This window comes from Physella acuta, unplaced genomic scaffold (assembly GCF_028476545.2).
Source record: "Physella acuta isolate Inbredline_101_S28 unplaced genomic scaffold, ASM2847654v3 ptg000218l, whole genome shotgun sequence".
Classification (NCBI taxonomy): Eukaryota; Metazoa; Mollusca; class Gastropoda; family Physidae; genus Physella; species Physella acuta.
Window position 1 is genome coordinate 214551 of NW_026731737.1, and position 58529 is coordinate 273079.

At 32.0% G+C, this 58529-nt stretch overlaps 4 protein-coding genes across 4 annotated transcripts in view; 1 reads left to right on the top strand and 3 right to left on the bottom strand.

The window, feature by feature from the left end:
- The window catches only part of LOC131937676 (A disintegrin and metalloproteinase with thrombospondin motifs 16), a 12507-nt gene extending 9568 nt beyond the window's left edge, over positions 1–2939 (top strand). Inside the window, exons 15-17 of the mRNA XM_059295281.1 lie at positions 485–536; positions 1336–1485; positions 2607–2939. Of these exons, the coding sequence (XP_059151264.1) occupies positions 485–536; positions 1336–1485; positions 2607–2704 (300 nt within the window). The 3' untranslated portion in view covers positions 2705–2939. The remainder of the gene's footprint in view (positions 1–484; positions 537–1335; positions 1486–2606) is intronic.
- A 5487-nt stretch (positions 2940–8426) lies between these two features.
- LOC131937677 (serine/threonine-protein kinase sepA-like) lies at positions 8427–13553 on the bottom strand. Its single transcript, XM_059295283.1, has 6 exons — positions 13313–13553; positions 12957–13117; positions 11789–11908; positions 11511–11640; positions 10827–11007; positions 8427–8766 (listed from the first exon to the last, which is right to left on the bottom strand). Exons 1-6 carry the CDS (start codon positions 13527–13529, stop codon positions 8517–8519), a joined length of 1059 nt encoding a protein of 352 aa, XP_059151266.1. The 5' UTR covers positions 13530–13553; the 3' UTR covers positions 8427–8516.
- Positions 13554–13904: 351 nt separating this feature from the next.
- On the bottom strand, positions 13905–19826 carry LOC131937680 (ankyrin repeat domain-containing protein 17-like). The gene is made up of 10 exons (XM_059295285.1): positions 17296–19826; positions 17081–17144; positions 16539–16587; positions 15891–16083; positions 15537–15667; positions 15353–15415; positions 14800–14904; positions 14621–14693; positions 14044–14165; positions 13905–13952 (listed from the first exon to the last, which is right to left on the bottom strand). The coding sequence occupies exons 1-10, from the start codon at positions 19781–19783 to the stop codon at positions 13905–13907; spliced, it is 3336 nt and encodes a 1111-aa protein (XP_059151268.1). The 5' UTR covers positions 19784–19826.
- Positions 19827–54945: 35119 nt separating this feature from the next.
- LOC131937681 (uncharacterized) lies at positions 54946–55746 on the bottom strand. Its single transcript, XM_059295286.1, has one exon. The coding sequence runs from the start codon at positions 55744–55746 to the stop codon at positions 54946–54948; it is 801 nt and encodes a 266-aa protein (XP_059151269.1).
- Between the last annotated feature and the right edge of the window lie 2783 nt (positions 55747–58529).

The following is a 58529-nucleotide window of genomic DNA, read 5'->3' on the forward strand; positions in this document are numbered from 1 at the left end:
CTTTTTCTACTTTGAATTTTTCAAAAAAGCCTATAACTTGAGTACTATTTCAGACAGATAAATGAAATTTCACATGAAAGTAAAAGATCTAATTATCTACCTTCTGACAAATTTTGAGTAATTCCTGATGACCTGAAGTAGTAATTTTCGCTATTTTTGATTTCTAAAAAAATGCATGTGAATTTATATGTACTTATAATATTCCGCACATTTTATTTGGCGTTCACTTGGTGTGAATTGTTTTTTCTAGGAGATTCTATTCTATTTTTAAAAGTTTAAGTACTTAAATGGATAAAAAATCGTGTCTATATCCCGAGTTGCCATTCCCTGTTTCTTTATATAAGAATATTCGAGAAAATTTTGGGGAGATCACTCGCGGTTTATTTAAAATATATTTTTCACATCGTCATTACAGAAATCCTAATTAGCTGTAAATTACATGTTACATACATAAAGAAAATCATGTTTCGTTTAATACCAACAGCTATGCAGAGACGGAAAATGTGTAAGGCATGGGGCAGCCCCTAATGTGGATGGTAGGTTTGAAGTAACAATACACGTGATATAAAGAGTTAAAATTACGTCAACTTTATTTAGCTTTAAAATTTCTTCAGCAACAGTTTTTAATATGAGTTTAAAAAGACAGCCGTTGTTTAAACAACAGGAACTAATACTTTAATTCTTACCGTACTTACCATGTTTCTGGGGTATGGACTAACAATCGTTTTTTTATTCAAAATAATTTCTCGGGGGGGGGGGTGGTTAGGGGGTTATTTGATATTTTCGTGAGGGGGGGGGGGAACATTGGTAAAGTATACAATTTGCTATATAAATTCCATTTCGTTCGGGGAAGAGGGGTAGGCTTTATTGTGGACAAGCCCTACCCCCCTGAAGAAATGACTGGAAGAAACTCTGCTAACAATCTTAAGTAATACAAAATAACTTTTGACACATTGGTTTTTAACGTCATAATGGAGTGGTAAATATAACATCGCAACCGCCTTTTACTGGCTAGGAGCCCACGTCGTCATTGTACGTGTCAATGTTGTCTTTTTCTTTACATTAATTCCCCTCCCCCCCCCCCCCGCCTTTCTCCCATGATACCCCATAGCTTGACCCATGTGGAAAATTCCTCAGTAAGCCACTGTGAATAAAGTAGTTCGCAGTACGCTGATTCTCTTCTTAAGAGGAAAAACATATTTACATACTTTCTTGTATTAAATAAAATAAAACATATAAAGTCAAGTGCTTGTCTACTGTCTTAGTGAATTAGAATTCATGTTTTAAAATATTATGCTAATATAAAAATTCATCTTTAAAAAAAATTCCACCCAGATACCTGTGTGTACGGACTAGAAACAGTTGGAGACTTTGAAAGCTCTACGTGTGCTGCTAGGATTCAAGCCTTCCCCGGGCTGTGCTACCAGAAGAAATACTCTAACAACTGCTGCACTTCTTGCAAAAATGTTTTCAAAAATATAAAGGGTAAATCTTGAATTAGAATAACCGTTTGAAATCATCCAAAAAATCAATTAAATAAGAATGCTAACATGTAAAACTTTTGAAAACTTTTATACCAAGTTTTGAATATTTTGTGTACAGTTTCAGGAGTGTTTACAATAGATTATTAAGAAATATATATAAATATTAGTAAATTCATTTATTTAAAATGTTGCTTTACATGTACCCCACATATTATCTATATATATAATTCTCTTCTTGAAGACGTTAGAAAACAAACTGCAAGCGCGCCTTACAGTCCCCTCTCTTCCTCTCTATCACTACCGCCCCCACCCTCCACATGGTCTAGTGTGCTGTGGTTCACGCTAAATGTTTACAATTCGGTTTTAGTGACGGCTATTAAGGGCAGATAATTTAGTTTGTAACAATTTTAAACTTAGAGGAGGTAACTAAGAGGAGTCTGCTATCACGGGGGGGGGGGGGGGTAGGGTAGGGGTTGGGGGAAAGGGGGGGGGGTTAGTGTTTAAAAGCAAATATTTTCAGTGGCAGCATTGGTACTGTCGAATTCTCAAATTATGAATTACTAAAGAGTAGAAAATAAAACAACTAAATAGTGGCATATAATACGCCACGGGTCGGCTCGTATTTTATATTGTATCTATTGAATCACTATTTGTGACTGGTGTATGTCAAATAATTATTTGTTGATGATTTCTTTTGTTTCACTCCCTTACTCTGGGCGATAACGTCCCCTTAACATATGTAGACTTCGTTTAATCAGACACTTTTTCTCAAGGGGTTACGTCTAACAGGGGCGCAATGAAAATGTTAGGAGAGTATATTTTCTATATAAATCATTTTTTCGATTCCGTCTGGACGTAGGGTACTCCAGGTAGAGGGGACAGTGTGTAGAGGTAAAAGGAAAATCTGTTTATAAGATTTTTTATTTAGAAACTACCAAGACATGAAAAAATAAATTGTTTATTTCAAAGACAGTTGTGTAGACGTAATCATGATTTGAAAACACAGGTCTACTTAATCAAAACTGAATGTTTTTTCTTTTGTATATATATATATATATATATATATATATATATATATATATATATATATATATATATATATATATATATGTTTGTCAACAGGTTGCGAGTATGGAGATAGATACAAGAAATGTGTGCGTGCACTGTGTCGGTTTCCTTCTGAAAATTATCTTACAATCTGTTGTAAAACATGCAGCTAATGGTTCCCATGTTTCAACCTACATCAAATACGAAAACTGCTTGGACAAACAAATATACAGTGGAAGAAACAATCGCACCTCTGTAAAATTGTACAAACAAATAACTACAGTTTAAGCTATTAACACATCTTCAAGAAGTTTTTTTTTTTTAAATCTGAATTTTGGCTCTTATTCGAACTATAAAAAAGATACATGTTTTGTTCGATTTCCAACTCAATACAATACAAGAATAATTTGTATACTTGTTTTTCATACAACGTTAGAATTTTTGTGATGGCTACAACATTCAATATTATTTTCTTCTCTCACTTTATGTCAATTAGAACCATAAGTTGCAAAATACAAATTTATTCTAAAAATGATTAATAATGAGATTTAGATCAGTTTAAATTTTAGTACAAATATCAATACTAAAAAAAAAATATTAAGAATTCACGATTAAATTAAGTTTTTTTTTATCATAAGCATGCCTTCCACAAACATACATACATACAGTGAGTGACATTTTAGTTTATATATTAGATATCTAGCGTGCACGTCCCCCTGTGTTGCCGCTACCAAAAAGCCTCCTTACAATCGTTCACATATATACACCCGCATTCAACCTTGGTGTAAATTACATAAGAACTCAACTCACTAACGCACCAGCCAATATGCGAGAGGGGTGACGGAGTGGTCTAGCGGTAGAGAGCTGGACTGCTAACCCGTAAGTCTCGAGTTCGAAACCAGGTTCAAGTCAGTAGACCGTCCGTGAGTCCACCCAACTCTGATGGGTACCTAACTCACGTAAAGGCCATTGGGCATAGTGCTGACCACACTATCTCTTCATATGCCAAGGTCACAGAAACAAGTGAACTCTATGTCACTTACCCTATAGACCATCAGGTTTGAAAAGGGAACTTGCAAGATACTAGAGACTATTCTAACCAGCAAGCGGCGTCGCTAGTTCGGGTGTCACTCGGTGCGACACCATATGGTGTCATCCCACCCCTTTTTTTCTCCGTAAATTTTGCAGTTGGGTTCAATCCACCACCACCACCCCCCCCCCCCTTCCCCCAACGCTAAAAGTTTAAAAGTGTTCAAATTTAATACTAATAAAGTGTATCGATAGTTAGCTTTAAATAGAGCTGGATGCAGCAACGTTTTCTCTAGAGTTTGCATTTCTACGTCATGGTGTGATCCACCTACCTTTCCAGGATTGTCATTATGTACTTAAAATACTTTTTAACTCCCGTTAACCATTAGTTGAACATGAAAAAAAAACCATTAATTCTATATATGTTGTAATTTTTGTGTTTTGTTGTCACCCCCCTAAATGGTGTACCTGGTGTGGTCCAATTCCCCCCCCCCCCCCCATAGCGACGCCTCTGAACCTAACTTCTAAATGACTCGTAACTTATACTAACTATAGTTTGGAAAATCCCAGCATATTTTTTTCTATAAATATATTTTTGGGAAAAATTATTGTGAGTTACTGGCGCTCAAACGGAGCTCAAAACATGTTATATCGGGAATTCCTCATATGTGAGCTGAAAATATAACAATATCCTGTTTGCGTCTACCCGCCTGAAGTATAATTTGAGGTGAATGGTTAAAATTTAATTATGTTTTGAGTTAATACGTATAGTTTGATTGGGTTATAAGTTGAATTTCATTTTTGATTCGTTTTTAAGTGTAATCTAATTAGCTTGTGAGTTTACATGCATATTTAAAATGTTTTAAATTTACATGAATAATCTAATTAGGTTTAAAGTTAACATGGATAATCTAATTAGGTTTAAAGTTAACATGAATAATCTAATTAGGTTTAAAGTTAACATGTATAATCTAATTAGGTTTAAAGTTAACATGTATAATCTAGCTAGGTTGACTATGTTTTTTTTAAACCAGTGTGCTTGTTCGGTAGAATAAACGATTAATAGGTCGACAATCAGACCACTAGTAAACGATATATCACTCTACTACATATTTTACAAGTGTATTAGTTATACAGACTTATAATATTTTTGTGATTTGTAAATTAAAAAAAAAATGTATCGTTTACATAGAGATAATACTATACAAATTAATATTGCTATACTTACGATTCAAATAACAAAGAAATATGATTGACATTTGTTTTATTTATTTCGTTTAGAACTATGGAACAATTAAACAACTATAGAAACTAACCCAACTATGGATGGAAATAATAGTAAAGTATCAAATGATTTTCTACAAGCTGCACAAGACGGCAACACGGAACTTGTTAAACATTTGTTAGATAAAAACGTCGACATTACTGTCACCAACCAGTTTGGCAGAAATGCTTTAATGGAAGCTGCTTTTAAGGGACACGACGATACCGTAAAACTTTTAATAAACGCCTCTTGTGATGTCAAGCATAGGGATATCAATGGGAACACTGCGTTACTGCTGGCCGCAGGGGCAGGGCATCTGAGTACTGTAAAACTGCTATTAAAGCATGACGCTAGTCTAGATGATGTAAATAATTATGGATATAACGTTTTATTAAAAGCTGCAAGTGGCGGTAGAACAGAAGTTGTAAAATTGTTGATGGATCAAAATGTTCCAATAAATCATGTTAATACATCTGGTAGAAACGCTTTAATGGAGGCTTCTTATATTGGACATATCGAAACTGTGAACTTTTTACTGACAACGTCTATAAACAAGAAAAGAAAAGACTTGCAGGGACATGATGCGTTATGGCTCGCTTCAGACGCTGGACATCTCAACATTGTTAAATTACTCCTTCATCATAATGCAAGTCTAAATTATTATAAAAATGTAGGTTGAAAAACTAGTCATCTGCAAGGAGCGAAAATATAAAATTAAAATATATTAAAATTTTAATTTTAAATTAAAGGAACAACTAATGTATACTGCATAAGTTGTGTTAAACAGTATTATTATATTTTGTATGCATTATGTGTGTACTAAATCTTTTGATTTTTGCTGTATACTGATTATAGTTTTTATTTTAAATGAAAAGATACAGCAGAAAATAAAATGACTTTGTGCCGTCGAACTATTTTTCAGAACACATTAAGCGTTTTCTTTTGTAAGTTGTACACTATACTTAAATTTCTATAATAATTGTGATTTATATAATTAAACTAGATAGTTCACTAATTGTAATAAAATGAGGTTTATTTTATTAAATTAATGTTAAAATGTTAAATTGGCTATACTTTTAACAATTAAATATGCATATAAAGATTGATTCCGAATTATAAATTTTTTTAAAAACGATCCTTGCATTCGTGTATTTAACTATAACTATTATTCTGGAGCATGACATTACCCCTCCTCCCCCCTCCATCTTTCAATTACCATATATATTATTTAATACTGCAGTAAAACTTGCTTTATATTGTAAAAGTAATTGAACGATACTGAGGTGTCCCTTCTCAGAAGCAAGCAATAATGCGGTATATGTATACGCACATCGGGAAATTTGATGGATATTAAAATATTTTGTCAGCAAAAGTTGAACAATTTCTGTTTGTCCCATAATACATGCTTCTATTGATTTGAAATGGATACCTTTTAAATGATATAACTTCTAATAAGCTAAACACAATTACAGTTTATTAAATAAATTACTTTTATTTAACATAGGAATAGCATTAGACAATGTTTCTTTTTTTCATCTATATATATAATTCTCTTCTGGGAGACGCTAGAAAACAAGCTGTAAACGCGCTCCCTACCATCCCCATCCCTACATGGTCTTAGTGAGCTGTGTTCACTTTAAATGTTTACAAACAGAGCCGGGTTTAGTGACGACTATTAGTGGCAGATAATTTAGTTTGAAACGATTTTAAACGTAGGGGGAGAGGGGGGGGGGGTAACTAAGTGGAGTTTACTTTAAAGGAGGGGGGGTATCGTCCTTAACGAGCTACTTATAGTGTTTTAAAGAAATATTTTCAGTGGCAGCGTTGGTAGTGTCGAATTCACAAATTATGAATAACTGAAAAGTAGAAAAAACAACAACTAAATAGCGGCGTATGATATGCAGCGGGTCGGCTCGTATCTTATAATACAGTAACAGTACTATATTGTATTTAAAATAATTTCATTTTCTAATTTTCAAGAAAAAATAATTTAGGGGTATAATGATTAAAATCATACATTTTATCATCACCATACTTTTTTCCAGTTCATGCTCAAGGCTAATTTGGCAGATAAAGTAGAGTTCATCTGGTTTAATGACTTATACACCCAAGTGGATAGGGTGGTCAGTACTATTTCCAGCCGCCTTACTTATCTAATGTTGGTCAGGTTCCCATCAGCGCTGGGTGATCTTAGAGACATCATACGGGCTGGAGCCATAAACCATACTTTCATAACATGTATATTATTCTTTTGTTTTACAAGCTAAAGCATTAGACACATACCAGCCAATAAAATTAATTGGTTTTCCTTAATTTTTAAATTAATTTTAATTAAACATCATCTGAGTAGGTTATAAGAATATACTCAGAAATAGGAAAAGTAGTATAATTAGAAAAAAATTAATGCATATTCAATACATTACTTCAAAAATTACTTAGATCACAACAATCAAATGTCACATTTATTATGTGTAAATTATGGCTAACATGCATATTTGTAAAATATAGAAACATATATTAATTTAAAATATTTGACTATGTATTAATAAAATTACTTTAAAAATACATGCCTAATTTGTAAATTAACTTAGATTTTAGTTATTTTCAAAATAAATAATTTTTAACTGTCAAGTATAAACCACATAAAATGTATAAGCTTTTAGAAATTAAATATTAAATTTAATACATGTTTCATTATATAAAATGTCCTAAAGTTTTAGCACCAGTAATAAACTATGACAGGTTCCATATATAGTGCCAATGTTAAAAATGAATTTATTTTAAATGTTCTTTGAATGAAAATATCAATATACTTAACTTATAATGCCAGTACCAGTACATTAAAATAAGTATACATTAATAATTGGATTATCTCCTTAACATGCTTAATAAGCATCAAAGTGTGAGTGTAACCCTCACTCAGTGGGGATGCTTTTACCCACTGAGGTGTTATGGTTAAGACGGGCTGACCCTGAGATTAAGTACACAACGACACCGACAGTTGTTGTCAAGTACTCGCTTTATTTACAGCATCGAGCCATGACGGCGATGCAACACAGTAGTACAAAACAAACTAGCCAAGAAGAAAAAATACTAAATCCAAATCCAAACACTGTAGCCCTAAAACAAATGTAAATAAAAAAAAAGTTACATTCCTGACAACACCATGTGTAGGCTACAATATACACGGGTATAATAAAATATGTTTTGGCCAGTACACAGTACTGCCAACAAGTACCAATAAGTAGTACTACAAATAAATACTTATATTAATACTCACCCTAACTAGTGTGCACATGCAGCACTAGCAGGAATACACAAATAAGTATTTTAACAAACATAATTTATATAACTACCTTCATTAGGTCTACATCTTGGTCACCGTGTTCACAGACAGCAGGCTTGCGTGTGCGACACGGCTAGGCATGAAACTACCCACAGTCCCATGTCACATGACATGGAACACAGGTAACATCGCTCACAAAAGCATAAAAAAAACAACGTCAACAGTTCAGTTGCGGTCCCACAGGGCCGCAACCCAATGAATAAAAACTTCATATTTTTATCCCCCTTGGCTGGTAACCATATGTGTTACATGAGTATAAACAAATTTACATATTTATAGTAACAATTGAAATCACATATTTTACCAGATAAATTTAACTTATATCATTATCAAATCCAACTTTAGACTAGACATCATCACTAATGGTTACTTTAACAAATGAATCATTTTTCAGCAGCCAATCAGCTGTTGGCCTCAGCTGTGCATCACTTTGAAAAATCTTGTTCAAAAACTCTTTCAGGTCAGCTGAAGATGATTCAGGCAGTTGATATTTCAGAGGTTCTCCTTGAAAAGTTCTATAGGCAATCTGTGGTGTTAGTAAAGAACTTTGTGGTGGTTTGCCTACAAGCATTTCTACAACAGTGCAGCCCACACTCCTGTAAGAAAATAAAATTGATGAAAACATTAAACTCAACAACTGACAAATTAATTAATAAAAGCCCCATGGCATAAGCATATAGATACAGGTAACACAGGCCCTACATTTTATGTTATAACTATTGTGATACTTTGTGATTTTTTTGTAAAAAAAATAGTGCCGGTATTCAGTGATGGATTGCCTAACTTTGAACTACCAGTTTGCACCTCGATGCAATCAAAATCACAGCTGCAAAGATACTAAATGTCTAAAACAATTTAATAAGCTATTGAAACTATAATAAATTAATAATAAACATTAAAATACAAGAGAATTAATAATTTTTCCCCACATTGAAAAAGGTGCCGTTACGCCTACCATTGTCTGGTAATACTGGTAGTACTGGTAATACTATAGATGAGTATAGTGGAGTGGTTCTTAACTATCTTAAACAATCAATAAAACAATAATAATTCACTATAGTACTCAACTTTTAACTGCACTGAGTGGTTCAAAATTTAGTTAAAATCTTAAATCTAGTCTACATTTTAATTATTTATTAGAATCTAGCAGTGGCGTAGCGAGGTCGGGTGTCACCATGTGCGGCACTTAATGGTGTCACCCCCCCCAGAGGCATAGAGACCCTTACCAGGGACAAACTTTCAAATTTTCGATTTTCACCCCCCCCCCTCAAACTTTCGATTTGCACCCCCCCCCCCCCCTCAAGTTTTCGATTTGCACCCCCCTCTCAAACTTTCGATTTGCACCCCCCCTCGAGTTTTTGATTTGCACCCCCCCCCTCAAACTTTCGATTTGCACCCCCCCTCGAGTTTTTCTCTATATATTTTGCTATGTTTTGCCTTGGTGTCACCCCCCTAAATGGTGTCACCCGGTGTGGTCCGCACCCCCCCCCCCCTCGCTACGCCCCTGGAATCTAGTACTAAGTAGATAGCAGGCCTAGCCCTATAGGATAGGCCTAGGTAAGTAGGAACTTAGCTAGTTTTCTTTGATGGTTTATAACCTTTCAAATTTACTAAAACTTACTTATAATAAATATTATGCATTGTATTTTATTTATAAGAATATTGTATTTGTCTTGAATAAAAATGTACTTCTATAAATAATCAGCTTTTTATTTCTGTTATTAGAATATAGAGCACAGTTTTTTTTCCTCAAAATCTATTTTTCATATTCATTTTATTAATATTTTTCTAAGCAGCTATTTCATTTGTGTGGGGATGATGTGGTTGGATAATGGATAATAGAGCTAATGACTGCTGGCACAGATGTCTCAGGTTTGGGGCTTGAGTTCGTCTTGGTCTGTTGGGTACATGACACACAAAGGTGGCTGGGCAAACTGCTGACTACACTGTTCATATGTATGCTAGGGTAATTGAAACAGATGAACTCTACTTCAACACTACTCATTGGGTCTTGGGCACACACAGGAAAGGAGGATAATAAAGATTCCATTTGCAATAAAACTGTTAAGTTTCCCTAGTTGCAGAAGGCAAGAATAAACACTACGGTTAAATAGAACTTCTCACTATGGAAGGTTTTTTTTTTTTACAAAGGCCATTAGTATAATTATCATTAATTAGTATTATGTTACAAATTTAAAAGTAACAACAGCAGTTCTCACAATAATATTATCTAAAACTTTGCATAAGCAAGAATTAATTCAATTGTAAAAACATATACAATACATAGCCTAATCAAACTCTAAAAATCACATAATGAAAGTGATTTTGATATTTTGAAAGTTATTATGAAAAAATCTTAGTGTAGAGTTTATGAAAATTACATATTACTAATATGAAAGAAATGTGCATAGTGCTGACCACAAAATCACATCATACGCTGAGGTGAAGAAACATATTACATCATCAGCTCTATGGACCATTAAGTTTGAAGGGTTTACTCTACTTACTTATAATGTAAGAAAATGAAATCAGAAACTAGTTAAAAAATAAATATTTTAAAATAAAATTAAAACAACAGATAATCACCTTTTTTTGTTTTGAAATATATATTATCACAAAAAACAAAGACTGAACAAGATAAATGAAAAGTAACTACCATATATCCAGACTAGTTGCGTTCTTTAAAATTTCACCCTCAGAGCATGTAATCAACTCAGGAGCCATGTACTGAATTGTGCCACCTCCTGCATTAACCCCTTCATCTTCATTGTAAATTGTTGAGAGACCAAAGTCAGTTAGTTTGATGTTTGACTCATCCACCATCAAAATATTATTACCTGTTTTAGTTTAAAAATAAATATATTGTTTAAAATTACAAACGTCATCATTTTTCTTTCTAGGTTTGTAACCATTTGTTTTTCAAGAAACTTTAAATATTATGATATTAACTTCATCAACATATTCTCCCATTCATGTTCAAGATACACATATTCTAGATACATGGGGCAGATGAATTAGAGTTCATCTGTTTCAATGATCTTCACATATGGGGGTAGTGTTATCAGTAGTATGCTCAGCAACTTTTCTGTCCCTATCATGAGTCAGGTACTCATCAGAGCTGTGTAGACTCAGGGACATACAGCAGAATCGAACCCAGGATCTGAAATCATTACTTGAGAGTTATTAGTAGTAAGATCTACCAACTGACCACAACATCCTTTGATATTAACATTAGACCACATTTAAACTTCTTACGTTGCAATACCTACTTCTGGGTAATAATTAGATGATTATTTATCCTATGCTTTCAGTTTACAAAAGATGTAAATAAAATAAATACCCTTAATATCTCTATGCAGAATATTATTTTCATGCAAATAGTTGACAGCTTCAAGAATTTGGATTGTAAAATGTTGAGTACATTTTTCATCCAAATTACCTCTCTTGGAAATAAATGAAGTGAGGGTACCCTAAATAGGCATCAAAATAAAATGAATCGGTTATACACCATATAAATTAATTAATTTAAAAGAAAAAGTTATGTACATACCAAGTAAAAATATGCCAATATCAGTAACATCAATTTCAACAATATAAAAATTAAAAAAAAAACATTACTTGTCTTATATACTCCATGAATATTAAAATATCATCATCATCCTTTTTATATCCATGAAATTGAACAACACGCCTATGTTTTAGTTTCAGTAGGATGGAAGCTTCATTTGAAAAAGTTTCCTTTTGAATAGAACAAAAATTATTTCAGTAGGATTGAAGCTTCATTTGAAAAAGTTTCCTTATGAATAGAACAAAAATTATTTCAGTAGGATTGAAGCTTCATTTGAAAAAGTTTCCTTATGAATAGAATAAAAAATATTTCAGTAGGATTGAAGCTTCATTTGAAAAGGTTTCCTTATGAATAGAATACAAATTATTTCAGTAGGATTGAAGCTTCATTTGAAAAGGTTTCCTTATGAAAAGAATAAAAAATATTTCAGTAGGATTGAAGCTTCATTTGAAAAGGTTTCCTTATGAATAGAATACAAATTATTTCAGTAGGATTGAAGCTTCATTTGAAAAAGTTTCCTTATGAATAGGATAAAAAATATTTCAGTAGGATTGAAGCTTCATTTGAAAAGGTTTCCTTATGAATAATATAAAAATTATTTCAGTAGGATTGAAGCTTCATTTGAAAAGGTTTCCTAATGAAAAGAATACAAATTATTTCAGTAGGATTGAGCTTCATTTGAAAAGGTTTCCTTATGAATAGAATAAAAAATATTTCAGTAGGATTGAAGCTTCATTTGAAAATGTTTCCTTATGAATAGAATAAAAATTATTTCAGTAGGATTGAAGCTTCATTTGAAAAGGTTTCCTAATGAATAGAATACAAATTATTTCAGTAGGATTAAAGCTTCATTTGAAAAAGCTTCCTGATGAATAAAATGAAAATTATTTTTAAATATCCCAAAGTTAGGTAAATGTTTCTTAGTTGTTCCATTGTATGCTTTATAGATCATGCAATGCATAAGAATATTTTTTTTTAAATCATTAAATGTATATTGTTATGGAACTCAACTATTTAAGACTATTCTTAAAATTAATAAAACTTGGGTAAAAGCAATATTTTATTGTAATAATTTTGTTTAATTTAATTTAGGACTTTTCTTAAAATTAATAACATTTGAGTGAAAGCAATAGCTAATTATAACTATTTTGTTTAATTTAATTTAGGACTACTCTCAAAATTAATAAAACCTGAGTAAAAGAAATATTTTATTATTACCATTTTGTTTAATGTACTGAGCAAAAGTCTTTTGGCGACAATTTTTTTTTCGTCAGGTTTATTCAAATCTATGACCAGGTGTACACTACCAAATGTACCTCGACCAATGGATGTCACTTCTAAGTCAAAGTTTTGGGGGAATTCTCCAGAAACAAATTTATCTGTTTATAAATTTAAAAGAAAATGATGTAAGTTTAGCAATTTTTAAATAACAAATAAAAAAAAAATGCATAGCATTAAGCAAAACAGTTTGACTAAAATAATTTTATTTTTAGGTTATTTTTGTAATATTTAGCAGTTTTTGCAAAATTTATATATGCTGTCAGGATAAAATAAAAAGAACAGCTTCTTTATACCTGGTATTGTAGGTAAAATTCCAGTGGCATTTCCAGCTGTCCAAAACATTGAATTGATATTGGATGAAATAGTGCTGGTCTGGGAACTGCGCTGCCTTTGTAGGTTGTACGCCAATTTTTCATTGGTTATGATCTCATGACTGTATTTTTCACCAGGGCCCAACTCTTTTAAACATTCACTAGCACATTCTTTTTCTTCAATGCTATTAAAGACCATAATTTGTGTGAGGGTCTCAATAACTGGAGCTATCTACAAAACATGTAAAAATGAAAGAAGACCTCCTACTTGAATGTTATATAATAGTTTGAAATGTTTTTAAAAAAAAATAATAAAAAAGATAGGAATTTTTTTAAAAATGTACTTTAGATTAAATTCCATTTGTTATTGTATGTGTTCTTAAAAAGAGCTTTGCGTCAATTTTAATTTCAGTATCGATTGTTTACCAAGAGTGTTCAAATAAAACTTGGCCTATCATTTAGAATAATTTTTGTTGAGGATACACTGGTTTATCTGTTTGCAATTCATTCAATGCCTTGATACTGTATAGAATGTCAGGGTTCAAACTTTAGCAGTGACACTAACACAGCTAGGTTACAACTGTAAGCTGGTAGGCTTAAAAATCTTTAGAAGTTGCATAATCTGTTTTCATAAATTTAAAAGTTTACTGTGATTTACGACATTTTTAAAAGGCTAGTCAAACAAAATTCTTCTAAAATAAAAAAGAAAATACCTCAATATTTTCTTGCTGATTTCTTACAAGCTTAGCAAATGCTTGCAGAAAAATAGAAAGAGGAAAACTTTCATACCGACCAATTCCCTTTTGAATTAAATCACGTAAATGTGAATCATTACCTGTAGAATATAAATGTCATTAATTTAGCAATTTGTTAAATTTTTTAAATTTTTTTGTTAATTCTCTTACAATTATTATAAGAGAAAGATGAAGGTTACACTGATTTATGCCTTTTACTTAATAATGTGATTAGTTTAATTTGTACAAATATTTCCAAGAAAACTTTATGACGATAGTCAAATTAAAAGGTAAGAATTTTAAAAGAGAAGAGAGTGACTTCCCCTTGTAAATGTGTTGGTGTATGCTAAAGAGAGTGAACTCGTTTACTAAAGTGTATATGCCTATTGTTTAATCAGTGGTGTTGTAACACCTGCCTTGTTTCATATGTGCAAACTAGTTAATCTAGTGGATCATATACTTTGTTTTATGGAGCTGGTTTGTTATTTTCTTCTGACCGTTGCCCACCTGAATCAATTTGCCTTAAAACAAGAATTGGGCAGTTTTATCAACTTACTTTTTTCCTGTTCTAGAATAAGCCAGTGCTTTAATTTTAAAATGTCATCACAAAAAGTTATGTCCAAAAGTGCCTGCACAAAAGTGAGAAATATCAACATAGTTGAGTTTAGTCAGTAAAACAACATTAAATTGATACAAAATACAGAAGAAAAGATTTGAATGTTAGATTTAACTTACAGTTTTTATGTAAGTGGAATTAAAGTATCCTTTCAATTCTTCTTTTCTTGACATGTTGAATAATATTCCAATAATATTCTTGGTAATATAATATGATGTGTGAATCTGAAAGTAGTAAATGGAAGAATAAACAAATGATGTTATTACAGGAAAACTTCACACACACACAATAGTTACAAAGCTTTATTTTAGTATTTATATGGATTCTTAAGCTTTTTGCACTTGAAACTCAAGGCTTATCTGATTAGAGTTTAAAATATGCATTTTAATTACAGATATATATTATAATAATTTTTATATATATTTTGGACGAGTCAATACATGTTTATGTAAGTCTGTTCCAAGAAATTATTAAATTTATAGAGGATTAGTGTGTGTTGTTAATTAAAATTATAATTTCTTATGTATATCACATATAACTATGTACATCAGGAACTCTAATGTTTTATATGTGACTAATATACACAATAAAAACTATCTAACAAAAGAAAATGTATTATCATTATAATTATGTAATGATACGCTTTTTAAAAAGACACAATTGTAAAATTACCTGCCCTTTTTGTGAGTGTAGGTAATCAATAAACAATTTCAATGCTTCTCCATTGACCAACTCCTGAAAAAAAATAGGTGTAGATCTTATTTACTGCATTTATAAAATAATACATACATGAAAGAAAATTGTCAATACAGGATTAGAGTTAATAACATCGCTAAACAATAGTAAACAACTTTACCAATGAGAAATTTACACTGCAAAAAGTCCCTCCTATTAATATTTCTAGTGGATAGTGGCAAACAGTGATGGAAAAATTAGGTGACGCAGTATTAAAGAGGTTTACTTCCCTCATATGAGCAATGGTCAGATCTAAAAATTTGATGTGAAAAATGATTTTTTTAAAAAAATCAGCAGTTTTGCAGTTTGAAACTTAGTAATAAATAATAAAGTACTTTCAGCCAAAATAAATTTAAAAACAAACAATTTAAAAATGGCACAACAAGATTATTAATACATACTTGCAACAATATTGGGAATAAAACATGTGATTAAAATGAGATCATTAAAACAATTTTACTTAATTTTAATGTACCTGGGTAACTGTGCTCAAGAAGTAGGGAAAAGAAATCTGTGACTTTATCCTTGTATTTAATAAAAATTTCAATGTACAACATGTGCAAGGTTTTTTGGTAGACGAAAAAATTCAGAGCATCAAATTGTTTCATACTGGTATACTCTGACATAATATCAGAAACACATCCCAACAGTTCCTCACATGTCGGTACCTAGCAAAAAAAAAAAACAACATGAACTCAAATAAAACAAATTAAAACTGAACATAATTGTAAAACTAATGTATATTACAAACTATGCAAGCATCCCCTACATTTATATCATTATAATTTTTTTTAAATACTTTAAATATTTAATTAATAATCAAGCACTATCAATAGAATAGTTTCATATGTTTTGTCATTATTACATGTTGCCAACATTTTGTTAACATGTAATATTAAATTAACAATGAAGATGTAAATGTTAAAAATATGAAACTGAATAAGTGAAAAATTATTCCTTCAAAAAATTAATATAAATGCTATAAAATATTATCAATATTTGTTTAAGGGTGATTAGAAAATATAAGTCAGTACATGTGTAAATTAAATTATCATATAATTTTACATAACTAGAGTTAATTACAGTCCATACTTCAAAAAGGGTTGAAACAAGAAATAATTACCTGATGCCAATTATTGTATAAAGTTGTAGTCAGAAAAATATTGAGCGACCTGTAAAATAAAAAATAACAAACTTGCAATTTTATTTAACAATTCTTTTTTTTCTACTATAATGATTGTTTTTAACTGCATTCTTAAGTTACCACACAAATAGTATATAATATCAAACATAATTTTTAATTGAAATATTGAATAAAAGAAATTTTAGCTTAAAATGTCTTACTATGTAAACCAACATAACTACAACAGGCAAATAAAATCATGTCTGATTCACAATTTGTTTAGCAACAATATGTCTTACACATCCTGAATCTAGGAAAATATACACACACAAATATACACCTCTCTCTTTCTCTCCCCCTCCCCTCTCTCTCTTAATATATATATATATATATATATATATATATATATATATATATATATATATATATATATATATATATATATGCATATTAATGTATGAATAGGAATAGATATATTTTTATATATAAAATATCTAAATATATATATTTTACACAAAAATAAATGCATTATTAACCTTTACCTTTTAATACCACATAAAGCATTGTCTGTTTGTACTTCTAATCCCAAAATCTCAGTCATAAAATCTTAAAGAAATACATTTTATTTTGTTATAAAAATGAATATTAATATGGACACTAGCAAAATAGATATATATATATATACATACATATATAACAATAGAGAAATAGAGAGAGATACAGATAGCGAAAGGTTACATTGGTTAACATTATTTACCTTGTTTTAACACTGCTCGTTTACGGTTACTTTGAAAAATCCATTTTGTGGAGGCAAATAATTTCTTTATTATGTTCAACTCCCTTTGTCTTATCCCCCTCTTGTAAGTATTCAAATATTCTTGACACTTTTCAATAAGATTAAATTTTGCCTTTTCTAAAGCAATCATAACTACCTCTAGCATGTATAAGTTCCTTACATGGACCATAGTAATATTCCTAAGAATTAATTCGACCACGTCATCGTGATCATGCAGTAGAGCTGTAACTACAGCATCCCATCCCTCTCTTCCAACATGATTAACATTGATCCCTCTTTTGAGCAGTAGCTCTACAGTTTTATAATGGCCTTCACATGAAGCTATTATTAAGGCATTATCACCCATTAATGTGATTTTATTTATATCACTACCTTTGTTTAGCAGCATTTCAACCATATCAGGTAATCCATGAAATGCTGCATGTATCAGAGAACTGGCTCCTAAGTTATCAGTTTGATTTACATGAACATCAAAAGTCAGAAGAAACTCAACTAATTTTTCATAACCCAACCTTGAGGCTGACACTAAAGCATTTGATCCAGTACAATCAACAACATTGATGCCAACTCCTTTATTAATTAATAGTTTCACTATTTCTAATTGATTGAAAATTAATGTTTGAATGAAAACTTCTCTCTCTTCTTGTGTTTTCTGTAACATAATTTTGCTTATTGTTTGATCTACATTATCTGATGCCAGCATCAAAGCATTCCTTCCATCTTTATCAACTATATGAACATCACATTCAGTGCTAGTAAGCATTTGGACAATATTTAAATTTCTTACTATTGATGCCAACATTAAAGCACTACGCCCGTCACTGTCAACAATATTGACTTCACTTCCTGCTTTAAGTAACATTTCAACAATTTTTTCATACCCTCCTTTTGATGCAAACATCAATGCATTATATCCGAATTTATCCATTACATTTACTTCACACCCCTTTTGGAGAAGCATTTCTACAAAAATAACATAACCATTGGCAGCTGCCAGCATCAAAGCAGTTTGATTTTCTTTATTTACTTGATTAACACAGCAGCCTTTATCTAAAAGCTTCTTTACCACTTGTTCAAGTCCATTGCATAATCCAATGATTAATGCATTGTTACCATCAATATCAACCTGATTAATTTCACTTCCATTATTTAATAAAATTAGAGCATTCTCTTCCTTTTTTGCTTCTGTTGCGTATATTAAAGCATTTTTTCCATTTTTGTTACAACGATTTACATCGCTACTCTTACTAATTAAAGCATTTACTATCTCTGGACTTGATACACATGACGCATGCATCAAAGCATCATCTCCCATTCTGTCAACAACATTCACATCACTTCCCTTATTAAGTAAAAGTTTTGACACTTTGATTCTATCTTCTAATCGACCTTGCATTCTACTACCAATTGACACTCTGAAAGCATTCCAACCTAAATTATTTGTTTTATGCATGTTCCATCCTTTATCTAACAGAAGTTCAACCACATCAATGTATCCATGCTTGCAAGCAATCATTAAAGCATCATTACCATTTTGATCCACTCCTGTTTTATTGCAACCGTTGCTTAGAAGAATTTCTATACATCCTACATTGTTATATTCAGAAGCAACCATCAAAGCATCATAACCAGCTTGATTTACTCTATGTAAGTCCCATCCTTTTGATATCAGCATCTTTACAATGTCGTTATTACCGTTTTTGATAGCAATCATCAAAGCATCATTGCCTTCATAATCTCTTCTTGTCTGATCACTGCCATTATTTACAAGAATTTCTACACAATTTAGGTGCCCATGTTCTGCTGCAATCATCAAGGCATCACATTGAAATGAGTTAACTGAGATGATGTTACTTCCACTATTTATTAACAGCTGGACAGATGCACTGCAACCACAAGATGATGCTTGCATTAATGCATTTTGCTTATATACTTTGTTCACTGTGTTTACATTGGATCCACATTGAATCAAGATCTCAGCTATTCGCTCTCGGTTGGCTTTTGTTGTTTTTTTATGCACTTGAATGCTATGTTTCTGCTTATTTTCTGAATACACACTGCTTTTGACTATTTGCGATAAATCAGTAAATACCCTCCGCAGTTCATTATAAATAAGCAACAATGCATGTTCACCATCTTGATTACAAGCATTAACATTACAGCCTTTTTGAAACAAAAGCTTTACAGCCCCACTGTGGCCAGACTCAGCAGCCAACATGAAAGGAGTGCAGTCATACTTGTCTGTCTGATTGATGTCTCTTCCTCGCTTCAGTAGCATTTTTATAACTTTTTCATTCCCATATCTGGCAGCAAGCATCAAAGCTGTGTGTCCCTCATTATACTTATTTACAGATTTAGCCAAACATGTTTGTGACGATAGATAATATGCATGCATTAAATCTTTATGATAATCACGTTCACAATTTCTAGTAAAATCAGACACTGCCATTTTATCACATAATTAGGATAAATTCTTGCTGTTTTATGATGTTCAAATAGTAAGAATAAAAATCCTCTCAGAGAAAATGTAAGGAAATTGCAACAATTACTTTAATGTTAAATGTCTTATATATCAAATATGTTGTACTAGATCTAGTAGTAATTTCACAGGTTTATTGAAGATAGAATCCAAGATAATAATAAACCCTGCATTGTGACATATGTCGTATAGATGTTGAGTATAGTTTCATTTCAAAGCAGGCAAGCTGTAAATAAAATTAAGAAATGTATAATTAAGGTGACACCAACACTAGTAGGTCTACATTCTATAAATTTATAAATTCTTCCTTGTGGAAGTATTTACAGGACCTGTGAATCAATGCAGTAGCTTTACTTCTAAGAGAAAAAAAAAACATATTTTACAACAGCAAAATGATAAATAAGATTGGGAATTCCGAATAAGGCACTTGCAAATACCACACCAAAGTCCCGGTTAGTCCAGATTTTAAAATATTTTTTTAGCACAGTTCTTATATGCGAAGAAACTAGTTATTTGAGTTTTATGACCCCTAATTATTAGGTGACCAACACATAGACAACACATAATCTACTTTATAAAATGTAGTTAATTTGAATCATTTTTGGACACATTAGATGTATTTTGGTTGTGTGATGTAAAAAAAAAGAATCATTTATTTTTTATTCATTACCACAAAGCTATTTGTTTATTTTTTTTTCAAAATCACCATACAGATAATAAATAGGCCTAAATAAATATATTTATATATACATATAGATTATATAGGCTATAGGCCCTATATATATATATATATATATATATATATATATATATATATATATATATAGGACCTATAGCCTATAATCTATAAGAATTTAGTGTGTAAAGCCTGAGCTTTGAAATTCCTTAAAATTATGGGTAGCGTTAGCATTGACATTAACAACTTAAAGAACTTGACATTATCAACGTGAAATAAGTAGATCTATTTATAATTAAAGAAAAGCCTAATTTAGTGATTATGAGCATGGGTCATGATGGTTGCATCTGTTGGAAACATCGCTAGTCTTCATTTATTACTGAAAACTTTTCAGTGAAAAGTTATAATTCAATTGTTTAAAGTTTAGTAAAAGATGTGCCTGTAAATTTATATAAAACAAGGAAACATTTTTGTATTTTTCAAAACATAAATCCTCATCAAATTGTGAAATAACTATTAAAATTTAAGGAGTTTAAGGTTTTTCCCATTACTAGTCGCGGGCGATTTTGCGTACCTAATACGATACTTGACGATAGATTACAATTACCGATTAGATCTAGTGGACTTTTAGTTTTAGGTCTACTTGATCTAGATCTAGAATCTAGATCAAGACTCATAGAGGCTACAGTATATATATACTAACGTACATTTTCTAGGCTACATTCTAAGTAGATTTCTTTATCTAGAATCTAGATTTAGAATTAGTTAGATTCTAGATCTAGTTCTAGATCTATATCAGTACTAGGCATGCTGCCCAGCTTTGCTTAGGCTTTCGAAAACATTGAGAATTTGAATGCTTAATTAATTCGCCCGAGGGTCGGTCTACGACCTAAGGAGTTATGAAGAGGTTCCTCCGTGGACATCTTTTTTTCGATTTATAGCTCATATAAGGCGCCGGTCAGTCGAGGTCAGTTTTGACCCCATCATCGTAGACTTTTCGGCCAACCGGCCCCCGTGTTCTGTCGCCCCAAGGCAAGATCCTGTCAAATTTGAAGCGCCTACGGCGCCGGGAAGTGCCCTATCGGGCACCCGACAACTTTGCTTTATATATTATAGAGATTAGCAAATTGCATAGATAAACAAAGATTTCAATAAAGTAATTAAGGCCTGAAATACTTTAGTATAGAAATGTATTATTTGAATAGATGAATCTAGAATATCTAGATCTAGAATCCAAATAAATAAAATAAATTTTATGAGTTTAGGCCGGAAAAATTGTATTGTATACATTTCATAGTGTACGTAGATCTAAATCAAATTTGAATGAAATAGTTCATTTCTTTTCATTCTAAACACGGCAGATGACGTCATTAGTTAATGTATAAGCAATAGTGACGTCACAGTTTCATGCGTTCTTTTTCACATATATAAATGCTTTTCCGGTTGCATAAATAATACTGTTTCTCTACATTCGAATACGCTTTTAATTTTTATTTTTATTCTTTAAATAAAATTGTGGTTATACATTTAAAACATCTAACATATTATTTTCAACAAAAGTCCGTATAAAGTTCTCCATATATCGCTGCCGTTTCTGACGTGATGTCCGGCGAAAATATTTTGCGGACAGACAGAGAGAGAGAGAGAGAGAGGTGCGCACATGGGGAATTATATATTAGGATATCAAGACAGAAATTTACTTCTAAGAAAAACACGATTCAAAAATCATGAAAAACGTAAACAGGGAGGTCACTCTTATTCAATGTAGATTCTACGCTTTTTACCGGTAGATCTATAAATATAAGCAATCATTACAAATCCATTCAATAATTTAAGAATAATTTTAGTTTCACCAACATATTTTTTCCTTGATTTCCGTAAAAAAATACTTAAAGGAGAATAACTTAAATATATATAGATATCTACTAATACTATTGTATAGGGATCAGTGGTGTAATGAGGTCGGGTGTCACCCGGTGCGGCACTTAATGGTGTCACCCCCCAGAGGCGTAGCAACCCTTCCCGTAGCCCGTGGACAAATTTCCAAGTTTCGATTTCCACCCCCCCTCAAACTTTCGATTTGCATCCCACCCCCTCAAATTTTCGATTTGCACCCCCCCCCCCCCCCCATCCACCCATGACGGGATTTATTACATTTGCTCTTAACAGACTTTTTAACACTCGAATTAATCACTTAATTAAGTGGAAATATCATTTTTCTCTATCTATTTTGATATTTTTTGCCTTGGTGTCATCTCCTAAATGGTGTCACCCGGTGTGGTCCGCATCCCCCCCCCCCCCACCCCCTCGCTACGCAACTGATAGGGATGTAACATATTTTGTTAAAACCTTCTTTTTCTAAGCTTACTTAGTTTGCAACAGTGGCGTCGCTAGGCCATGTGTCGCCTGGCGCAGCACCTCATATTGTCACCCCCCCCCCTTTTTTTTTCCTTTGTAAATGTTACAGTTGGTGTCGCGCCCCCCCCCCCTACCTCTGTTGAAAGCGTCCATTTGTTTGTTGGTTTGTGGATTTGTGACAATTTTTTTTTTAAAATTCCATTCTGACCCACTTCTAATACACCCTTTCGTTCAAACTTGCCATATACCTTTTCGTTTTAAGAAAATGCAAGAATATCAAATTTTCAATTTATTAGATGCTTAAATAGTCATTAAACATTGATTTCAGATTACTATTAACATAACTGAAGGAGAGATACCTAATTAGAAGCGATCACCCGATAAGTCCGCTAAACTTTGATTTACGCTGAATGTTTACAATCTTGAGCTGAATCAAGTTAAAAAGGCTATTATAGGCAGATAATAACTTTAAAAAGGTTTTTTAATAGAACTCTGGCACGTCGATTGTGTAATCAAATCAAATAAATTAAATCGATAATTTATAAATACTAATATAGGATAGAAGGGAGTTTTGGTGTGTTAACACGTCTGAAACAAATAATGCACTTGAAAGTTTCGGGGGTGGGGGGCGGCAGACTTTCTTCGGGGGGGGGGGGGGGGCGGACACTGTTAAAAGTATATATTTTCTATATAAATGATATAAATTTCATTTCGTTCTTTGGGGGGGGGGGGGTAAAAACATTTCGGGGGGGGGGGGGCTGAAGAGATGCCTGGAAGAAACTCTGTAAGAGAGAACGTTTAAATCAAGCGAAAAAATAAATAAATAATCGCATTTACGAAGTATTAGTCTCAATTGCAACCGCAACTGAATATAACATAATTATTTTTTTTACCGATGTATATGATGTGCTAAATAGTCTAAAATAAAAACATATATTTAGCTGTTAAAAATATATTGTACATTGCGAATAAAAAAATATCAGACCAATACTTTGCATCGACAAAAACAATGTTTTATCTATTTTAACATTGAAAGAGCTAATTAAGAATTCTATTTGAAAATCAACATAGATCTATAGACTTTAGTGAGTTTCTTGTAAAGTTTTGATTTGTTTGTAACAATGAAAAAAATGTGAAAAAGTTGAGGTGTAACTAAAAGTCGTCAAAAAGACTCATAACGTCAAAAATGGATTTACGAAACAAAAAGTGTAAGCAGAAACAAAGAAAACAAATACTTAACGCTTAGGCATGAATCTAAAACGATTCAAATTTTCATCTTAATCTTTTCAACTCATTAACTTTTTGTATCAAAACTTTCCACCCTTAAAAATAATTATTGTTAGAAAAGAAATATACTATCAAAAAACCGCAAAAATTGCTTTTCTATCAACAGATTTCAACTGAGAAATAAACTTTTAATGGAAAACAATTATAAATAGCATGAATAACTTTTATCATAGATGTTGCAGGCTTGCTAGTTGTTTTCTTTAGTCACCGATACAAAATGGACAAAAATAACACATTTCGCTACAATTCATGACAGATATGTCATTAAATTTAAATTAAATAAAATTAACATATACATATATACTATAATTTATTCATATTTTAAGGTCAAGTCGAATTAACCAATGCTGTATTTCGTGCTATAATAATCAATCACATTATTGATTGTTTTAGGTCACATTTAACATAAATCGATTGGCATATATAATGGAGTACAGAAAGATACCTGAACCCGCCATTTTTATTGAACGGTTATACACAGTATTAAGTCTAGCTAACACATATTTGAATAGGCTAGCAAATAATACATTGCATTGTGCTTGGGAAAAATCAATACCGACAGGCAAACGAACGTTATTTGAATAGACTTAACATTGCGTTAACACACGGCTATCGTAAGTCTTAACTTTAATGTTGTTCATAAAGCATATATTATTAAACAGACTTATTTCTTCTGTTATTGTAATTATCTCTGTTTTGTTACATTTTAAAATATTAATTTATTTATATTTTATATTTCTTTTCAATTTAATACTTCATCACAAACCAGGTGAATCACTGGGATATAACTGAAAAATATACAATATTCTCTATAGTATATATTAATGTAATGGGTTCAAATGCTATTAGTTTGATGGGAAATGAACTACACACCATTATTTATCAATACGATTGTTGCATAATTACTGATGGTGTATGTACAATTATTTAACACGAACATCTAATTAAATAGAACAAAACACATTCTTGTAAACCAAGATCTAAATTTAATAAAATCATCTTGATCACTATCTTGACAAAAATAATCAAAATAAACCATAAGAAAGCACATATATTACTTGCCATTGAATTAAGTTATGGAAAATAAATTTATGAAACTCTACCCACCATAACAAGTTGTAATAAGATTGCTGTTTTAACTTTTCTGATTATACACTATCGCGTATCACTTGTAAAACCAAACTTATAAAACTACATAGCATTTCATATCAGAGACTATTCCAAATACAGAAAATAAAAAATAAACTTGCCTAAACAATGAATTGCCTGCTACAAACTACTTTCTAAACTCTGCCCAGGAATTTTTTTTCTGACATTATTAATCGGTTTTTAAAAGTATAACACACTTAATTGGTGTCGAGTAAAGAATTAGTGAACGAAAGTCATACACACTGTAATTATCAAGCCTTTTCTGGACTGTCGCATTTACACACACACACACACACACACACACACACACATACACACACACACACACACATATATATATATATATATATATATATATATATATATATATATATATATATATATATATATATATATATATATATATATATATATATATTTATATATATATATATATATATATATATATATATATATATAGACTGACAGATACACCTTCAAAACCGTACAAATACTAGGGACAGACGGTATCATCTGACAAAAAAGACTTAGGATTATAGCCACAACGCCATAATCAAAAGACGATGACAATAAACACATAAACAAGACGGCTGCATATTATAAATACATTAAATAACATTAAAACGGGACGGAAACATTGTACGCGACAAATAAAATTTTTCTCTACAGACTAAAAGTAAGACTATACATGACATTTAATTAAAAAAAAAACTAAAAACTTTTTTCTTTGTTTTAAAAACGGCAGACAAGCCAAATAGGTCAGTGGGTCACTACAAACACAACAAGGCCAGTGATTGAATACCTAACCACCTCGACAATAGCAAAACTGTTTATCTACTGACTGTACTTATAATTGTCACTTCAGTTAAGCGCCTGTGTTATTTTTAATTTAAGATGATTTTTTTTAAATTGATTGATTCAAATTAATAGTATTATCTCCCCTGTGTCACGGGTAGATGGCGGGATCACTAACGCAGACAGTGCCTCTTTCAGACCTTTTTCCGGGGGTGGGGCACTTGAATGTGTACATGGCAAATAAAATTCTATATATACATTTTCTATATACATTTTTTGGGGGGGTGGGGTGGGGCTGGCTTTAGACTTTGGGGGGGGGGGGGGGTTAGGGAATTGGCCCCTACCGGAAGAGATACATGAAAGAAACTCTGCACAGAAAATACTTTTAAGATTAGACACATGAATTAGGCGGTAATGTCAGTGTTTTTATTATAGAGTATCGATGACGTTATTTCTTTTTAGATGTGTTGGGGGGCGGCTTAAACCTTCTTCCGGGGAGGGGCTTAGACTTCTTCCTTGGGGAAGGGAGGGGGGCTCTTTAGCTAGGGACAGACACTCTTCTGAACCCACGGATTGATGAGGTTCGTTAACTAATGACAGCCACTCTTCTAGGAGAGACAACTCCAAAATCAAACAACTGCTGCCTTGTAGTTTGTTCTTTGTTGGACAAAGGCTATAGAAGCAAATCAAAAAAGAAAAGCTGACTGGAATCAGTGTCAATGGTCTCAATGGCGCATAACCAGCTGACACATATACTTAATTATGTTGGAGGCGTGGTCGAGTCGACAATAGCTAATAGTTGTTAAATTCGGAAAAAAAGTCTCGAGTCGAACCCTCTGACCGATAATGCTCGATCCCTTCCAACACTAAAAATTAAGAACGAAGAAGAATAAGAATCACTTTTTACATACTTAAACGTTTCAAAATATAATAGAATCTCGTAAAAAAATAAGTGCACACCCATTGAATAGCAAACAATATGTGTATAATAGTGCGGAATATTAAAACTTTAAAAATTCTTATGCGTTTTTCAAGAAATAGAAAATAGCGTTAAGTACTACTTACGTTCAATAAAAATTACTCCAAATTTGGTAGGTGGCAGATAATTAGATATTATACTGATACGCGAAATTTCGTATATCTATATGAACAGTATTAAAGTTATAGGCTTTTGAAAAACCAAAAGTAGAATAAGTTTCACTTCCGTTTAACCTAAAGATTTGAAAAGATGATACAGAGCTACACATTTGATACCGTACTTATCATGAACCTAGCTGTAACGGTACTAAAGTTATCGTGTTTACAGACATAAACACATACATACACACATAGACTGACCGAGAAAATTGCAAACCTATGTTTTTCCGACCCAGTGATGCGTAAAACGTCGAGATTTAAGAGACTCTCGATTTCGATTTTTTGCAAGATTACAATACTTCCTCTGTACTTCGTATACGAGAAAGTAAAAAGAATTTATGGTCTTTAGTAGGCGTTGTCATGAAATATTGACACACATGGGGAAAGCATATCTTGTGAAGGAGGATGTAATAGTTGGTCCTCAAACTATAAAGCAGGCTTGCATAAACTTTGATCCGATTTTTTTTCTATTTAATGTTGTACTTGAATGAATAGGTCTTCTTTTTCAGCATATAATATATAGTGCATATTATTTTAGTTAAGACCAAACCGACTTTATATCAATAAGATACATAAATTGTTCCTTTCTATTATGACCAAATACTTAAATTATTCGTATATTTTTTTTCTAGATATCCAGTCAACTGAGAATTATTTATATGAAAAAGAGGAAGAATGTCTCCTGGAGATGTTACAATTAGATGGTGATATAAAAAATCAAAGGTGCAGCTCGTTCAACCAATGAGGTAGTCTAAGCTTACATTATGTCAGATTTAAGGGAAAAGCTTAGTTTATTTCTATTTTTTAAGATTTGAAACCTATAGACTTGAATACTTTTAGCATGTTTGGCAAATGAAAGTATGTATTAAACAGCAAAAAGAAAATGGTTGAAAACGATTTAGGTTGTCATGAAAACCTGAAAAAAACTTCCACCATTTTAATTTTTCGGTACTTTTAAAAACGATAAGCCTTTTTTATTTATGAACTTACAGCAATCATACTTAAACCGCTTATATTTAGTATGATGAAGCATTTTGCCTAATAATAAGAATAAAAGAGTAGTACATGTCAGTAACTTTTTCCGTGTTTTGTACAGAAGAAGGCCTAAGGTGTGTTCCAATATAGAAATATACACTAAACCTATTCCCCAATTATTCTTTTATGTTATGTTTATGTGTGAAAATTACAAAATGGATTGTTATAATGATTTCAATGTTCTTAGTTAATAAATTTTACAGTTTATTCCGGTATGGTTTTTAATTTTAAAAAAAAAATTCCTACGTTCCTGACGGTACATATATTTACAAATATATATTTGTGCCATAAAGCGATTTTGAAATTAAATTTCCTTAGAGAAGTTCTTTAAGCAATATAATAATGCAAATAATAAGACACTTATTTAGAACGGCACTCCGTAAAAAAGGGGATAAGGCATCATTGGCAAACCAAAGTATTCCACTTGCGAAAATGTGTAAACATGTCAATAAAGAAACGGACTTCCAACGTAAATGACAGGCTTCGACGCCTCCCCCCACCCCACACACACACATTTGCTTCTCCTACATCATACCGAAGACAGTACAGTAGGACGACAAATTTACACACCAGGCAAAGAGAAGACCGAATTAATGCTTGTGTGAGGACTATTCCTACAGACGTAATAATTTTAAAAGGCAGCCCAGAAAAACCCGATTAGCGACATTGACCACTTGCACTATTGCTGCACAGAGGACATGACCTTGAAGGCAATCAGGAGACTTGTTTAAGGAAGAGAACAACTAAAGAATATTTTTCTAAAAAAACTTGGTTCGTTCACATCAGTTGTTCCTTTTCAGAAACATAACACTGTAGAAGCAAAACAACACTTTGCACAACACAGCCACTCTCCCTCTTTCAATAATATTATTCTGGAAAAATCTCTTTACGACACCTAATTACAATACACACTTCATTGGCATCCTTTCAATTTTAATCCTCTCGTTGGGATCATGCACCGTTAAATACATTGAATCGGTAATATTTGTACAAGACAATGACTTTTGTTAAAGATTTTTATTTAGTTCACAATGGTTGTTCGTTAGTGGGTTTGTGACTAATCTTGTAACTCAGCTTTGACCAACTTATAATGAAGCAATGTTTTTCAAATTTTCTAGATACGTTTACGTTCGATGACAAAACAAATCTATCTATTTTATTTAAATTAAAATTTATTTCAATGGTCTCACAACTAAAGGGAGTTAGCAAAGTCCAATCACACTACTATATTAAATAACTGAAGGGGTGATAACTAGCTAGACGCGATCACCCTAACACTCTGGTGAGATGTGGTTCACAAGAAAGTTTACAATCGTCGGGTCGAATTGGTGAAGGATATTAAGGGCAGATAATATAGTTCTTTAACTATTTGAAACTAAGGAGATAAAGCAAGTATAAGAACTATTCTTCCCTTCGAGATCTTGCTGCTTTTACATGACAGATAATAGTCTTTTAGATACCGCCAGCTTCTGATTGAGTTTTAAAGCTAACTAGGCCTTGTTAACAACGATCACGGTTTGGGTCACGTAAAGAAACCATCTATTGCAGTTAGCCTGTCTTAGAGTTAGCCTGTCTTAGAGTTAGCCTCTTTTGGAGTTACCCTGTTTTAAATTTAGTTTGTGTTAGAGTTTTAGGGTTAACATGTTTTACTATTCTTGAAAATAACGCTGTTTGGGTACATGTAACTAACCATCATTCTGTAATCACCTTGGTTACCAGAAGTACCAATGTTTGACATGTAACTAACCATCATTCTGTGATTACCTTGGTTACCAGAAGTACCAATGTTTGAGTCCAATGTCTGTTTGTGTACGCAGTGCTAGAAATCAAGTTGCTATCGGCGCTAGGAAGTCAAGAAAATGATCATTTAAACCACCATTAACATTGGCGTCTTGGAGCTGTCGTATCGAGTGGCGGCGGAAATTTGACTAATTTTTCACGACGGCTTTTTTTTCTTTGTCGTCAAGAAGGCTGACTTTTGCCTAGTTTTCTACACACAGTACTGACTTTTGCTTAGTTTTTTACACAGACTGTACTGACTTTTCCCTAGTTTTCTACACAGACTGTACTGACTTTTCCCTAGTTTTCTACACAGACTGTACTGACTTTTGCCTAGTTTTTTACACAGACTGTACTGACTTTTCCCTAGTTTTCTACACAGACTGTACTGACTTTTCCCTAGTTTTCTACACAGACTGTACTGACTTTTGCCTAGTTTTCTACACAGACTGTACTGACTTTTGCCTAGTTTTCTACACAGACTGTACTGACTTTTACCTAGTTTTTTACACAGACTGTACTGACTTTTGCCTAGTTTTTTACACAGACTGTACTGAATTTTGCCTAGTTTTCTACACAGACTGTACTGACTTTTACCTAGTTTTTTACACAGACTGTACTGACTTTTGCCTAGTTTTTTACACAGACTGTACTGGCTTTTGCCTAGTTTTATACACAAACTGTACTGACTTTTGGCTAGTTTTCTACACAGACTGTACTGACGTTTGCCTAGTTTTATACACAGACTGTACTGACTTTTGCCTAGTTTTATACACAGACTGTACTGACTTTTGCCTATTTTTCTACACAGACTGTACTGACTTTTGCCTAGTTTTATACACAGACTGTACTGACTTTTGCCTAGTTTTATACACAGACTGTACTGACTTTTGCCTAGTTTTATACACAGACTGTACTGACTTTTGCCTAGTTTTCTACACAGACTGTACTGACTTTTGCCTAGTTTTCTACACAGACTGTACTGACTTTTGCCTAGTTTTCTACACAGACTGTACTGACTTTTGCCTAGTTTTCTACACAGACAGTACTGACTTTTGCCTAGTTTTCTACACAGACTGTACTGACTTTTGCCTAGTTTTCTACACAGACTGTACTGACTTTTGCCTAGTTTTATACACATGAGCCGTCCAACGGCGTATCATACGCCGCTATTTAGTTGTTTTATTTTCTACTTTTCAGTAATTCATAATTGGTGAGTTCGACAGTACCAACGCTGCCACTGAAAATATTTTCTTAAAAATACTATCAGTAGATCGTTTTGGACGATAACCCCCCTCCTTTCCCCAACCCCTATCCCACCCTCACCAACATGAAAGTAAACTATTCTTAGTTACCTCCCTCAAGTTTAAAATCGTTTCAAACTAAATTATCTGCCCCTAATAGCCGTCCCTAAACCCGGCTCTACGATTGTAAACATTTAGCGTGAAACACACTCACCAGACCATGTAGGGGTGAGGGTGATAGGTAGCGCGCTTACAGCTTGGTGTTTTCTATCGTCTCCAAAAAGAAAATTATATAAAGAGATATTTTTAGCAGTGTTGTCTAAAACATTCTAAAGTGACATTATAAAAATTGAGCTTTATAGTATAGACGATTTTAATACATGCTACTATATTTAGTTTACCGGGAAGTAAAAATGTAACAACGTTATATACATAAGTTTATCCTTGATGGCATGTAATTTTGTTTATCATTAAATTATAAATTAAATGTAATACATTTTTACATTTATTTTAATTAAATGTAATTATATTGAATGCCTTTTTTTCCTCCTTTACAAACAGATTAATCGTTTTTCAATATGTATAAAAGGGGATCTTTATCGAAACACCTGAAACGAATTCAGTATGAGACATACAAAGATAAACATGGAAAAATTGCATTAATGAGAGCTGCTAATTTAATAGAAGCTTCAAGAAATGGTGACAATAAGGCTGTAAAAAAGTTGCTCAAACAAGTTAGAGATGTAAACTACTGCGATAAGAATGGACAAAGTGCATTAATGAATGCTGTAAGGTTCAATCATAGAAGAACGGTAAAAATGTTATTAAAGCACAAAGCTTGTCCCTCTAATTTCGATAGTAATGGAGATAACGCTTTACTTCTATCTGCACGGGAAGGTCATATACACATCATGAAAATACTTATAGATAAAAAAGTCGATATTAATGAACTTAGTAAGCGCCAAAGAAATGCACTTATGGAAGCCTCGCTTATGGGACATACTGAAATAGTTGAATATTTAGTTACAAAATCTTTTGACATTGAACAAAGGGACATTACTGGAAAAAGTGCTTTAATGCTTGCGTCTTGTAGAGGAAGTATCAGCACGGTAAAATTACTACTGAAGCATAATGCTAGTCTTTTTTTGGTTGATACAGATGGGAATAACTGTTTATTACTAGCTGCTAAATTCGGTCGTTCAGAAATTATAGAATTCATTTTAAATATAATGGGCACAGGCAAGTATGTCAATATATTTGGTAGAAATGCTTTAATGGAAGCTTCTTTTATGGGGCATATAGAGATTGTTCAATTTTTATTGAAACACGATTTTAATGTTGAACAGCAGGACATTCATGGGTCAAATGCGTGTATGCTCGCATCATCCAAAGGACACCATGCTATTGTGAAATTAATATTGCTCCATTCTGAAAATGTTAGTTGTTTAGATAAAGATGGATATGATTCTTTTCTACTGGCTGCTAAAGGTGGACATACGGAAGTTGTCAGACTTCTCTCAAGTGAGCAAGCTAACATTTTTAACGTTAATACATTCGGAAGAAATGCTTTAATGGAAGCATCAATTATGGGGCATACTAAAACTGTTGAATATTTACTAACGAAACCTTTTAACATTGAACAGAGAGACTTAACTGGAAAAAGTGCCGTAATGCTTGCTTCGTCTGAAGGAAATATCAGCACAGTTAAACTACTTATAAAACATAATGCTAATCTAAAGATTGTTGATGACGAAGGGAATAACTGTTTACTTCTAGCAGCTAAATTTGGTCACACAGAAATTATTAAATTGATTTTTAATAAATACGAGACAGTTAACTGTGTAAACATATTTGGTAGAAATCCCTTAATGGAAGCTTCTTTTATGGGACGTTCTGAAACCGTTCAATATTTATTGACACATGAGTTCGATATTGAAGAAAAAGATATTGTTGGTAGAAGCGCCTTATTAATTGCTTCAAGCAATGGCCACAACGATGTGTTTCAATTGTTATTTCGTCGCAAAGCCAGATATGACGGTGTCGATAACGAAGGTAATAACATTTTTATGTTAACTGCTATGGGTGGAAACATAATAATTATGAATTCGATTTTTTACACTTTGATCAGTTCTTCAAAATTATTTAAAACATACCAATGGCATTCACCTTACTCTTCGTCACTTCAACCTCATTTAATAGACTCAGAATCATATACATTAGAAGAGAAAAGGTATATGTTAAGTAGTGCACTGTTAGTCGCTTCAAAAAAAGGTCATCTTTCTATGGTTGCATTTCTTCTGATTCGTAAAACCACATCCGATTATATTGACCATGAGGGAAATGATGCATTACTATTAGCTGCGAGAGGCGGTCACACTGAAGTTGTAAAATACCTTATAAAGGAACGTTGCCCCATTCGAGTTAACACATTTGGGAGAAATGCAGTAATGGAAGCATGTGCTATGGGTCATAATAATACTGTTCAATACTTACTAACACAAACGTTTGCTATCGAACAAAAGGACATCTTTGGTAGAACTGCATTGTTGATTGCATCTGCCAATGGACATGTGGAACTGTTTAAACTGTTATTAAAACATCATGCCAAATGGGATATCGTCGATAGCACAGGAAATAATGCTTTGATGTTAGCTGCCAAAAGTGGTCATACTGAAATGGTTAAATTTCTTTTAGTTGATAATACAAATACTTGCAGCATAAATGCAATTGGGAAAAATGTATTAGTCGAAGCAATGGAACATACTGAAACATTTAAACTGTTAATTTCATATTATTCAAAAATGAATAACAGAACAGTAGACTATTTGTCATCAGATTCCAGTGATAGAATTTCATTTGAATATTTAAAATGTTTGGATAGCAACTTGCATCTATTTATTAGTATATTGCTTTTTGATGGTAAGTAAATGTATGCTTTTTAAAAAAAATCTATTAATAATTTTAATATTGGAAAAAGATATTACATTCTAAATATTGCAGTACACATATATCATTTAAATTAATATTTTGAAAACAAAGTATAGCATTTATATATGAAAGCTTTTACAGTAAGTATAGGCCTACTCACAGGGAAATAGTTTATACGGAATGGCTAATTTTAGTCTTATAATGTCAATAATTTAAACTACACGTGATGGTTTCATGTTAAATGTTTAAGTACAATTAAATAAACAATTATATTTAGTTTCTTGCTCATTTAAAACTTTAATTTACTTACTTATCTGTCTACTTATTTATTTATTTGTCCACTATTTACAAGATAATTTAGTTAATACATGGGCTATTTGTTGTATGAGACCAATTTAATAAAAATCAAAATAGCATATGCTATAGGCCTACATAGAAAAATGAATATTTCTTATAAGCTTACTTAAAAACTAAAAGATAATGTTATTTCTACAAACTTTTTATGAAAGTAATATGTAACGTAGATGTTGTTAAACTGTTTCTATTAAATAATGGTTTTATAAAAATGAAATGTAATTATAAAATTTCAATTTTAGAAAAGTGGCTAAACGAATTCAAAACATCAGATGCGACATATGTGAAGTTTGAGGATGCGAAATGGTAACATGTTTGTATTCAAATGGGTAGACAGACATTTCAAAATATATTCATAAACTCTAAAATAAAAAAATAAAAATAAAAACTAACTGCTTATATTTGTTTCTTTCATAATGGAAATCAAACAGGCTTATTAAAGACACAGAACGAAATATAGTAAGTATATATCATTGTATTTATGTTATACACTGAATATGCTTTTACTAGTTATTATTTTAACCAATAATAGCTCAGAAGCCGCTCCTAAATGTCCTTTATGTTTACTTCTGTCTGTCGAGGTATTATAGTAGTTCCTTAAATTGAATCAGGCGCTTCCATTTGCGCCCCGGAGTGTGCGATTTCGCGCCACGGGCTATCATGTTAGCACTAAGGTGCATACTTTTTTTTAAAGAGTGCGATAAGCGGTGTCACAATGGGTTACTATAGTCGTTCTCTTAATTAAAACCATCCGGCGACAGGACCGGTTTTTTATTTGCATTTGATTTTTGTTTGCGTTTGTTTTTGTGTTCTGATTTTGTTTGGTTGTGAATAGAGTTAATTCGAAAGTAATATATATCCTAAAAATGGGCAATGCCGTGTGTACGATGACTACTAAACAGACAAGTCATGGTCCTTTGCAGATAGGTTTTTCACAGAGGCCTAGTGCAGAGCCTGACCTGTTCGGATACTATATTATATTTCTCAAACGAGTAGGCCTATATATTTTTAAAAATATCAGTAGGTTTTAAAGTTTGCGTTCAAGATTAAAAAGGCAGATGAAGTAGAGTTGATGTGTTTCAACGACCACCAGCACAGATGATTTGTATTAAATAATGGTAGTTTCCGATATGACAGCTATTCGCATCCAATCAGGGTCCTTTTTTATAAATTACCTGCTCATACGTTAAATTATATATTAACATAATTTATTATATCCCACATCAATTTTTACCATTGCATAAAAGGGAATTGCAGTGGACTTATACATATTTACTCATTTTTATTTTAGTCACCAACAACCATGGAATTAAAGAAAAAAATTACACTGGCGATTAATTCATGTGCAATAGTAGATGAATTTAAAGCAGTGGACTTTTTCGTGTATCAGGCATTATTTTACCTTTTATTCAACACTATGAGATTGGAACAACCAATAGAATGTTTACAGATGGAAGATATCTTTTTGAACCATATAGGTATTTAAAAGATTTTAAAAACTAGCTATTAGTAATTATTTTAATACGTAACACATATCTTCTTTGGAAAAAAAAACTAAGTTATTCTCATTTATTTGGAAACAATGTCGGATGTGATTACAATTCACTACATACTATTTATATAAATTTTATTTACAAAAAATATATTAAAGTTCTATTTAGTTTTACATTACTATATGGTTTTAAAAGAAAAAATAATAGTGTAGATGTAAAAAGTAAATTGAAATAAAGTACATTTGAAGAAAACAATGCATGCCTATAAATGTACTTAGATAACACAATCTTGATTTTGCCAAAACTCTATTTTAATGTTTTATAAAGTGGAATCTTGATCCACAGAACTCACAATTCAACTGTTGAAAGAAAACAATTTACTGGATATTCCAGATCCAGATGTTCTAAACACAACACTCCAGACATTAAAATGGCTCAGTAATACAAGCAGGAAATGTGTAGAAGTAATGTAATTTCTTATAAATGTATATATATATATATATTTGATGTTATATAAATATATATGTATATACATGTATATGTATATATATATATATATATATATATATATATATATATATATATATATATATATATATATATATATATATATATATATATATATAAAGCAATGTATGTTTGTGTGTGTGTGTGTCTGTTCGTTTGTTTGTTTGTCTTTTATGCATTACTACACCTCTTATCACATCGCCGTGAAACTTTGGGAAGTTGTTGAGAATATTCCTGGGGAGGTTTCTGCGAAAAATAAATTCAAATTCGCAGGGGTGGCGCCCCGGCAGGGCGCGATTTGTTTTTCTCTATATACGGTTATAAAAATAAAAGTCGATTTTGGTTTGACACCATTTATTTGATCGCTTTCAAACTTTGGTGAGTTCATTAGAACACTTTAAGGAAGGGTTCTGTAAAAAAAAAAAATTTTAATTTCACAAGGGCGGCGCCACGGAAGGGTGCGATTTTTCTCTTTATACCGTATATAAAAAAATAAAAGTGAATTGCCGTGACACCGTTCACACGATCGCCATGAAACTTTAAGAAGATGTTGAGAATATACCTGGGGAGGTTTCAAATTCGCAGGGGTGGCGCCCCGGCAGGGCGCGATTTGTTTTTTTTATCTATATACGGTTTATAAAAATTAAAAGTCTATTTCGGTTTCACACCGTTTATCCATGTACCATGAAACTTTGGGGAGATGATTAAATTACTCAATGGTAGGGTTCTGCAAAAAAATATTTTTTAATATTGCAAAGGCGGTGCCCCAGGGGGGGGGGGGCGATTTTTTTCTATATACACGGTATATAAAAAATAAAACTCGCATGCGATTCATCCGAGTGCCATGAAACTTTAAGGAGTAGATGAGAATTTTCCCGAGAATATTTCTGCGAAAAAGAAAACTAAAGTTTCTTATGGGCGGCGCTATGTAATTACAATTTTCGTCAATACACGGTTTGGCGCCCAAAGTTTTAGAGCGACTATGTTGGCACTTGCATCCGTTAATCGAGCGCCTGCATAGCGAGTAAGGGGTACTACTATATTCAGCGGTAAAACTACAACGGCCTTCTAAAAATAACTTTGTAACGCGAGGAAATCCTGTACAATTCCGTCAGCTTGCGAAAGATGAAAAAATAACTTTTTGAATATGAGGAGCCTCGCGCGGCGTCAATTGGGCCAATGACGAAACGGCCCCGTCAAAACGACCCCGACAAAACGACCCCGTCAAAACGACCCCGTCAAATCGGCCTAGTCAAAAGGGCCAGCAACATATGGACCCCGTCATATAGGCTCCCGACAAATAGGCCCCCGTCATTTAGGCTACCGACAAATAGGCTCCCGTTATATAGGCCGCCGACAAAAGGGCTCCAGTCAATAAGGCCGCCGACAAAAGGGCTCCAGTCAATAAGGCTCCCGACAAATAGGCTCCCGTCATTTTGGCTCCCGACATATAGGCTCCCGTCATTTAGTTTTTTCCACAAAACGGCCCCCGTCATTACGACTCCCGTCAAATAGGCTCCCGCCATTTAGTTTCTCCACAAAACGGCCCCCGTCATTACGACTCCCGACAAATAGGCTAGCGTCAGTTTGGCTCACGACAAAAAGGCTCCTATCAGCCGCGGAGAGAGCGAACACCCCGGGTTCGTTTGATGTAGTTAGACAGAAATACCCTTGGACATAATGAGCACACCAGAAACTATGTGGGCTTGTTACAATAGTCTAGGGGAACGAACACATAGAAATGATGTGACTCAAACTAGGCTTAACTGACAACTACTATTTAATGTGTGTACAAGTATATTCAATAGACACTAAGTCAAAGTAAAATATCATACAACTTAAGAGCAATAATAAACCAAGAAAAATCACTCACAGATATCTCAAATATACTGAAATTAATCTCACAACTGGATATCAAAATCACAAATACGGCATTGGTGAAATAACACACCTAAGTAAAATATAATATACACTGAAATGGCATACAACTCGTACAATAAGGAAACAAGATATCGCCACAAAATGAACAACTCAAAATGGCGACACACACAACCTACCACACACACACGGCACTGTGTGTCTCTCGGAGTCCAGGTCAAAGGGCTGCCTCGAGAAGTCTCGTGTCGAGTTTATATCTAGGATCAAAACCAAGGGAGGTTACTGTAATGTTGTAAGGCCATTGGTAGAGGATCGGTTAAGGATCTTCAATGCCATAAGACCATTGGCCGAGGATCTGATAAGGACTAAAATCCAAGTCACATGACGTGACAGAGTTCAGTTGACCGAGGAGATCAGGTGAACTAACAACTCTCCCAAGGTCAATCACATAACTCAAGAAACTAAATAATATAAATAAAGAAAAGACCTAAGTAGGTCACATCCCCTCCCTGTTAGAGATGCAGATTTGTTACACAAAAAAGGAAATAACTATATGGAACAAATCTGACATAAAAAAATGTCCAATTAAAGTAACTAACAAAATTTCTATATCAGGAAAAAACATCCTTAGAAATTAAAGGGAAACAATTCACCCTTTAACAATTTACCAAAGGGGAATAATCCTTCCCAAAATAATAATACATCAAAGTTCCTTATGCCAAGGTAACAGTACATATCCATGCGGATATAACATGTGGGAAACTCACAAGGTAATTCGTTTATTTAAATGTCTCACTATAACATCAACTGAATAATGTGATACATTTTAAAATAACTTAATGCATATTATTTAAAACCAACTTTAAATATGGTTCATTTTAAAATAACATGCATTTTTAACAGATTTTATTTGGGATCTGAGTGAAAGCTTGGAACTCTAACCACTAGGTTACAGCTAAACCATATATAACATTTGTAAAATGGTCATAACCAACCACCAAAGTTTCACAAGATCAATGTGAATATCAAAAATTGCTTTTACATTCTTGACAAACAATTAGCTACAATGTTATCAGTTCCCTTAATATGGGAAATAACCAGATTAAAGTTTTGGAAAAATAAACACCATCTTAAAATTCTGTTGTTATTCTGTCCCAACTCGGTGGTGAATTTAAGAGGATCATGGTCAGAAAATACCATGACTGGATTTATTGAGAAAGTAACATAAACTTCAAAATGCTGTAAGGACAGGACTGAAGCTAATGCTTCTTTTTCAATGGTGGAATAATTTTTCTGATTCTCATTCAGTTTCATCGAAAAAAATTGGATGGTCAATACCTTGGCTGTCTTCCTGAAACAAGACAGAGCCAATGGCTGAGTCACTTGCATCAATAGCAAGTTTGAAAGGCTTACTAAAATCTGGAGCAGCCATAATAGGGGCATTAGACAAAAATGTCTAGAAAGGCATTCTGACACTCATTTGACCATACAAAAATCAACACCTTTCTTTAACAAAGCAGTCAATGGTTCAGCAACAGCTGAAAAATTCTTACAAAAACGTCTGTAATAACCAGCCATCCCTAAGAATCTTTTGACTTCTTTCACACTTTTGGGAGGAGGCACTTTTACAATAGCTTCAACCTTAGCCTGAATGGGTCTAACCTGGTTAGCACCTACCTGGTAACCTAAATAAGTAACAGAACTTTTACAAAAGTCACTTTTATGTAGATTAACCGTGAAATTAACCTCTGACAATTTTTTGAAAAGCTGGGTTAACTGGACAATATGTTCCTCAAAGGAATCAGAGTAGCCTACATCACAATATCATCAATGTAGGTATCACATTTGTCAACATCTGCAATAACAGAGTTAATGACGCGTTGAAACGTTTGCCCAGCGTTTCTCATACCAAACGGCATGCGCTTGTATCTGTAAAAAAAAAATGTTGTCCGCCCCCCCTCCCCCCAAAAATTTCAAGTGCACCCCCGCAGAAAATATATATACATATATATATATATATACATTCAAGACCTTATAACGAAACTGTGAGTAATTTTAATTTATTAAGATTAATTGAACAATGCATTTTGACAAAACGACCTATATTTAATGTGTATATGTGTCTGTGTGATGTGTGTAGAAATACAAATGACAAAGTATATTTATAGTAGATTCTATTTTTACATAAAACTCTAAATGATAGCTTGAGGTTTTCTTTTACAGTCTTTAGCGCAACAGGGTATAGTTGATATTCTCGTACAGCGGTTAGGTGATTTAACAAATACGGCAGGCAAGGTACGCTTATTACTTAGTTATGTGTTGAGTTTATGTTAACCCAAATATATAATTTCTAGTTGGCTGGTTAAATTAACTTAAAGCAATTATATATAGATATCTAAACTGCTTTGACTCATATTTTCTTTTCTTGATGTTAGAAAAGCGAGCTAATAATAACACTAGAGTGAACGATTATTTTTTTTTTTGCAAGTCGAATTACCATTCATAAGTTCTTGTACTGTGCAGTTATTAGAAAGATAGATGGACATGTATACCCAAAGATTTTTATATCAGGCATACATTACACTATTTTCAGGAATGGAATAATTTTGTAAATCTCTCTGCTGGTATTATATTTCATGTGATACAAAATGTAAAGGATATAAAGCCATCTTGCTTGGAAGAAATACTTTCGGTATGCTTTTTCTCCATTGTTTATTTTCTTGTAGATGCTATATTGTGTATGCATTGTATAAATTTGTGAAATTGTGATTCTATCAATTTTTTTTACAGCTTCGTAAGTCTAAAATACCCAGCATTGTAATCTTTTCTGTATGTATGTATGTATGTCGGTCTATGTATCCCTCTATGTGTTTACACGATGACTTAAACAAATCTTTCATTTTGATGCATGGAGATCTTAAAATTATACCCTATGCGTACATTTTGAAACAGTTTGAAACAATTTGTTTAACGTTTTTTGTTCTTTGAAAATAATACTTTTCACTAATTTGAAAATAAATGTTTAGAATTTAATACTTTTTCATAAAATTATCAAAAGAAAACAGCATATTTTAAGAACAAAACTACCATTTTCACAGGCCTTTTTTGGCAACTACTTCTTCGCTACCCTTACAAATATTTACAAATACAGCCTACATAAACGTTGAGAGAGTTCACTTAACTTTAATTTAAACCTCAACGTTTTCTTCTTAGGTTTTGTGAATATCTTTCAAAATATATACACATTTATAAATAAGCATTTGATGTTTTTAAAGATTTATCAACGGATTTATTTAAGGTTATCTAACAACTATTCCGACATACCATTATTTTGCTTATTGCAGGTTTTTTCAAAATTAGAAACTATTATCGACGTAGAGACTGCTATAAGCTTCAAACTTTTAAAAGTTCTTGCTGATGGGACCGAGAGATCTTTTTTCCCTAACAGAGGTATCGTAGAAGAAAAAACGTAAATGCTAATTATCAGTAGTCAGATAGTTATTACAGAATATTTTAAGATAATTTAATTAATGATACTTTCTTCAAAATTATGAAATATATACGGCTAATTTAAAATCCCAAATATAGCTCCATGTATATAGCTAAGACAATTTTGTTTCGAATATGTCAATCTTTTCCAGCATGAACATCATGATTTAACATATGTTAAAACATTTTAATGGTATTATTAAAAATGCAGTATATTACACATATTGTAGTTTACAGTATGTAATATTACTTAAGAGACGTTTTTCTAAGTAGTGTTATTAACACAATGTAAATTTTAATATTAATGTTCAAAACAAACAGAAGACGCCCAAATTTTAAAACATGGGATAGAACAAGCTGTTGCAAATACAAACAAATCATACAATGACTTTAACCTGCTAGCATTGATTCGCTGCTTCACAAAAATGTGTTCACAGGCTAAAATAATTTATGAGGTACATTTAAGTTTTACATCATAGTTAATTATATAGGATATGAAATATAATTATATATTTGTTATCGCAAAATACCCTATCGAAATATAACACCAATTTACTATACTTTTAGATACTAGAAACAGAACCATTAGACTGTTTGTATAACGTCTTGTGTTCTGGGAGCCTAACAGAGCAAGACGCTGGTGTGGATTGTCTGTTAACTATTGCTGAGAAAATTCCTGGAAATTTAAAAATTCCCGAGCATAAACCATTGATGAGTCTACTAGAAGCAATGCAAAGCTGTGAACGTCAAGAACTACAGACAAAAGTAGTTTCTGTTTTGTGGCTGGTTAAAAGGGAAGCAATAATTGTTGACAACAAACAAGGTAATCGTAGTGTGTTTTTAGAAATATGGTAAACAATACATGAGTGTAAGAAAGGCAATGTACGATCAAATTATGTACCAATTGTTGAAAATATCGGAATTAACTGTTGTATTCCTGGTTTAGAAATCATATCACCTGTATTTCCTAATCGGTGGGAAAAATCAACATTTATCGGAAGTGGACAGTACGGACTTGTTTATCTTTTGAAAGATTTAGATAGACCTAGCAACGAAAGGTTTGCACTAAAGGAAATGGAAAATGACGATCAAATAGTATCACCAGTCCAGGTAAACTTTTTCTTATTAAGATTATGAATGTTGGTGTTTGATAAGAATATGATTTTTGCTTTTCTTTTCAAAAGAATATTATTTAAAATTACAGTCAATTTGAAAGATCTAGTTCACACATTTTTAGCTAATCTATTGTATACATGTTTGTAAATTATCTCCATCTCGCCAAACAAGAAGAGCTTCAAGTGCTTTATTTTTTTTAAGAAATGGTAGTCAGAGTAAATACTTAATATTTAACAAAGGATTACCTAAGATGCATAAAACCGTTTTCATAAAAAACCAAAGAATAGAATAAATAGTTTTCTGTAAATATAATAATGAACTAATAATAAATTAAGAAAAATAAAAGCTATATTATCTATTGGATACTTTTACTTGAATTTAAGAATCGACCTATACTTTTAGTACTTATTAATATATTAATAGTTTTTTATGCGTTTTGTTCAAATACAATAGAGATGCATGATTAAAACCTGTTCTTCATGAAATAATCAAGAAAAATGCGCATCCAATAGTGTGTTAAATAGTAGTTCTACTTCAAACAGGCTTTTTTTCTTAATTAATAAAAAAATAGGGTATCAAAATTTAATTAAATATGACGTTAGATCCGTTGGATTGCATTGACATCGGGTCTTCACCCAAATGCCATGTTTGAAACAAATCCGTCAATAATAATTGATATAATTTTCGCTCGGCAGTTTTGATTCAAGACGACAGATAGACATACATACAGAGAGACAGACAGATAAACAGAGGAATCAAGTTAAATAGAAGTTTTTAAAAATGTACTTAATCTACCTAAACGCAATCAGACACGTATTTAAAGTCTACATGAGTTTTAAACATAAAGAACATACGTTTAAACCGTCATTTATCCGTCATTCACTCACTTTATTTAAAAATAGTCGAATGTGTATGGGGTATTTGGATTTTGTTTACAAATACTTTTTAATGATAATAATTACTGAATTTAAAATATTAGATACATTGAAAAAGAATACAGTTTACTTTTTATTTTCAAGTTACCTCTTAGATTAAGTTCTGTTGTTAACTCACAGCCCCTTCAAAGAAAGCTTAGTCAGAAAGCTTTCTAGCACTGACTGCCATACCAGTCTCTCTTTACCTCTCTTCCTGTCCGTCTCTCTCGATATATCTATGTCTCTCTGTAGCGGTAATCAACAAGCTTCAGGTCATGGTAACAGTTACCATCAACATTAGCGGCAACGACATCAGTGGCGGTGGTGATGCCTGTAGAAGTAAAGCTAACGGTAACGATAGAGTTACGATTGCAAATACGCATATGGGTAAAATAAATATAATATGTATGGTGTTAATTGACATCAGGTAATTCATCCTGGAGCTAATGATTGTGTGAGATTACGTGTGGTTAACGTCATACATTCAGGTCGCAAATTTCGATAAAATTAAAATGGAATTTTAGTTATATGCTTGCTTTAAGTTAGGTTTTAATAATAATTTCATTGCTGTGTATAGTATTTAACTTTTAATAATTACACCTATTGATGAATTTTATTTTTGTAGTGCATATTATATAGTATGCTGTATGTGTATAATGGTCTGTTACAATTACTTATAATGCAAAAGAATACTTTACATTAATGATAAGCTTTGCAAATGTTTGCTATATACCCTTATATTATACATTTAAGATATTTTGTGTGTGTATGTATATTTTAATTATATCTAATGGGGGTTGTTGCTCACCATGAGAGGGAAAGGAAGTAGCAAGCGATTTCTTGTTGTTGTTTCGAGAGTAGCATTATGCAATGTACATTATTTTTTCTTAAAATATTTTTGTAAACAAATGTATATATATGTGTTAACATTTGCTTTTGGACATGGCAGAAAATTACTGGAGGAAAGCCTAGCTTCTAAGTGCTTTTACATTTTATAAAATGACATTCGACACGAATAACGATGATTGACCATAAGCACTCTAATTGTTTCAGAAGCAAAATGCGGAGTTAGAAATCTTATTGAAAGTTAGTCATCAAAGACTTGTTTGTTTTTTTGGATTTCAAAGGCACAAAAAAAAGTTATATATGTTTTTTGAATATATGCCTATGGTAAGTTTTTATATTTTTTAATTATTTTTTTTTTTGTAAAATATTATTTAGCAATAAAAAAAAATAATCATTTTCAAATCAAGTATGTAATAAACAAAAGTACAAATACGGTCGACACATTTTAATTAAAATGCAATAAAAGCATAAATGCAATAATCATGCAGTTAAAAAAAAAATTAAGAGTTTATCGCAAACTTCTAACATTAATAGTATAGACAGTTATTATACAGTAGGCCTATAGGACAATAAGTAAAACTATTTAAATAAATGAAGGTTCAAATTGTTTGCAACTTACTTTTTATACTAGGGATCTCTAAGGGCGTATGCCATTTTAAAAAACGGAGTGTCAGAAGAAAGGATAAAATTATTTACTCGACAATTACTAGGAGGGCTACATTTTCTACACAATCTAAAACCGCCAATAATACACCGGGATGTTAAAGGTATGTTATTTTACCATTTGCTATCAGTTTAACGATTTGTCGTGCAGTTTAATTGAAACTAATAGCAACACTGTATTCTATTTATTTTATTTTAAGATACAATACATTCATATTGTATCTCATTAACTAGTATTTAGAAAGGAGCTATATTCAATGAGTAACGTGGCAGAGTAGTAATTTAACTTGTTTAATTCGCTTTGTATATATATATATATATATATATATATATATATATATATATATATATATATATATATATATATGTATATATATATATATATGTGTATATATATATATATATATATATATATATATATATATATATATATATATATATATATACATATATATATATATATACATATATATATATATATATATATTGACTACGTACCAACAATTCATTTGAAAGAGAAAAATATATGATTTTCCAAAATGGTAAATGTATTTTTCAGGTGAAAACGTCCTACTGGAAAATGAAAACAGTGTTAAACTCGCCGACTTTGGCTTATCTAAAGTTGTGACGAAATCAAATCTACCTAAAACGAACGACGCCTGCACAGCAAAGTGGGTCGCGCCAGAAGTACTAAAAGGGGATGTAAACACACCTTATGATTGTAAAGCTGATATTTGGTGAGTTTGTGTATATAATGATGTAAACTTTTCATTTTGGACAGAAGAAATGGAGTTCATCTGTTTCATAATCATTCACACGGGATTTTGTGATCCGTTCTATGTCAAGCCGTTTTTAGTATACTTAACGAAAATGAAGTAGCCTACCCATCAGAGCTGGATGGACTTAAGAACACACACGCACGCACGCACATACGCACACACGCACGCACGCACGCATACACACACACAAACACACTCATAGTTGTTGCTTTGTAATGTACATTAAAATAAAATCTAAAACATCCCTTTTATTGAAAAATAAATGTCTATCTGTAATATTCTAGGAGTCTGGCCTGTACCGTGGTGGAAATGGCCACAACTGAGCCACCATGGCCTAAACACCAGCCCGTACAGCACATGTTTCAAATTGCCATGGGAAGCGAACCCGAGTACACACTTCCGGAAATGTATTCACAAGAGTTGAATGGTTTTTTGTATAAAATGTTCCAATATAATCCTGTCAAAAGAGCATCAGCATTTGAACTTTTAAATGACCCATATGTTGAATAGACGTTTGAAATATTAAAATATTTAATTGACAGAAACACACAAATTGTAGGCATAGTTATATATATATATATATATATATATATATATATATATATATATATATATATATATATATATATATATATATATATATATATATATATATATACCTATATATATATGCAAACAGATTTGAGTAAAATAATAGGTAGCTTTTAATTGTTGCATATTTTGTCTTTATATTCATCATTTTGTAATGTACAAGATGGAACAAATGTGTCCCTTAGGATGTGTAGTGGAAAACTTTCGACAATAAGTGAATAATACATGTAGTAAAGCACATAGCGTTATACCAATAACTTTTTTATAATTTATTTTCTCAAACAAGTTTAACATTAAAAATATATAGGCTAAAAATTCAAGTGTAACGCGTACCGACGACTAGTTTAAAAATAAAAGTCTATTGCTGTTTGACGCCGTTCATCCAATGGCAATCAAACTTTGGTAAATTGATTTGAACACTCTAGGTTTCTGCAAAAAATCTATTTTTCATTTCGCAAGTGTGGCGCCGCAGTTGGGTGCGGTTTTTCTCTAAATACCAATGTAAAAAATAAAAGTCTGATGCGGTTTGATACCGTTCATTCGAGTGCCATAAACTTTGGGAAGTTGATGAAAATACTCTGGAGAAGGTTTATGCGAATAAAAATTCTTATGTGCGATGCCCTGGTGGTTGCAATTTTTGTCAATAAACGGTTTGGCGCCCATATATGGTATTCGTTAAACGGTCGTGCTGCATAGCGGGTAAGGGATCTATAATATAAACGGGCTGTTAGTGTGTCAGTACTTCCTTCCTTCCTCGTGTCATCGCTATAGATTTTGGAACCATAACATTAAACATCGCACCATGCAGTGCTTTTCAGTGCAGATCATCGTCTTATTATAAGTAATAGAGTAGGGTTTGTTTATATAACGACTTAAATATATTTTATAGTTGCCACTGGTTTTACTCTTTGATTACGTAAAGAAAATATTAAAAACACGTAAATTGCTAAAACGTATTAAATGGATGTATGTCAAATATCATTTTCGTTTAGATTCCTAGAAAAAGTGGATACATTTTTATAACAGTAGGGTAAAAAAAAAAAAACTAATTCAACTGTTTGTTTTTTGTAATTTTTATCAAGGAAGGTAATTTAAAAATAAAATTAACTCACTCTCAATAATTTAAGTTATTTTTTTATAACTACCGCATTGACCATTATTATACTAAGGTTCATAATTAAAATAGAAAAATGCTAAGATTATTTATATTATTTTCTAGCTAGTCTATGATATCTCAAAATCGTATTTTTTTTGTTTTTGTTTTTCGGTGTTATTAAAAAACAGATGGTGAAATTAGACTTATCGAGATTGCTGGAAAGGCCTTCTCTGGGACGCCTGAGAAAGCGTGTTTTTTTTTAACTAAATACTTTTGGTTTGGACTTAAAGTATGTTTTACACCATGAGTTTCCTTTTTTTAAAAATAGACTTATATATGTTGTAAGTGATGTCACTGTATTTTACTGTAAAACTCCTATTGGCTTGGCCTCAACATAAAGTAATGTCACTAAGCCGGTGAAAGTTTTTGAGTTTTTGAGAAAAAAAAAGTGTTTTCGGCTTTCATAATTAATTGGTGTTTTTAGGAAATAATATATTAACCAATTAATTAACTCTTTAAATAAGTTTGTGTTTAATTGTTTTGGAAAAAAAGAACACTATTCTCTACATAAATTCGTATTTTACAGTTCTACACATAGTACAGATGCTCTCATGTAAACGAACAGACAAATTATATATATATATATATATATATATATATATATATATATATATATATATATATATATATATATATATATATATATATATATATATATATATATATATATATATATATATATATATATGTTACGGTCAAAGCCCGAAGTGTGGCCAAACCCCGGATTGGCCGGCCAATGCGCGGATAGGCCGGCCAATCCGCGCATTGGCCGACTTCGGGCTTTGACCGTAACATATATATATATATATATATATATATATATATATATATATATATATATATATATATATATATATATATATATATATACATAATTTTAACAACATAAATTCGTGTTATTAAAACGTTTGTATGAAAATATTTTGTTTTAGTCTTCGTGTTTACTTTTATAAACAAAGTCTATTGTTTTCTTATTGTTCATTCTCAGAGCCTGTGCACAAAGCTAATACAGCAATTTTTTTAAATTCTCAGAGTAGCATGAAATTGCAATATCTTTAAGAAACGACAGTCCGAAAAATATTTTAATATAAGCCTCAGTAAATGTATTATATTCATTAAAAATATAGTTATGCAATTTTTATTCTGTTATTCTGTTATTTTCTCGTGATTCAATGATTATTTTAAAGTAATTCTTGAGATGTCTGTTGCAAACATCTAGCTGATATTTTAATTAACAGGTTGTTTTATGTTTTGTTTGTATTGTTTGTTTTAACTTTTTAAAACCATGATACATGATTAAGTTTAATGAATAAGTTATGCTTAATAAAAATCTCAAACAACACGCATCCTAAATAGAAATGGTAAACATTTGAAAATAGTCATGTAAAGATTTTAGTTTGCTAGTAAATATATATATATATATATATATATATATATATATATATATATATATATATATATATATATATATATATATATATATATATATATATATATATATATATATATACGTGATTTTTTGTGATATACAATGTTACATAATTAGATGTGAAATTAACCTTTTAGAAATTTCCGCTCTTTTATACACAGATTGTTTTCATTTATTTGGTGCGAGATTCTATTTTTCCATGCGATTCCATTATAGCTTCAAATACATGTGATTTACGAGAAAGTTTAGTGGAAATCACAGAAGCTTAGTGAGAAAAATAACTATATTTTTTTTTAATGCATACAAAACACTTTACTAAAAAAATTTATTTAATAATGCACTAAAAAGGAGGCTATGAAAGATTTTCTATAAATATATAATAACAAATACTTTTTTAATAACGATGGTAACTATATAATCTATTTGGCACCGATCCTTTTCTTTACAGTTATTTCAATAATAATTTATTATTAAATGTTTAAAGAAAAGCATTTACTTTCTCCGTTTTAGTGCATTCAATATTTACAATACAGCAGAGTTCATGACTAAAAATTTTTGTGCACCTAACGAAGATAATAACGCGCATATGCAAGTGCGTAATAGACTGGATACGACATTATGCATCTAATTAATTTAAATGTCACAATGCATTGTCACCCGTTCTTGACACACGTGTCAAATTTGAAAGGAATTGGTCTTTTGAAAACACTCACAATTTCTCTCATCAGTTTCATCTATAACGACAGAAAGACAGGCAGACGGATGAAGCAAGTTTAACCCTTTATTTACGGAATTAGGTTCCGAATGACATTTTTTCTTAAACAATGTGTTATCATATTGCTTTTGGCACATTTAAAGCATATGTCGAAGGAAATTTTGTTTCATAATTTTTAAGGGCCCAAACATGTACTGGTACTTATAAGTACCGTCAGGAATGTAGGACATTTTTTCCAAAAATTAAAAAAATTTACAAAACAGTAAAAAACGATACAACTTATTAAATGTCAATCATTATAACAGTCATTTTTTGTAATTTTTACACATAAACCGAGCACAAAAGTATATTTTGAGTACGATTTTACTGGATTTTCTATCGGAACACATCTTAGACCTCAAACACAGCAAAAGATGTCGACATGTCATGCTCCCTCATTCCTCATTCATGAGAATTCTTGTCTGTCGTCTTTCTGTTGTGACAACCTGCTTTTGCTGAAGGCTTCCAATAGCCATTACAATGAGCCGCATAAACAAATATTTTGAAAACGAAATCCTAGTCATTCAGTACACTACTACAAGTAATACTAATATAATTGTAGCCTACTAGAATGTTATGACAAGTCTAAACTACAGTGTAAAGTTCATAAATAGAAGTGAGCTCAATGTGTTTGGAATAGCCGTAGTGGACTACTGTTTTGTGTTTACTGATTCAAAATTACAAAACGATCTATACTGCATGCAGATGTTTGGACTATTACTTGTCTACATGCATACATTACGTACACGCTAGCTATTGTATGCCAGACAGTTTTTTGCAACAAATATAACTTACAAATCTTACTTCTAGAACTAGACTTTGGTATACAAATAACGCATACTAAACCTAGTAAACGTGCCTGCAACTGCCACCGCTATTCTTGTTATTCTTTTAGTACTAGAAATCTGCAATTAATTACAATATTTCTGAGGAAAACCCTTTGCTAACCTTCTTATAAATGCATAAATATATATTTTTAAGTACATTTCGATAATTAATTATCAAAATAATATTTATGTCACTCCACATCGAAAATCAGCAATTTCCAAGAAATCCTAAAAAAATGTCCGTGTGCCCTGACGGTACTTATAAGTCCAATTGTAAACATCGATCTATTACAAAGACAATTTGATAAAAATTGTATAACTAGAAGTTAAACGCATTTGCCTGACTATTGAAGATGCCGATAAAAAATACTCGGTTTTGAAAACGTGAAGAATAAGGTAAAACAAGGGGAAATCAGGAATACATGTGATATATGTACAGAACAATTGTGAACTACCGATACAGGTAGAGATTGAAAATGGCGCCACACCAGTAATTTTCATAAAACATAGTTCCCTCCACCTACCTTCGTCTTAAATTAAAAATAATACAGGCGCTTAATTTAAGTGGTACTTATAAGTACCGTCAGTAGATAAAGGGTTAAAAAAAAGCAGGTAAAAAGAAGAGACGAACGAAGAATAACCTAAGTTAAAAGCTTGTAAAATAAAATGACCACAGTGCGTTCAAGTCTTATTAAACATTACCTTCACAAGCAACAACATTTAGAATTTAGTACTGCTGACGGTTTTCTAATCAAACCTGACATTTTTATTATTAGTATTTTAAACATAAGACACAGAAAATAAATATAATTATTTCACTTCTCATTTAATAATCAAATAAAAGTAACACACCATTCTCCATTTTCTAGCTATTGATATTCCCTATTTTTACACTTTTTTTTCATTCTCTTTTTTTTATTTGTGTTGCCCGTATATATTTTAATTCACTGGTAGGAGAACATTTATACAGTTTTCAATTCAATAACTATCTTTCATATTTTTAATTTGTGTTTGTTGTTCTTGTTGATTATTTTAGTTGATTTTCTCTCATCATACTCACATTGAATTGTTTTTAAATTTGGACTTATTTTTATGCTAATTAAGGTATGTGGCGAATTCGTGACATCAGGCACGGCCCAAATAATAATTTAAATATTTTTTTTTATTCCGGGTCATTTTACTATTTTTACTGAGTTGTGTTTTTCTAAATATCCACACAAAAACAATAGAATATCACAAATTAAACATATGGACATGTAAAGAGATGTAGACTCACTTGTAAAATTCATGAAAACAATAAGTATAGATTCATGAAATCGATAACATTGCTCTAGGTACTCAGCCTTAGCAGTTGGTATTCAGTATGACTAATGTGGGTACTTAGTGCAGAGTCTGTCGTTGCTCAGCTTCACTGATGTTGGTACTCAGTGCTGAATATGTGGGTACTCAATAACACTGCTGTCGGTACTAAATTTCAGTATAATGCCACTGACGTAGGTATTCAATAACACTGCAATGGGTAGTTTTTTTTTAATTATTCAACATTACTGTATTTATTACGAGATTTAGGTCTATGATCAGAGTTATTATTGTCAAGGTCGTTGTGAAGACCTTTCTTTGGTGGTATCCAGGATAGTGGTCCACAACCTCACATCCTGTTGTATATTTTTTTTTATGTTCTCCCCGAATTTTACAATACTAAATTCATTATATGTCCACATTATTTCAGCATCGCTCTATTTAAAATTTAAATGCCAAAATCAATGAAACAGGTGAACTTTTCTTCATCTACCGTATGAATTGTAACGTTCTAAAGTGTATTTTATATATAGGCGAAGACTTTGTTGTAAATCCTTTACTTAATTATAATCATACTTGAAGAAATGACAGCTTGGCGAGGCATCATAATTTGCTATACCTGCTTGGCACCCGAGTATAATTTTATGTTTTGTTGCTGGATGTCGCGTAAACGCGACAAACCATTATTTGATGATAAGTTCCTAAATTATTATAATATGTGATTTACATTGTTAATAAACATAAAAGAGTGAATACAAATAATACAGATGTAAGTATTTTTTGTAGTAAATTACGACGTGCGTGAGTCAAGAGAGTGTGACGTCATATATTTCGACTTGACTACGTGATCATTGGTACCGATACAACCGTCTGGGTGTACCCAATACACAACGACCAGAAGCAGTAGGATAAATACACCTATGCGCATATACTAAAATCGTATTTGAGAAATCCGGCGTTAAGGGGCAGAGTAGAGTAGGGGCAGAGTAGAGTTTTCTGAAAAATGTACGGCCGGTACATAAAAAAGTAACTGCTTACCCGTGCTCATCCGTATTGAATCTATTTAAACGTAACAACTACGGAACAGTACAAAACAACTAAAAAAAAGCAACAAAAAAGAAAACTCAAACACAACCGCAAACACAAACAAGACGCAAATAAAAATTCAAACACAACGAAAACACAAACACAAAGCAAAACGACAACTTAAACACAACACAAACTTAAAAAAAATGCAAACTCAAACACAATGCAAATACAAACGCAACGTAAAAAAACACAAAATTAAAAAGCAAACGAAACACGTAAATAAAAACACAAAACAAAACACAAACGCAAATACAACGCAAAGGCAAGCACCAACACAAACTCAAACACAAACACAAAAGAAAACTCAAACGCAGTGACAGATGACTCAGTGTTTAAAATAATTTAATAAATAATTTATATTGCTAAACACCCGTTGGCTGTTTAATAAAGGAACAATGTTTTTTTTTAAATATTATATATATATATATATATATATATATATATATATATATATATATATATATATATATATATATATATATATATTTATATATATATATGTATATATTATAAATGAAACACAGTAAAATATTAACCACGAAAAGGGGCTCTGTAGAAGAAAAAAAGACTTGGTAGCCGAGGCTAATGACCTAACCACTTGACCATGTATTGACCACATGTTGTCTGGCTGCTCAAAGAATGCACTGAAGAAATTATTTTTGTTCATGCGGTGATTGGTTTTTCATGGCTGTATTTTTTGGCTGGTTCGAAATTTATTGAGAGAAATATAGTTGATAAGGATTGTAAAACGGTTTATAATATGTGTCTTTCTTTTTCTGTTTTATATAGCATTTGAGATGAATTTGGGATTAGACAGCTGAATAAAGAACCTAGCGAGTCGATTTAGTCAGCATTTGGTCAAGATTTTGTGTAGAAGGCTGAGAAATTGTGTATTCAGACTCTGGAAGATATACTTTCTTTTTTATTTTTTAGTGCTTTATTAATTAAAAGCTTGCATTTAAAACGTTTTTATTAGGTAATTAAAAAAAAATATTTATTAAAATTTTTACTCTCTTATTCTGTTATTTTCTGGTGTTTTAATGAATATTTTAAAGTAATTTGTTGAGAAATCCATTGCAACCATTTAGCAAACATCCATTATTGGCTAGAGGCCCCAACAGTGTACCTACTCCCCACCACCCCACCCGTCCCCCGCTGTAAATAGCCCAATTTTGAGTAAACCATATTACACGTATATAAACAAAAATAACAAAAATAACAAGTGGATAAGCTTACACGGCAGGTGGAGGAGTGGCAGACCAAGAAAGACCTGGAGACGTGACCTGGAAGAAGACACCAAGAAGACTGGATACACCTGGGGACAGTTGGAGAGACTAGCCCAGGAAAGACGCGCCTGGAAAGCTTATGTCAGCGGCCTATGTCCCAGGAGGGGCGAGAGTCAAACCTAACCTAACCTTAATGAATAAGCTTTCATTGAAAATGAGTTCAGTTTATTAGAATACACATTAGTTAGAACGTAAAATAAAAAAAAATAAAAACATTCGAACACAATTTTGAAGTACACGCGTAATTATTTACTTCTGAAGTAAACATTTATATTCAATGAAACAAATATTTTCTAAAGAGCTTCCGACAGGTGTCCCTGTATTTTTTACTCATCTTGTAATACACCAACGGGTTGACGGCTGAGTTGATGTTCTCCATGAAGACAATCACAATGTAACAGCATGAAGATATATCAAAGTACTTCCCACGTATGGTCAACTTGCGAATAACAGTAGTCACAGTCAATAGGACAGACTGTGGAATCTGACACACTATAAATACCACGGAAATTACCGATAACATGGGGATTAATTTCCTCTCCTTTCTGTATCTTCTACTCTTAACGTCTGACGCCGCGCCTGCTAGAGATTTTCTCCAAGACGATGACGTGATAAGCGACGTCACTGTAAAAGATGTGCACACTATAATTATAGCAAATGTAAAATACGGAACCGCTAGATCTGTTATAAAATACGATATCGCAAAAATAGCATCTCGATTCTGCCGAAAGATGATTCCAAGAAAAGTTGTGTTGGTATTCGGGGATTTAATCCACCCAATATAGTTTAACGTAAAATCCACGGGGTCAAAGTTCACGTCAGCGTTCAACATAAACGGGTTGCTCATGATACTATATGTCTGTAGTGTGAGGATGGCACCTATGTCGCTCAGCGCTAAAGCCGTGAGGGAAATGTTGGTTGTCTCCCTGTAGCCCTGCTGGCTGAAGACGACGATGCTGATGATGTTGCCGGCTACACCAACGATGCTGAGGAGACTCTCTAACACGAGGCTGATGGCGAGGAAAATATTAAGCACGTCAGGGTTGATAAGTCCAGAGTAAGTGTCTTGAAACATTCTTATTGTGTTATGAATATAAACAATTATTTGAAGCAAAAGGAAACAATTTAAAACATTAGCCACGCACTATAAATTATATTGTTTCAATCGTATACATTTATATTAGGTTAATTAATTTCAAGTTAAACAAAATAGAATTGGGATTTTTGAACAGTATTTTGCTTTCTTTTTTTTAAATGCAGTTTCAGTCTCTAGTTAAATATCTAAAATACATGAATTCTCAAAATTTAAAATTAGTTTGCCTCAATACGTTATTTTAAACAACTTTAAGATGTTGTCAATTTAAAGCGTATGATATACACTTCTGAAAAAACCTATAGTGTCAAACAGGATAGTTGTTTCTTACAAACATTAAACTCTTGTTGTTGTTTTTTTTCTATTTTGTTTTATTTAAAAAAAAATTCTCGACCTCAAAGTTATCTAAACAATATCATGTCAGAAAATATTTTGTCAGTTTGACAGAAGACGGGCCATTTTAACAAAGCCAGCCTGAACAATAAGACACAAAGACAGTGTCAAAGCTGACAAAAGCTCAAAAAATAGAATGATTTCTAGTGTCTGAATTATTTTAAATAATGTGAGAAATCTAATGTTTGTTACCGCGTATTAACCGACTTTTGACGTTTTTATGTTGTGTAATTGATTGATTTCATTCCACTAATGTGATAACTATGTATCATTTGTTGACTTCTGGTATAATATTTTAACAACATAACATAACTTTAAACAAACTCGCCATCTAACCTAAATATACAAAGAGTGTCAGAAAAAAACGAATAATTTAAGAAGATTAAAGTGAAAAGCTGTATAATTCTGAACAAGAGTAGATGTTTCTTTTGTATTTCGCTTTTCATCTGCAATAATAAACTATTAGGTAAATATCCAAAATGGGCTACTTTAACATTTACACGTCTTTGTAAACCATCATGTTGACTGAATTTAAACTAATATCCTAATTTTGATAATGTCACAGATTATGTAGTATTTCTTATGAGACACGTATGATTTAACTCCTGATCAATACGCTGTCAAAGTCACTTTTTCAGCTATTACAACTATAAAATTGCTTTCATCGTGTCTTTATTTCGCTTTTACCATATTTTATATTTTAATATTCTATAAGTAGACAATTTAGCCTTGGAAGTACTCACACTTATGTGTAATTTTTGTTAAAATTGACTCCAAAGATAATCTGTCGTTGTGGGAAAAGCTTCGCTGAAATCGATTCTCTTCGATCAATAGAGCTGGTGATTCAAACAAAGATTCAATGACTGAGTGAGTCATTCCTTATGCGTTATCTTTTCTATCTTAAACATTTTCATAGAACGAACAGCGTTATGTTTTTTTAATCCTCTTTTCTCACTTCATGATAAATTAAAATGTATCCTTATCGAAAGTTTGTCTATGTGGGAGAAAAGAGTTTACTGTTTCTTTTATTTCAGCATATGAAGCGTTAATTTGGTCAGCACCTTATCCTCCAGTCCATACCCTTTCTATAAAACGAGTTTGGTACACATCGGAGCTAGTTTACCATGGGACGAGCTACGGTCTCGATCCAAGGATTCGAAATCGAGACTACCTGTTTTTATACAGTAATATGCATTTTATATTTAATGCAATAAAATCACTTAGCTAGAAATAATGCGCGCCATAATTAAATCACTGAATTTTCAATAGTGCCTAAGATTAGTATTTGATGAGACAATCTATATTGTTTTTTTAATTTATCTAATTAATTTAGACAGATTTCGCCGTTTTACACTTCGCTAATTTATCGTATAAGGAATATTAACAATATATTGTAATCGAGTAAATAAAAATAAAGAGAGAATGTGACGCATTTTAAGTTTGTATGTAAATCCAAAAAAAAAACTGTTTTGCAATCTGAACGGTTTGTGTGTCTGTGAACACGATAACTTGATTACCGATTTAGTTATGTTAACAAAATTACATATAGACCTAAAAGTGTTATCTAAAATGTGTAGTTCTGTTTCGACTTTTGAGATATTCCTTCAAATTTTGAGTGATTTCCGCTGAAAGTAAATAAAACTTTGCGGTTTTTCCATTTTCTGAAAATGATCTCTTCTCCAGGCTTAATATCTTCACAATGTTTCACGAAGGTCTAAAATCGATGGCAATGTATTGTGATATTTTATTGAATTGAACTAGTAGTGTAAATAACCTTTTAAAAATGTAACAAAAATTTCCTTTTAGAATTTTCCGCTCTCTTATACACACATTGTTTTTATTTGTTTGGTGCGAGATTCTACTTTTTTACGCGATTTAAATATAGTTTCAAACGTGCGGCGTCAAAACGGCCAATGACAAAACGGCCCCGTCAAAACGACCCCGACAAATCGGCCCGACAAATAAGCTCCGTCAAAAAGACCTCGTCAAAAGGGCCAGCAACATATGGACCCCGTCATATAGGCTCCCGACAAATAGGCTCCCGTCATTTAGGCTACCGACAAATAGGCTCCCGTTATATAGGCTCCCGACAAAAAGGCTCCAGTCAATAAGGCTCCTGACAAATAGGCTCCCGTCATTTTGGCTCCCGACATATAGGCTCCCGTCATTTAGTTTTTTCCACAAAACAGCCCCCGTCATTACGACTCCCGACAAAAAGGCTCCTATCAATCAGAGTTTCTTCCAGGCATCTCTTCGGGGGGGCTAAGCCCCCCCGAAAAATTTTTACCGCCCCCCCGAACGAAATGAAATTTATATAATTTATATAGAAAATATATACTTTTAACAGTGTCCGCCCCCCCGAAGAAAGTTTA

Bases quoted from the DNA above. Each gene is read 5' to 3' on its own strand.
- LOC131937677 (XM_059295283.1), bottom strand. From the start codon at position 13,529: ATGGTCTTTAATAGCATTGAAGAAAAAGAATGTGCTAGTGAATGTTTA. The intron at 13,118-13,312 runs GTATAAAGAAGC...ATTTATAAACAG, and splicing joins AATTTTACCTACAATACCAG to ATAAATTTGTTTCTGGAGAA. The intron at 8,767-10,826 runs GTAGTTACTTTT...ATTTTCTTACAG, and splicing joins GCAACTAGTCTGGATATATG to GAGTGTGGGCTGCACTGTTG.
- LOC131937680 (XM_059295285.1), bottom strand. From the start codon at position 19,783: ATGGCAGTGTCTGATTTTACTAGAAATTGTGAACGTGATTATCATAAA. The intron at 16,588-17,080 runs GTAAAGGTTAAT...TTTATTTTACAG, and splicing joins GCTTTATGTGGTATTAAAAG to GTCGCTCAATATTTTTCTGA. The intron at 14,905-15,352 runs GTAATTTTACAA...TACTACTTTCAG, and splicing joins TACACTCACAAAAAGGGCAG to ATTCACACATCATATTATAT.
- LOC131937681 (XM_059295286.1), bottom strand. From the start codon at position 55,746: ATGTTTCAAGACACTTACTCTGGACTTATCAACCCTGACGTGCTTAAT.